General features: G+C 40.8%; 2 protein-coding genes and 1 long non-coding RNA gene across 4 annotated transcripts in view; 1 reads left to right on the top strand and 2 right to left on the bottom strand.

Moving 5' to 3' along the window:
- LOC105906395 (ankyrin repeat domain-containing protein SOWAHC) overlaps positions 1–4,532 on the bottom strand; it is a 22,454-nt gene extending 17,922 nt beyond the window's left edge. Inside the window, exons 1-3 of the mRNA XM_042707650.1 lie at positions 4,262–4,532; positions 1,550–1,611; positions 298–576 (exon numbers count right to left, since the gene is read on the bottom strand). Coding sequence (XP_042563584.1) covers positions 298–576; positions 1,550–1,611; positions 4,262–4,385 — 465 coding nt within the window. The 5' untranslated portion in view covers positions 4,386–4,532. The remainder of the gene's footprint in view (positions 1–297; positions 577–1,549; positions 1,612–4,261) is intronic.
- Positions 4,533–13,507: 8,975 nt separating this feature from the next.
- LOC116220212 lies at positions 13,508–15,460 on the top strand. The gene is made up of 4 exons (XR_004163492.2): positions 13,508–13,765; positions 14,222–14,261; positions 14,668–14,772; positions 14,870–15,460. It is a non-coding gene; the product is annotated as an uncharacterized LOC116220212 (long non-coding RNA).
- A 2,516-nt stretch (positions 15,461–17,976) lies between these two features.
- Positions 17,977–52,137, bottom strand: plekhg5b (pleckstrin homology domain containing, family G (with RhoGef domain) member 5b). Of its 2 annotated transcripts, XM_031566406.2 has the most exons (20): positions 51,757–52,137; positions 43,082–43,223; positions 42,319–42,412; positions 41,948–42,008; positions 41,541–41,632; positions 41,155–41,291; positions 40,066–40,244; positions 26,651–26,839; positions 25,987–26,154; positions 25,758–25,853; positions 25,309–25,509; positions 24,931–25,041; positions 23,238–23,387; positions 22,841–22,978; positions 22,465–22,584; positions 21,793–21,925; positions 21,574–21,689; positions 21,329–21,483; positions 19,791–20,774; positions 17,977–19,358 (listed from the first exon to the last, which is right to left on the bottom strand). In XM_031566406.2, exons 2-20 carry the CDS (start codon positions 43,122–43,124, stop codon positions 19,349–19,351), a joined length of 3,177 nt encoding a protein of 1,058 aa, XP_031422266.1. In that variant the 5' UTR covers positions 43,125–43,223; positions 51,757–52,137; the 3' UTR covers positions 17,977–19,348. The 2 variants fall into 2 exon arrangements, with proteins under 2 accessions (XP_031422266.1, XP_031422268.1); XM_031566408.2 differs by lacking the exons at positions 40,066–40,244; positions 41,155–41,291; positions 41,541–41,632; ... (2 more) ...; positions 43,082–43,223; positions 51,757–52,137 and adding an exon at positions 29,033–30,039.
- Between the last annotated feature and the right edge of the window lie 19,952 nt (positions 52,138–72,089).

Raw genomic sequence — 72,089 nt, 5'->3', positions numbered from 1 at the left:
TGCTGAGCTGGTATAATAGTGTAATTAAACAGGTTACTAGGGTGTTAGCCATGACATAAATACAACACAGCCACAATATTGGTCATCTTGGTGAAATCCATGTATAGTTCTATATAGATCCTGAGGAATTTCATCAGATGCTATTCCATGAAGCATTTTGAGACAGACAGCCTGAGCATTTCTGTGAGTGAAAGCTCTTTGAGTTAAAATGGGCCATATTTCAGTGTTCTGGCCAGCAATTCTTAGAATTCTTCCACAATTCCTCCAGTAAAAGGCAGGCAGATGAGCTCTCCTCACCTGATCATCATGCTGACTCAGAGACTCTGTGATGGTGATAGATGGTCCTTCCCAGACTATTGGTGTAGATCCCCCTCTCTCCCTCTGCCCCTTCAGTTCGGAGTAGCTGCCTTCCACATCTGTGCCCAGGAAATGCTGGCCCTCCTGAGAGTGAAGCATAGCTGAGGTCCTGGCTCCTTCTGACAGAAGGGTAGTGCAAGCAAGCGACATCTGACCACTTCTCTCTCTGTCCTGCAGCTGCTGTCGGTAGCGCTTCTTCAGAACCAGGTATTTCTCCCCCTATGACAAACAACAGGTTGTGAGAGTTAGGCAGTGCACATTCAAACAGGGGTTGAATGGGATTCAAAATATTAGCATTTTGAGCCTGAACAAAATGTCAATAGTTTTGTCAGTACTGTGACAGCCATTAGATATTGCCAGAAATAAAAGCACCGGCACCGAAGCACCAAATGAATGTGGAAAGCAGCCCAAATCTCTCCTGTAATCACTGACGGTGGGCGGGGGTGTTATGGACATTCGCTAACAATTAACAAACTTACTTCAAACATGCTCAAAAGAAACCCTAGCGAACCCATACCAAAACTTGTCAAAGTCCAAAGTTAATCTAATGTAGGTTTAATACATGAGAAATACCGAGATCGAGCCTTCTTGACAACAAATCATTCCTGGTTAGTATCCAACATCCACAGACGTTGATCACTGCTTCTAACCTAAATATAACTAAGTCGATCACTGCTTCTAACCTAAGTATAACTAAGTATAAATCAACTAGCTATGAAAACTGAAATAATTTAGCATGCTCTACACTGCACTCTCTAATTTGCCAATACCACACAAACACTAGGGAGATCAAGAACAAAAATATGAAGGACCTACAATGTAACTTCTGGGAATAAGGGAAACATTCTCTGGCCTATTAGCAAACCCAACCATTTCATCATCAAACTGGGACATCACTATAGCATTTGCCTCTTGTGCCTAATAGTCCACCTCTGTATGCAACATATACATACACACACAAATACTAACAGGGATGTGAGAAACGGACCAGAGAATATTTGGATAGATTATAAATAGACTTAGTCAGCTACTGATATCTACCTAAAGTATTGATATGTCCACATGCTACTGATATCTACCTAAAGTATTGATATGTCCTCATGCTACTAATATCTACCTAATGTATTGATATGTCCTTATGCTTGCACAGAATTTCACACAGATTTCATTCCATGGTGCTTGCTGTACTTACATTCTCTGACTTCACCACTGCGATTCGGTCAATGATGGCTTTGAAGTCCTCCCTGTATTTGGCTAGAGAGAGAATACTTTTGGCATCAACATATTTTTCTTTCGAAAACTATTCTTATTTTTCCACACAAGAATATATATACACAATAAATATGAAGCTGTAGAAAACATGAATTGTTAAACCATGTTGACATGATACCTCCAAAAAAACCATATCCGGAATAAACACCTTTCGTCCATCTTTAACATCAAACCAATATGTAGGTATGCATTTTTTCATGTCACTCCTTGCCTCTCAGATGTTTGTGAGGTGGTGTGGGGTCGTGGGTAAGAAAACTTCTACCTCCATCTAAAAGTCCCCACCCCACCCCCCAGTATGTGTGTGTGTATGTGAGAGAGAGAGAGAAAGAGAGAAAGAGAGAGAGAGAGAGAGAGAGAGAGAGAGAGAGAGAGAGAGAGAGAGAGAGGTGTGGGGGTGTCTGGACTCATAGCAGGCCTTAAAAAGTAACTTGAAGTACCAAAAAAATGAGAATAGGGGTGTGGCTCATTCCTCAGAGACCACAAGGGAATGTGACTGAGCAAACCCATGTGTCCTGCTAGAGGCCGACCCCCCACAGAGCCCAAACACACACATATACATCTCCAATTAGACTCCACAGAGGCTCCATACAGAGAGGAATCAACTGTGCAGGAATGGTTCAGCTTCAACCAGGTTTCTCTAAGAATCGTAAGAAGTAAGAAGTAGAGTATTTTCTCTCAAGTACTGAGACTGACCACATTCCAAAAAGAGTAAACACCACTCTAATCCACGGTTCAAAAGCACAACTATGTCTCTACAGGCATACATGAGGGCCATTCATATCCATAGCCAGTTTTTGGTAAAAAAGCTATTTTAACTGACATTTTGAGTTAGTGATGAGGATATGTTAGTATTTTTACAACCACTGGCAATTTAGACCTTTCCTGTTTCCTGTCATGCTTACAAACTGACACACTCATACACCACTAACAACAGGAAGCCTGAGGGGAAGCAGACACTTGCATGCACGGTCACAGGAATTTGTATAGTTGTCTAATAGTTACTAGACTAGACCTCAGGAAGAGCTTCTTCCCTAAGGCTGTGACCCTGCTAGATTCCACACCACCACTCTACTAGCATAATCAAACTCATTACTACACTGTTTACAGTACTTTAATGCACATATTACTTCACTGTTTACAGTACTTTAATGAACATATTACTTCACTGTTTACAGTACTTTAATGAACATATTACTACACTGTTTACAGTACTTTAATGAACATATTACTTGCACTATTCATATTGCACATACAACCCTACATTTGCACTCTCTATTCTCTTACTCTGTCCACTTATCTGTCCACTATATGCATTTAAAATATTGACATATATAACATTTGTATATTGTAACTCTCCACTGTCCATCATGGTACATATTGTAAGATATAGCATCACTTATGCTGTAGTACTTACTTTTTCCTGCACTTATCTGTAAATAATAATATGTTTTTGCACTTCTGGTTAAATGCTAACTGCATTTCATTGGCTTTGTACCCGTACTCTGCACAATGACAATTAAATTGAATATAATCCAATCTAATATGTAACTAATTTCAGTGGCTACAGACAGTGCTGCTCCAATATGAGCAGCATACACCATTTGAATACCATCCCTCTGTACATCCCACAAACACAAGCATACTCTGAAAATGACAAAGGCGTAATGACAAGAATGTGATTAAATGTCCGAGACACATGCTTTTGTACAGCGTTTTAAGTACATGCGGATGATTATGATTTGAAAGCCGTGTCAGATGGTGTTTATGGAGAGGAGCTTTTCAAACCTCTGTGCACCACTGCCTAGAGCATCTGGCCAGAGCACTGACCTTTTACTTCAAGGTCAGGCTGGATTATCACTTAAGGTACTTTGTTTAAACATGTCCGGATTTCTCTTATAATCAGTATAATTATCTCTTAATTTGGAGCATACAAATTCGTCAGGCAAATCTTACTCTCTCTCTATCTCTGTGTGTGTGTGTGAGAGAGAGTGAGTGAGTGTGTGTGTGTGTGTGTGTGTGTGTGTGTGTGTGTGTGTGTGTGTGTGTGTGTGTGTGTGTGTGTTTATTCTACAGCAATACACGTGAAGACTTATCTGATTACTGAATCGTTCATAAAATTAAAACATGTGAGTGGAACACATGAAGGGACTAGAGAGAGGAAATTAAAAAAAAATCTAAGTCTATCAGTTGGGCTCTCACCAAATGATCCGGTGATCAAGGCCGTGTTATTACATCTGGCATCTAGATAGTCAAACCAAGCCTGGGTATCATATGAAGAGACTACCGAGGCACTCCCAACAAGCACACAAGCAGCAAGGAGAGGACATAACAGAATTCCAAACGTGAATGTTCAGAGTCTATCTAATGTAAACCAGATGTTAATCAGATTTGAAAACTTTTGGGCGCACATCTTTCAATTCATGGCGTTAGAAACATAAAAACTATGATGAAAATATAACCTCGAAAACATATTTGACAGGTATAATTAGAGACTAAAACATATAGGCACTTAGATCGACGAATGCTATGACAGTAGAGAGTTGCACCAAACACAGTGGCGGGCAGAACATGAAGCATTTTCCTCTGTAATGTTTAACAGAAACACTAGAAATACGTGGTTTTGGCTACTCACCGCGCAGTTGCAAGTCGTTATGGCTTATGAAGGGTTTGTATTCTTTTAATATATCTGCATTTTTTACTTTACCACCTAAAGAATAAATGTAGTTCAATAGCCTCTCCTCACTGACGTCTCCCATTTTATCAGAGAAACGTTGGTCTCTTACAGAGAGTAAGACGAGAATTCCTTAACACACCAAGATCTTGTAGCCTAAGATTTGACGTACATAGCGCTTTCCAGTTAATTAATATAGCCTATTCAGCTTCTAACTTCCTCCACCCAAATCCGGCGAGTGCGCCTCCTACATTTTAACCCTTTATAGGCAATTTTAGAAGAGAAACCTCAAGGAACAGCACTTTGTCCTTCTTAACCCAAATTATGTACACAGTGTAGATACATAGAACACGCTGTTTTTAAAAACACTGAACAAAATAATTGCATGACCCTCAGACCTCAAATATACAAAAACTAATCTTATGTTATGCAACCTCAAACATGTGATAAAGAAACTCGATATTCGATAGGGAACAGAAATCGATGTACGTGTGGATTTAATGGTAATTAAGGTGTTAGCTCCCACATACCAACAGTTAATGGTCCCTTAGGAATTGCTGGACGATTTCAGGGGACATTAAATTGAACCAAAATTCACTTCGAATAATCCAAAGGATTTGTGGTAAAATTAGGTACTTTGTTCATGGATTCAGGATTTCCATTAGACAAATCTGGTGGAACTCTCCCTGTCAAGTATCCCTTGAAGATGAATCTTTTGTGGTATCACCTTTTGATTTAATATTATTCCCTGTAGAATAATTATTATTGTTATTTATTATTATTGTATTGTCTCTACGTATCTACAATGCTGTAAATGTAATTTGTTCCATGTCCTGTCCTCCAGATTTCAGTCTGTTTAGAGTTGCAGTAAAACTTATCAGAGGAATCTGAAAGGGATAGTGAGTGGTTGGTGCACTCAGACTACTGTGTGCCTTAACCCAGCATGGGTTTGGAGGGGAGTGACAGTCTGGGCTGTCAAGGACCACCACAGATGCTAGGATAGTGCTCTCATAGTATTGCTTTCTCTGTTTTTTATGTATTCTTGGTGACATTGTTTTGAGTAGTATTTTACAACCATCTGCACTAACAGAGCATCGATTGGGCTGTTCCCTTTGGGTGTCTAAAGGGTTTGTTCCCCAGCCTATTCCCTTAATTCTAATCTTATTTCTTATTCCTCTGCGGTTTTCCCACCTCCAACCCCTTTCCCTTACGCATTAGGTCTGTATTCAATGTCAACCCTCAGGCACAAATAGGCTGTCTGGTTTATATATAAGTCATTATATATTTTAGTTTTTACACTATTTTTAATTTGGCTCATGATAGCGATTGTGACTATGCTGGACAACTGCATTTGAGGTGTTATTCTGCGACACCAACCCCTACTCATCCTCCTTCGCTGGGCAGCAACCATAGTTAGCGCATATTAAACGCCCTGGAGAGCAACATTCACGTCTCCCTGACTTGCCGTCATTGGTGACAGACAGGTAACGACACTGTGCCCTAGGCCTAGGCATTGTTTGTCACTGAAGTGAAACGACTATTAGAACATCTCGATGCAGGCTGCAATGAGCCAAGTAGCCAAACAACAAACAAGCCTAGACTAGTTAGAACTACTCAGATTTCTCACACAAACCCCAGACCCTTGTAGCCTGTGGATAAAAAGTGATCTGTGGTTAGATCGGAGGGCATAACATTCTTTAGGTATAAGCAAGCAATCAAAAGCAAGCAGATACTGTACATCCATAAATGCATCAGGATAAAACATTTTAGCTTACATGCGGCATATACTGTATACACTGAGGGATATGTACAAGATTGGTAGTGGATAAAAATCATTCAAAAAGTATTGGTTGAAGAACAGCTTAGTGGGTATACAGTATGCTCAAAAGGTTACTATTATAAGGACAAGCAGAGCTATGAAGTTGAATACTACATCAATTCTAGCATTTGTCTATATTATGGGTACATAGGCAGGCAGACAATGTGTATATAAGATGTACCTTAAAGCAGCAATAAGGAGTTCTGTTCCAAAACTTGCACGCTAAATACCTTAAAGGCATGCAAAAACCTGGCAAACACCACCAACAGCACGGTGACACTGATAGAAGCTTGCCAACACACTAACCGATGTATTTTGGCAGTATAGCTGGCAATGTCATGCTGTGATAGCTTTTCTTCCATTTTTGCAAGGTGTTCCAGCCAGGAAACACAGACCTACATAGTGCATATCCTGGATGGCTAGTGGGAAAGACACAGGTGTTTATCTGTGCTTCACATGACCATATGCTATAAAAAAATATTTTAGGATGGTACCAAAACCAGTTGCCTATAAAACCATACCTCAAAAAGTGTCAAATTGTTGCAAGGTGTTACTTTAAGCAGAGTAGAAATTGTGCATAACAGTTTTGTAGGTATGGGCAGCTGTAAGCAGAGGGTTTCTGCAGGTAAATCAGGTGGAAAAACTGCAGCAGCATCCCACAGTGGAGATAGTCTAGAGTAGGAGGGGAAGATATGAGACAAAGTGAGACGACATGGCAAGGATAACCTTATTTGCGTATATGTAGTTATAGGTTATGGTGATGAGGAACAATGTTACCACAGCCATCAGCATGTGAAGGCAAAGGTCCTATAAGAGAGAGAACAGAGGCAGGTTAGTAAACAGAATATCAGTCCTACACAAGAAAAGCATAAGCTTATGCACATGCATATTTTAGTGTCTAAATAATGCAATGCCTAATTATCTAAACACAAATCTCATTTTACTATGGAATGCCACAGGCTATTCAGGTTAAGGGGTGGGGTGGGAGGGTTAGGGTAAGGGTAGGAACCCAGGGATTATGAGCCCAGATTAGAACAAGGAAAGAAACTGGGATATTGAATCCTGGTCATTTTAGGCACCCAAAAAGAGCAAGTAATGTGGCCACTGCATCAGTATCAACAACAACAAAGCACAATATGATATATATAGAGAAGAAGAGGAGTAGGAGGTATAAACATATATAGACACCACTATGTACTTATGTTTTTTAGCAATGCAACTTTAGGTAGCTTAGCTTGATCTTCTATTGGTGTTTGTTTAATGATTCACTTTTAGTTTTTGGAAAGTAAGTGACCCCCAGTTACACATACATTGATTGTGATCTTAAGTACACACACACACACACACACACACACACACACACACACACACACAAAGGGGGGGGGGGGGGGGGTGGCAGCACTTGGTCATACAGTGTGGGCAATACTCTGGTAAATATTACATGAGTTAGCTCTCAGAATTAACATCTGAGCCTGAAACTTGCCATATGTATTTTAGGATATTATTGTTGTAGTCAGTGAATTTAGTTCATTTTAAAATATTACTGTTGAGGAATAAACCCCACCACAGTCCAGAAAATCCTCTAATGAATCCTCATTTAATTCTGAAATGTGCATGTAATTGTCTTTTTCATATGCTCTGGCTACAATAAAAAGGCAATATTAAAAGGTCAGTAAGCTTCTTATAGACTGATACAATTTCAGTAATCTCAGAGGCTTTTTTTAAACGATACGTTATGGTCACTTTCATTTTCCAAAGCACCTCAGCTAAAACCAGCTGAACATATGCTAGTTCTTAGGGAAAACATCTATTCAAGGTATGGAGCATCTGCCATCAGTCATTTCATGGTAATGAAAATTAGTTTGAACATACAGGCAATGTTGTTTTCTTTGTATGATGCTACAGGGTTAATGGCATCTACGTGCTCATCCCATTTCACATGTCACTGGTTCACTCAAGGTTTTATGCTCAAATTCAGGTCATTTGGCACCAGCTGCAAGTTTAGTTATCTATTCAGTTGTCATTCAGTAGAGGCAAAGCGTAATGTTAGTTTCGTATCTACATATAAGCATACAACTTTTGACATCTAGAACAGGACAGAACAATACACCACCATAATAATACGTTTAAATATAGCCGCACGCAGCGATCATCTGGGTCTAATTTTGTTGAACAGGCCATGTCGGACAAGCAATATGTTTCGCTAAAGGGTTTTCAAGCTATTGTCCAAAAAGTGACCCTCCCCCACTTCGGGGGGCACTAGCACCAAATGAAACGCATACCTAGGGACAAAAATGTTGTATTCAGATTTAGCCATGTGGGGCTACAACCATACCACGTTTCATGTGGATTGGTGAAGTCCAAGCATGTGATATCGCCGACCAGAACAACTTTGACACACACTTATGACTGCCTGCATGCACACAGCAGTGGTCATAGTAATAAGGGAAGGATATATAAGAGAATTTACCTGAAATATGGAGTTGCTAAACTTATTTTTCTTCCAGACCTGCTGTAATGTTAATTCAGTCAGAATAGAGAAAAGATGTTTTCATCTTCTTTCTGTGTATCTTGATTCTGGGTTGCAGCTGTTTCGGAACAGAAACTTATGAGCATGGTCAATGGAAAGCCTGAAACAATCAGGATGCCAAAAATGTACATTAAAATGGAAAACAGATTTTTGAATTGCTCTAAAAAAACAATACAAACTTTTAATATAATATGTACAATATAAACACAAACAGTGTGCTTTAATACCTCACACTATTTGTGCTAGCTACCTTTTATGGCCATTTCCTTTTCTGATGACCCCTTTCATGTTAATGCATCTTGATGTAATGGAAAACCATTAGGTTAGGTGGTCATACTTGTTTGAAAGTGGAATGGTAAGAAACCATATTGAGCTTCCCTATGAGACAGGGGTCTATGATCTAGTGGGCATATAGTTATTAGGTATAGGTGTTTTTTTAGGATTCAATTCCAGTCTGGGTGGTGTATCTGTGTGGTAGTGGGTGGTGTAACCCGTTTGGTGAGCCTGGATGGAGCAGCGGTGTGGTAGTGCTGTGAGGCAGCGGTTGGCTGGGCAATAACTCCATGTGGGCTGTGTTTCTCAGTGCTGCTCCTGTAAGCAGCCCATCACATGGCAGTCCCATTTATTTCCCTTACACTCAAATCCTGCATATGTAGTCACCTTGTTGCTCAGAGCGAATGCTTATGTTGATTACTAACACAGACACACCAGTGTTCACACAGTCACTCACACCCATGCATATAGCAACAGCAGTGAGTCTGCAAGCCTCAGAATCAGTGAGGGGGTCAGAGAGGCTTAGAGCTGTGGATTGTTTGGACAGACAATGGTGTCTACCTGCCTGTAATCCCTCAGCGACCCAGGGCTTGGAGGGATTGGAGGACTTTAATAAACCTAAGTGCTTCTGTAATCATGGATTAATCAAAGTGCCCTTTTGTGATAATCTGACAGTTTTTACAGGATGCTATTTGACATCTGTCACAGGAAAAGCATGTTAAAATGCAGACAGACATATACATCACTGATATGCATATAAGCCTACATATTATCTGTGAGGTACAAAATAGTACAATGCATGATGCAAGATACCATCTTTCCAGTTGCAGACATAGTACAGAGGGGTGGCTGTTTATGATAAATAATGTGAATATTTGCATAAAATCTATATAAAATATACAATGAATGATTATGATGCCAATTAGAAATAACAATGAAATAATCACTTGATAGAGAGCATCAGCAATTACACCATGGTGATAGAAAATACTAGGTGCTGATTAGCTGGCAGGTGTCTGATTAATGTAAAGATGGACACAGAACAAATATTTTCAGTTAAAATTTCAGTTGCCATTCTTTATTAATGCGTTGAACATCGATAACAATGACATCAGCTAATAAATGTAATATTTGAGTGATGTTATGTCAAAGAGGCATTAAGATTACTTAGCCATCAAGCCAACATACTTGCCTTGCTAACCAACAATAGCACTCTTGGCATCTTCAGGGTATTATGAGGAGTTTGTCATGATTGTTGCAGCCCAAAAGGGACTGAATTTGTTGCAGGAACTCTCAACATTTGTGGCTACTATTGTGGTGTTTTTGAGGGGTTTTTTCCTTTGGAAATTCCTAAATATTGTAGTCCCACTAGGATCTTGCGAGGGTTTGTTGTTTGTTGTCTGCGGGAGTTCTCAAAAATTGCAGTGAAATTCCATGACTTGAATTCTTGAATTTGCCTGAATTCGCAAAATTGCAAGATCACAAAATCCTGGAGAGACTGAATCTTACTTGCTAACTGATGTATTACAGGGATATATTTACCACAGTGCTGTAAAACCTATTCTTGCATTTCTGCTGGGTTTCACAGTTACATCGACAACACATACACACACACACACACACACCAGAGAGAGAGAGAAGCTAATTGAATCAAGTTGTGCAATTACTTTCAGCTCTGAAGCTGAAAGCTGCATTTTTATAATTAAAGTACAGTGTATCGGCGATAAAGCATAATAAAATTGTTCTAAAATGGAGGATTACATCAGTAAGTCCCACAGGGCCAGATGTGAGAGCAGAGCATGGGTGGGGAAGGATTATGGATGGAACCACAGTAGATAGAACAGGCCTGTGCTCAATCAGGCAGATTAAGGGACTTGTGTGGAGGCAACATGCTGTAATCTTGAGATTAACGGATATAATCACCTGTAAATACACCTTGTGCACAGTGCACACTCACTTTGCCAGTTTCTGCCACACAAGGAAGGTACTATTGACTCTAGAAGATGGTCAGTTATTTGAAGACTTATTATGTGTTACATAGAGGTCCCAGGTAGCCTCAGATCAGATGAGATTTTGATAAACATATGTCATACAAAAGATGTGTGTTTATATAAGTGTGTATCTACACTGTTCTATACTCTTTAATAGTACTCCAGTGCTGTATGATATCCAATAACTCACCAAGACAAACTTAAAGACAGCACATTGTACGGAAAGACAGATCATTGGATTTTCAATTTTTCCAAATTGCTAATACACTTTTTACAAAAAAGCATATTTCTCCAGACTGTTGACCAAAATTCAAAAACAGACTCAATTTTTATGCTCTTTTATGCTTCATTTAAATCAAACTTTGCAACTGCAAGAGGCCATTATATACAAAGACACTAACACTCCTAACCAGTCTTTAGACATAATTCAAGTCAATGCAAACTTTCAGTCAGGTCATGTTTATTTGTAGTGCATATTTAAATAATTAAATTGGCTGTACAATAGGCAATAACTTAAAGACACAATAAAAGCTATGCAAGTGTAAGACAATACAAATGAAATCATACAGCAGAGAATGTGAAAGAGGAGAAAGAACATCATAATAAGACAAAACCAAAAGACCAACAAAAAGGTAAAGAATAATTGCAATGATGGTCGATTCAAATTCATTTTTTCCACTGTGAAGGCATACCCACTCAATACATTTGTCAGGCAGCAATCACCACACACTTCACCTTTGTGTAGTGCAAATGTTCAGAGAAGTTGTTGCATGCTATTTTAAGTTATTATTAAATAATCCTGCTTGGTCCAATACCTCACCTGGACTCTAGTTTCTGGAAGGCAGGTGTCTGACTGATGGATATTGAATATAAAACCAAAGCTGGCATTCCTTGCACTTTCCCATGAATAATGTTTTGTGTTGTTGTTGTTGTTGTTGTTTGTTTATTTATGACCTGTAAACACATAGGCACCTTTTGCGATAAACTCAAATGAGTGGTATTTTTTGCTGGCAGGTGACTTTTTTTGTATTATATTTTGTCATCATTTCGTATCACATGTACATTGCCAATTTGATCTTTTTTTTTTTATACATAGTTTGAACAATTTTTTGGTGCCAGTCCACAACAAAATGGATTGCTGCACCAAAATGATGACTTCAGTGCTTGTTTTGTGGAGTTGGAGTATGTTTAGTAATTTCAGTGGTTATACAGTAGTGGTTGTACTTCAAAGTCAAATGAAGTTGCCCTCTTGACAACCCTGTGACCTGGTTTCATGTCCCTGGAAGTACTTTCCCATTCACAACTCATACCCTTGCCCTAAACTGGCTGGGTGTGCAAATATCAACTTTGGTTTGGGTTTACACTAAAGCAGGCTGTCCCACCACCACCCTCAAAACCTTCCTCTGTGTAGCCTGTGGCACTCTGAAGCATGGGATCTGACCTTTGTTGTGTTACCTCTAAACACTTGTACGAGGAACTTAAAATGTCTTCCTGTGTGTTATTGTGTTGCTTCCTGAGGTTCCTGAGCTATGTTGTTGAAAGTAGATGCAACCAGATAACAATTCATCTGAGAGGCAAATAGCTGCCTCCAAATATCCATCTGGTTGTGAAGGCTTAATCCACACATAATTGATTCATTCACATAAACTTCTCTGGTACCCAGCACAAGAAGCACTGGTACCAAAACTACTAAAGCAGCAGCGCCATCTAACGGTACACTTTGCGTTGTTCGATTCCATGGGTTTGAATAATATGGCAATGAAGGCTTAGGTTGAGAAAACATAAGTTACTTGTCAAATTTTCTTTGGTATAAAATAATAAAAGAAACATTTCAATACAGTGGTTATATCTTTTAAAAGGAGGCAAGTTTTACTGACCCGTTTTATACGTCATGAATTAGCTCAAAACTCATTGAGGCGACTATAAATAAATGTACCCTGCAATATCGGTATTGCTAAAATCACGAGTGAATTGTTTTGTCTGATCAGCAGTGCAGCCCTCATATATTTTATACCCAAAAAAGTACAGCTCACGCGGGCAAACTGCACCAGAACCACAGTTATGCAATACTAGACTGCAAATAGGTTACAGTAGCTTTACTGTTCAATCTGTTAAAACAATATGAATGTGTGTTCCCTCGACAAACACACTCATTTTAACTAGCTAAGATTTGGAATGTTCCTATGGGACAACTATGTGTGGACACAAAAACCTACACTGCAAAAACTGCTTTTCTAACCTAGGGTTATTATTCTTATATTAAGATGAAAAAATCTAGTTCGTCTTGTTTTTAGCAAAATTGGACTTACCTAGTGTTGTCTTGATAAGGTTATTTTTACCTATTTCAAGCAAATATTACTTGTGCTGCCTTGATAAGCACATTTGAACTTAATTTGAGTTCTTTAACACTAGATATGAGCACTTTATCTTAAAAGAATCCATTTCAAGTGTGGTAGCCTACTCTTATTTTAAGCAATAGTGTCAAGTTGAAAACGTCTCATTTCAAGCATAAATTCACTTGTTATTTTCTTATTGCATTAAAGGTCATAATTCAAGTTATTTTTAACTAGATATGAGTTTTAACAACCACTTAATTGCATTACGTAGTAAAAGTGACCTAAATCACTTAAAAAACACAGTCAAATATACTTGCGATACTTGTGGATTACCACTGATCACAAGATGCTCAGTCAGAAATGTTGTCATAAACCACAAGTTTTCCTCAAACTCGGTGGCAGGATCGAATTCACTCGAACGCACCCAACACATCTCAAATGTCGCTTGAGCTGCATGCCAGTGATGTGAACTGAAGCAAGTACAAGAGCTGTGCCTTTCGACTTCAAAAGCTAAAGGTAAGTTAACATAATTTAACCTCTGCCTACTTTGGTAATTCGTCAGCAATATTGAAAACAAAAATGTTTGTAAAAGACCAAGACTTCTGGTTGAAGTTATTAACTTGTTAGCAAACAAAGCTAACACACTTGACGTCAGCTAAGACAGCTAACCTAGCACAATAATTCAATTGAAGCCATGTCGACTGAGCTAACGTCTCTCATATGTTTTAAACTAGTGCCAGGTAATACAATGTCAGAAAGTGTCCCTAGTAGTCTTGTCTGTAAAAAGTAAGCAAGTTCAGAGGATTCATTTAGTGTGAATGTTGGTGATATAATAGCTAGTCGCTGCAGTTAGCTCTTAGCTAACTAGCTACTCTATAGGTTAAGGATCCCCCACCCTGAGTGAAGCTTCGACTTGAAGTTGAAGATTTTTTTCTTTCTGAAAGAGTAACAGCCCTTTTCTTTCAATTACAGATGGAGCAATTGGACAAGACAACACAGTCACTTCTGGAAGGTAAGTCTATGATAGTACATATGATAGAAGATGGTTAGATAAAGCCAAAGATTGTGGCTAGACTGGCTATGCATGGTTTCCCTAGAAGTGAATAGTTAGTTAGCTGGCTGGCATGGAGTGGCAGTAAGAAATGTAATAACAAAAATAGTAATAAAAACTTAAAGCTGTGTAAGGGATAATGTACAGTGAGATGGTCATTATCGCAGCATAGCCGATATGCTACTACACTTTTCCTTGAATCTCAGCAAACTGGTGGTTGTCACTGGAGGGTTCTAACACCACTACATTTGTCATTTGTACAAGTGACCCATTACATTGACTTGCAGCTTACTCAGTGCTCTTATGTATCCATAGTTTCAGGGTCATCATAAATATTGCACATTAACTTATACCACTTTGTTTGCAGCTGCACAGGCCATTGCCTTGTTGGATGCGCTCCCAAAAATGTTCCCTTACCCAACCGCCCCTCCAAGAAAAGTTGGCAAGTGAGGCACTGTACCATGTTCTTGAGGTGGGTTTTAGTGTCAGTACATAATGCTTTCATTTGTGAATTTCATGTGTGTGGTTTAACTTCATTCTGCCCCCCTCCCCCAATTTGTTGCTTTCAGCCATCTGAGGACCCCAATGTCTTCTTGCGTAACTGATGACCTTGCCAAGGGACATGCTTCTGGAATCCCTCATGATACTGATGGGATGCTACTATGTGTTCCAGTTAACATATTCCAAGTACTCAAAGATTTTATTCACGAGAGTGACAAGACGACAACATATAAAAAGGTGCTTGCTGACTGTCAAGCATTCATCCAAACCTAGTCTGTCTCTCCCTCTCTCTTTGTCAACCTCCTACTGTATGTCACTCTTCTGTATGTCACTCCCCCCCCCCCCCCCCCCCCCAACTCTTTCTCTATATGTCTGGAGGTCAGGACAGCACACAGTAACACAACGTCCAATGTATTTCCAGCTACATTTGTCAATGATTTGTTGACTGTTTGATGAATTCTGACTGTTTGATGTGTTGCTGAATTGTCATCGTTTATGGAGATGTCAATGTACCCTATGTCTGATAGTTTACTTAAATCATTATGTGTAATATGTAATTAAGTACATTTAAGCATTCTGATGCTTATTATTGTTCACTACTCTCAAATGGCTGTTATTGGTTTTCTTCATTAACAGGCTAATAAAACAGTGATAAATAATGTGTTGTGTCACGTTTCCTGATTTTAAGAGCTTGTGGTCTGATTTTAAGTAACTTCATGCTTAAGAAGTACTCCAGGTTTGGGTGATGACAGACTTCTTTGGAAGTTACTAGATGACTTGAAATCAGTGTTGTCAGTCTAAATTTCACTTTTATTATTGTGGTCCTATGTAAAAGCCTGAATTGTCTCTTATTTCAAGTACTAATGCCTCAGAAGTTCACTAGATTTGAGTGACATCAGGCTTATTTTGAGGTAACTACATGGTTTGAAATGAGTGGAATTAGTCTTATTTCAGGACATTCTGTGCTTGAATTGTCTTATTTCAAGTACTAATGCCTCAGAAGTTCACTAGATTTGAGTGACATCAGGCTTATTTTAAGTAACTACATGGTTTGAAATGAGTTGAATTAGTCTTATTTCAGGACATTCTGTGCTTTTGGAGTAATTGTGAAGGCTGTCTTATTTAAAGAAATCTTAACAAGTCAAATTTGCTTAACGCACTGGCAGCCAAATTAGCTTGTTTTAAGCAAAATTATGCTTAAATATGTAATAATTTGTCTTAAATCTAGAGTGGCAATTTTTGCAGTGTACGATGTAACGTTTGTGCGGTTCAGTGCATAGCCTGTGCATTAAAGCTGCTGGGGGAAAAATGTCATGTTAGACCTGTTGAACTCACCTTGCCTCTGGAAATTGCAAATAAGTTCTTAAAGTTTAGTGAGAAGATTGTTTGAACGACCTGATGAGCCAATAAATCTAATAGGAGATAGGCGCTTGGATGGAGTTGACTATAGAGCCATCCCATAGTTATGCTGCTATAAACTGAAGACCATAATATGTCATTCTGCGCAATTCTTTCTTCTCCTCCATCTTCCCAGTCTCACTTTATAATGAATCATTTAGAATCATAATGATGCAAATTATGATTGGCTTTTTAACTACGTTTATTTTAAACTCTCACCATTCATAATGAGCATCTTGTAGTAACACGTTTTAGACCATACTATTATTTTGACATGTTTTGAACAGTTTTCGGCCGCCATTGCCAAAACCGGATGTCTTATTTAGGCTTGCGTACCGCTGCTGACCATAGACATATACAGCTCCAGAAAAAATTAAGAGCTGTGAGTGAGTTCGTTTTTTCCGGAGCTGTATGTCTATGCTGCCGACTATATGGAATCAGAACTATAGTTAGTGTACTATCGCAACAAAATTAGATTTATATATCAATAGTTTGAATATTATTTTCCAGGAATATGTGGAGTGTATGAGTATGACAAAAGAAGGGTTGCCTACCCCACTGTGGTGAATCTTAGTGCTGCGTCATATGTTTAGTTAGTAACTTTGTGACATCATAAATTGATTCAAGTCACTGACCATAATTCATTAATAATGGGCACGACAGGCCTATAGAAAGGCAACCTGCTTTGGCCAGGAATTGCTAACCACTGCACCATCAATACACATTAAGGGGTGAATATTAATGGACTATAGAATATGGAGTCGACCGGAAGTGTGTAGTTTTTAGTGTTAGTGTTTAGCATTTTAACACTTCCTGGTTCCAAAGAATTTTTTGTTTTTTTAAAAGGTAAAAAATACAATGAAATTGAAATTGAAGAGTGAATAGCATGCACTCACCAAAATCATTCCACAGCCTTCTTTGCTGACGAGTCTCTACATTATCCTTCCTAGATATTAGTCAACAGAATCCAAAACATCTTTATTCATGATATTGTTGTGTTATATGTTGTTGTAATGTTATATGTTGTCCCTCGTCGCACCAACAGGAGAAGCACTCAATGACAATAAAGGCTTTTCTACTCTATTCTATTCTATCTGTCTTCCCTTGCTGTTATACATCATTGAGAACAAGAGGGGTAGTAGAGACTGCAGAAAGAATTTTTCATTCTTCCAAGTTTAAATGTGTATGCAAACAGCCCAACATTGTTCAGTAAGAAAGTCAATTTGCTGGTTGGTGGTAACTTAAGACATGAATAAACTAAATATACAAAAAAAAAACATGCCATTAAACTAAACATTTATTTTTTATATAATATAAACAAATCCTTAATAAATATCACAGAAAAGTAAAGTAAAAAGTATATATATATATATATATATATAAAAGATGGACAATAGAATGGAAATGCGAAGTATGAGAGGGTTGTTTTTCCTAAGTGTGTGGATGCAGGTGGGGCCCATAGTAAAGGTTTTGCTGCATGGTTGGTGTTGGAAGAATCAAACAGGCAGATCATTCGATTTGATCCTGAGGCACCAATAGTATATACTGTAGGTATATCTAAATACAAAATCACAATATGGCCTACAGACCACTCATAGCCCTACTTTGAGAAGCCATGACTTGAGAGTCTGCTTACTCTCTAGTTGGGTTACACTTGAATACTCTTTTGTACATCATCTCTTTTCTTTTTTGGCTTTCCTTGTTCTTTCCTTGTTCTTTCCTTGTTCTTTGTTCCAAATGTGTAGCCTAATCCAAAAATCTTGTGATGTCACTGTTGTACATTGCTTCTTTTTCCTTTTAATAAACATTTGATAACAAAAATGTTTAGAATTTGCCAGTAAAACATGATGCAACTGTTATGTTATGTTTCAGCCTCCCAAATTCTTCACACAATTGAAGGTGCACACGTTTCCCACTCTATCAACTATTCTGCAGTCCTCCTTTCTTAAACTGGCTTTCAACTGCTGGGTTAAACTTTAAAATGCAACAGCTGGTAAATTCATTTTTGGCTCAAGTCAAGAGCAGAGTAATTATTTTGGCTGGAATTAGCCTAAATCCATCCAACTGTTTATTGTGCGCGTCTGCACACACACACACACAGAAAGAGAGAGAGAGAGAGAGAGAAAGAGACAGGGAGAGATAGAGAGATTTTGAGTATTGAGAATGTGCACTGCTTGGATGAATTTCTCCTCAAATCCAGCCCCTTTCACATTTACATCATGGTACATATGAATTTCCCGTTGTGCTCAGTAGTAGTGCTCAGTAGTAGTACAATGAACCCACTGCTCCATGGTCTTGAACTGGTTCATATAAAAACTCACCAGGTTTAAACATTGTATCTAAGACTTAGTTGATGGTGTTTAGTATAAAATGCAGAAGGACCAAAAAACAGGACAGTGTTGTTTAAAATGGAACTATCTACCCCAGTTTGTGCTTTGCAACCATAAAAAGGACAGGTGAGTTAGGTTTAAGTATTTTTTTCAAAAGTCGCATAAATAATATTATCATCTGGTAAATAAATGCAACTATGGGCCTACACTTGCAAGTGATGTATCAGAAATCTCCCATGGCAGTGGCATATTTACAACATGCCACTGGTGAAGCCAGCAACTGCCCACATCGAGAACACTGCAAATTGTTTTCTTTTTTAGAATTTTTAAATCAGGGCACATTCCCAACAATCCAAAGGACTTCTTCAGCCACAGCTCTCTGCAGTTCAACCTCATGCCTTGATCGTTGGATACCACCAGCGTCCCGCAGGGCCATTCTCTCCCTCGTGGCCTTCTCATTCTTTTGTGTACCAACGCCAGGACTCATGTCCTACCAGAAGTCCCTGGTTTAGTTCTTCTTCAAAGGTTCCTCTTTATTGTAATCCTGTGAATTGCTTTACCACATAACTGTTCAACCCCTCTCTTCAATGCTACTCGTGTTACAAAGTGCAAAATATGAGCCATGAGTCTGTGCTACTATGAAATACCGTCAAACGTGCTCAGGAAACAAGGTAGCATTTACAGATAAATGAGGGGTTTACAGCAAGGCAATCCCAGAACTCATTGTTTTAAGTGCATTTGCGTCATGTAAAACAAACTCTGTAAAGTAGTCCACACTCTGATGTGCAAGGAATGGCATCTGGGTGCTTGCCACTGTGGCTACACCTCCCTGGAGAAAAATGGAAAGAGCATAGATGGCAGTCAGAGCAAAGTGGCTGATTTGACCTTATCAAGATGTCATTAGGGGCACAGTACTTGAATATGTAGGCATGGATAAAGTATAACATCTCTTGTAGAAAGGTTATATGATGAATCTGAAAACAGAAGCCATCTGTATTCATTTTCCTTTTTGAAGATTTGAAGATTTGAAAATAACTGATTAGGTTGCTGTGCTCTGATTACACATAATCATTAACATTTTCATTAGCATTTACACTTAATCTCAAAATCACTTCATCTTAATTGCACTGACCATCATCTCTACTACTGGAGTACATACTTTCTCTTGCACTCCCTGAAAAACAAAAACACACACACACACACACACACACACACACACACACACACACACACTCACACACTCACACACACACATACTTACGAGGCAGTGAGTGTGGAGTTGAGCACCAGTGTAGTACGTATGCGGTACAGCTGGGCTACCGTGAGCCTCTTGCGCTGCTGACTGGGGGACTTTTTGTTTGTGGTGTCCTCCACTGAGGCAGTGTCTTTCGCTTGCTCCTCCTGACCCCCAGAGGGCACTCTTGCTTCCGTCTCTGTGCTCGGGCAGTCTTCTTCCTCTTGGCCACTGTGCTGCAAGCCCTTAGTTCTCCTCAATGCACAAGAAAGTTCCCTGGACGGAAGGCTTTGCGTGAGACAGTATTCAAGCATCTCAGGTGGTGTCTGCTCGCCTGTCTGTTTGGAGAGAGTCTCCACATTTAACCCTAGACCCAGCTCTGAAAGGCTTTTACTGTATGTCATTCGGCTTGATGTCAGGGCCTCTCTCCTTTTCCCTGACTCCTGCCACTGATTAGCTGAAACATCGGTGGTGGCACGTGAGACAGCTTTGGCTGGGTGGACAGTGTGGAGACGCTGAAGGAGGTTATCCTCTGAGCGGGACTTGTTAGCAAGTGTCTGTAGTGTCTTTACGCGCATTTGTACCGGCGGTCTCCGCCTGGGCTTCTGTGTTTGAGCCACATGTACGTACAAGTCACATGACTCTCCTTCCCCTCCCTCCTGCTCATCCTCTTTCCTCTTCTCCTTTTGTTCTTCCTCAAGCTCAGCCACCTCACTCTGCATGTGGTCCTCCTCCCTACCTCTGTCCATCACCTCTCCCTCATTCTTACCGGTTGGTCCCTGGAGCTCCATCATTGACTGAGGAGAGAGTGTACCATAGGCACTGTCCATGGATAAGGAGTGCCTTTGAGGGTTGATCTCCACCACACCAGTTTGGCTATCATCTTCCATCACACTGGCTAAAAATCCTTGACCCTGGGGTTGTGTGGCCATGTTGGCTCCAGAAGCCCTTGATCCTGCGCTGTGTTCCAATTCCACTACCGACAGAGTTTCTGTAGAACCATCAGACACACTGAAAGAAAAAAAAGAGTGTGGAATACACAAAGATAGGTATTTTGTTCATGCTCACCACAGCAGTTACAAAACATCAGAAAATGTTGTTTGTGCGTGTGTGTTTAGGTTCGCCGGCAGACATGCATGCATGTATAAAGACATTTAAAATACATTTTATAAATGTAAAATATATATATACAGTCACAATTGGAAATATTCAAACCCCCAAAGATTTCAATGATTTACCATTGAAAGTTTTTTTCAAAGAGCTAGATTTGGCTTTGGGTGACTTTTTATCAGTTGAGTGAAACATGAAATCAACAAAGAAAAAAAGTCATGTCACAATTATTCAACCCATAATTAAGCCTTTGGGAACTAATAATGATCCTTAATTTGCTTCAGCTGGGATGCATGCATAAACCCCACCCATGAAGGTATTTAAGGTGCGTTGCAATCATGAGTAAGACTAAGGAGCTTCCACAAAAGCTGAGAGAGGAGATGATTTCACATCAGTATATATAGTATAGTGTAATGCACATATTCATGGTTACAACCTGGAGTGTATCTATGCACCTGAACTGGTGTGCCTGTCGTTGCTGCAAGGAAGGGGAGCTGGCTGTAGAGTTACTGCTCACATCTTCCTCTGCCTCCTCATCTTCCTCCAGCCTCTGTTGTAGACATGCCTTCCTCCGCCGAGCCTCCTCACTACGTAGCCGCTGCAGCTGGTTCTGAGATACACACACATGTTTTCAGAAATAGAGCTTGAGTTCACTGAGATTTTTAGAGACTTTTAAGAGGCACTACCACACTGCTCCTACCTGTACATTACAGATAGCATCTATCCAGCTTCGGCCCTGTGTGGCACTGTTGGCCTGGAAGGAGTAGGCAGCCACCGCGGTCTTGAAGTCATTGAGGTAAATGAGCACAAATGAGCCTTAAGAAGACAGAAGATTATGAAACATGGGTAAATTACAGGAAGTAAAACTCCTGTTGAGGAATTGTTTTTATTTACTTCTCTGATAAATTATGTATCTTACCAGGATCTTTGAGCTCTCTGCACACAACGTTGTGTATGAGAAGGGGCTGCCTGATAATCTTTACTTTCTCCACACGCTTCACAGGCTTAGTGATCAGCAACAGGTCGGTAAATAGAAAACAGTACACCTCCATCTGGGGGAAGGACAAACACACACACACACACACACACACACACACACACACACACACACACACACACACACACACACACACACACACACACACGCACACACACAAACACACACGCACACACACACAGTTCAGTGCCCCTGAGAATCTGGGAAAATGTCACTTGACAATAGGATCTGATATTTCCTTCTCTATTGTTAGTCAAAAGACAGGACATTAGCAATATGTTCCAGGAAAGCGGATGGAAAGATTTGAATCCTGGTGGCCTTTTCAGCCCTCAGCACTTTTGGTTTCTATCTGTGTAAGAGCTGTGTCATGTTCAATCTGTTATGTGAGGCAGTTCCTGTGATACACCTCTTCCAAACCAGCTCTATAGTGCAGTGTAACTCACAGTTCCAGCTCTATAGTGCAGTATAACTCACAGTTCCAGCTCTATAGTGCAGTATAACTCACAGTTCCAGCTCTGTAGTGCAGTATAACTCAGAATTCAGTCCCCTGTTGTTCATGCTGGAGGACATAAGGTGAGAGGATGCTATGCTCACCTTACTGTCTTTTCCCTCCTTCATGCGCAGAGCCCCCTCCACGTGCAGCTGCCGTGTGTCCTCTGGGGAGGTGTCAATCATTGGGGCCATCAGGTCAAACCGACTGTACTCCCGCAGTATCTGCAGAAAAGCAGACAGAGATCAGTACATTTTTATGTCCATTTTAGAGTTTTTTGAGGTTGTCTGGGCTCATCTGCTATTCCTGTAAACATTTTGGTGGAAAATAACTATGAATGAAGATAGATTTGGCTAATCATTGTTTATACTGTTTTGTGAATGGCTTTTGTGAACAGCTTTAGTGAATGTATATGTGTATAGGCTTTAGTACAGTCTTGTGTGTTTTACAGGCGTGTTTTCATGGTCTGGAGCCCCTCACCCGTTCCACCTCTTCACTGCCGCCCTCTGTGGTTTCACAGGCCTCCAACCGGGCAGAAATTGCTGCCAACTTCTGCTGCTCCTGACGCTGATGCATCTGAGCATCCACACTGTTAATGAAGCCCTCCACACACACCACCTGCGCGCGCACACACACACACACACACACACACACACACACACACACACACACATAGACACATAGATTCACATATCCGCTTGTGCACACATCTACACTAGTCATTTTCTATCCTCTTTCTATCCCCATCTCTTGGATCTCTCTCACAAGGCCAGATCACTATTAGAGTGTATTTGTTTTTATCCTCTTTCTTTCTTTCTTTCTTTCTTTCTTTTATTCTTTATTCCTTGTTTTACTTTCGTTACCCTCCATCTCTCACCATGCTGTTGAGTGTGTCCCGTGCAGCCGGGTCGTCTGTCCTCTTCAGAACACTCTTGAGCAGGAGGGGGTATTTGGTGAGTCTCTGATGGGGCTTCGCCAGCATGTCGACAAGTTTTAAACGGTTGCACTGCTTGTCTGTCTCAGCCCACTGCTCAAGACATCAAAACAAGAGATTGACATCACACCCCCTATGCACACACATATATCTACCATCTGATACAGACCAGACACTCAGGACCTCACAGACAAATGTGTCAAAGAGCTGAGAGCCCTCGCTCCACCAGACCCCAACAAGCCCGTCCCTTTTTCAGTGGAGGAGGTACAGTGCCAGCCAGGCAAGGCCCCGGGGCCTGACAGCATCCCAATCCTACCGGTCTGCCATAATACCCACCCTCTGGAGAACCTCAACAATAATGCCAATGCCCAAAAACCCAGATCCACAGAACATAATCATTACAGTCCCATTGCCCTAAAATATACAGTAGTGAAGAGCTTGGAGAAGCTGTTGCTGCTACAGACCATGCTGCCAATGTACCCACAGGGCCATAAGGGGCACAGAGGATGTTGTGGCCTGCCTGCTGCACCTCCTCCTTCAGCACCAGATAACTTCACCAGGATCCTCTTTGTGGGTTTCAGCTCTGCTTTGAACACCATCCAAAAGCTCTTGATAATCAGGAGGCTTCACTCACTAGCTCAACCCTCCCCCAGCTGATCCATCATCATTTCCTCAGTGACAGATGGAGAGCAGTGTGGGTGGGCACAATAACATCACCTGCACTCAGCACAAACACCGGAGCACCACAGGGCTGTGTGCTGAACCCATTTCTCTACATGCTGTACACCGATGATTGCACCAGCCTGATACACAGACGACACAGCCATCCTTGCTCTCCTCACAGATAATGCTCTGTTCTGGATTATTATAACACTGTTGCACACTTCACCCATTGAGTGTAACTACCTCCATCTCAATGTCTAGAAAACAGTAACAGTAAAGAAAATAGTAAAAGGGTATCTTGTCACTACAGCACCCCATCCTGATCGAAAATGAAACCGTTGAAGTAGTTGACAGCTTCAAATACCTCAGACCTCCACTGGCCAATAAACTCAGATTAGAAGAGCACACAAAGGACATATAAAAAGGTGAAATCAAAGGCTACCAGCCATCCGTAAACTCAAAGTACTATATGTTGCTACTGTTGTGCCAAAGTATTGTCCAACCCATTCTGCTCTACTGTTTCACCTGTTTCTTTCAACATGCTGTCTGTCACAAACCATGCAAAACTAACACACACAACCTACACTGCTGCCAAGACAATAGGTCTCCCCACACCCAACCTCTAAGAGCTCAATTCTAGAGCCATCACACGAATTGCAATCACAATAGCACGGTACATCACACACCCACTCAACTGCCACTACACTGTACTGCCCTCTGGTGGCAGGTCCAGGTCCCTGAGGTGCAGAATGGCTCGCTTTGGCCTGGTACCCAAAGCCAACACGCAACACTAAACAGGATAACTCGCTGAGGGAACTTTAAGTCTGGTTTTTCTTTTGCCTCCTGTTGTTGTGTCGAGTAATAATACCGTCTTTTACTGTTATGTTGTATGTACTACTGTGGAGATATATATATATATATATAAATATAGACACACATACATACATATAGCCAGGCATGCCAGTACACTTACAGTAACAAAAATCCTAAATTGCTCATTGTCTCTGAGCAGGGTGCGTATGTGCTCCATGCAGGCTTCCTCCTCCATACAGTAGCGGATATAAGGCTGGAACCTAGAAGCAAACTACACACAAACACAGTAGTGACTACATATGTACATCAATATGTCATCACATACAGTACAAGGATGTGTTTTTACAGAAGTCTATAAGATGTCACAGCGTAAAAGTTGTATCATAAAATGGCATGGGTCATGACACATGGGTTAATGTATCTATATCCGAATTAATATGTAAAAAATACACATGTGTACAAGTGTGTGTGTGTGTGTGTGTGTGTGTGTGTGCATGCATCATATGTGAATGACTATTTATGCGAATGTGAGTCTCACTGTTTTGAAGCCTGGATGCAGGTCTATGGGGTTGAGCAGTGTTCGGAGACGTCTGGCTTTCTCCAGTGCAGGCTGCATGACCTGAGCCCAGAGCGCTGTGTGCAGCCGTACTAGGTCCTGCACATTACTAAAGAGACATGCTGGCTCTACATCACTCAGTAGCCCGCTGTCCTGCAGGTTCAGAATCCCGCACATAAACAGCTGCACCGGAACATACAAAGAGAAGGTCTCACCATGGAGCTCTGCCAAAGAGCACAGAATGAATAGGCCACAGCATGGTGCTCCACTTCAGACTACTGAGATGGCCTCAGCACAGAGCTCTACCAGAGACCATAATAAACCCCTCTTAGTCATTTACTTGCTCTTAGTATGGAACGCACATTACAAGTCAGAAGTAGTGGCAGCAGAACAGTGTAGGGTGGTATATGGAGAGAGGGAGTTCCACTCACATCTGTGATGACTCTGAGCTTCTTAATATAGGTGACCTCTGTATGCAGCAGCTCCCAGATGGCCTCTTGCTGGTGGACCTGCCGTCTGCTCAGCGCCTGCAAACCAACACAGACCCACTTACATGGTAGAGCAGGAGACTGGCAATCAGTGTAAACAGGTGTTTGAGTTAGTGTGATGATGTCTTGTGAACATGTGATAATGTATGAGAGTGTGTTGTGTGTGTGTTACCTCTGGTTGGTCTAGCAACTCTTTCCAGCTTTCCTCCATGTTAAGGTTGCTGTCCTCCTCCCCCTCCCAGGAGTCTTGGTGGAAGGCAAGCTGAGGGGGTACCTTTGGGAGCCCATAGTGTGAGTACGAGTAGAGCTTATTCTGGAGCTGCTCCACACGGTCCACCTCCTACCAAAATAAACATAATGTATTGTATTGTATGAATGTATTATGGTGGCAGACACACATTTTTTAAGTGTGTGTTTACAGTTGATTTAACCAATTATAACATTCCTAGTGCTGACAGATTTTTGTTGAGATACATGTTTGTATCTCAAAGTGTTATTACTGATAATTACCGATAAGCCAAGTGTTTTCTGATTGGTGAGATAGGTGGCCAGTAAAGATTATGTTATGATATTCCGTCATCTTGTAACAAAGGACTAGAAATTCCAATGAGGCATTTTAGGCAGCTGAGAAAAGTGGTTTCTGTAGGAGAGTGTTACTCCCTCTGGTGTGTACTTTGGGCTTTTGTAACTTTGCAGACTGTTTACATGGACAAAAAGCTATATAACACACTAAAGTAAAGGGAGAAGCCGGAAAAGCAAATCGAACAACAGATTCCTTCTTAGCCAAAAATTTCCAATTTATCTGTCTTATAGCGAGATGGAGGTGAGCGTCCCACCTTGCCAAAGGCAGTATTGCTGGCACCAAAGAAGCCACTGAACCGGCTGGCAGCACGGTTCTTCCAGCTCTCAGGCCCCGGAATGATTGCAGAAGGCAGAGAGCCACCCAGCTGGGCCAATGTGTCTGGGGGTGGGATGGTTGCGTCACCAAGAAACTCTGTCATGTTTTTCCTGCGGCGAGCCTGACCCTGCAAGAGAGAGAGAGAGAGAGAGAGAGAGAGAGAGAGAAAAGAGGGTATTGAATAAAGACAAAGATACAGACAGATGAGATAGAGAGCGAGAGGGAAATAGGTCAACTCTGGGCACATGAGAGGGGCATGTGATACACTGACCAGAAATGAACCCGCCCTCAGCTATAGACACAACAGAGCAGAGCACATACTATACAGAAAGAGAGTGGAGGAAATGACCTCATAAGGATACACTGGGATTTCCTATAGAAGAATGACATCATCCATCCAAGCTTAAAATATGATCATTTCCCTTCCCTCCCTCAGGATAAATACTGCGGAAGACAGTCTGCAGTGCTGCACATCAAATGGACAGATGGAGTATCCTGAAAGGGAACATTCATGACATAACACTAGGGGCGTGGGTAGAGGTGACAGCATGACCTAAAACTATTGCTCTGAAGTCAGCCATTGTTCTCTTATGTAAAGTAGGCATAGCCCCGTCCCTGACCTAAGCCAAACAATCACATGAAACAGAAATGCGGGACTCCAGGCCACACACATATCAGTGCAGCTAGTATCTTCTACAGCAACTTCCATAGAACTTCTACACCACACGGGAGGGTATTTAAATAAATAATGAAATGGTTTCATATTGTGTAGGGTCATATATAGGTAGGTGAAATGATTATGACAGTGAATCAAGAAATTATTTTTAGAATATTTCTATGTGGAAGATAAACAACATCCTACATCAACTCCTACTAATATTATTGTTGTTGTGTTCTGTACAATAAATACATAAATAAGTGTGAAAAGATCTATATGCATCAGCCCATGCTTTTTGTGGGTGTGGGTGTGTAGAAGTGGGAGGAGTTCAGGAGTTCTCTGTGAGATTGCATGGATTTCAGTGTTTCAGTTCAGGAGTTGTCTGTGAGATTGCATGGAATTCAGTGTTTTTTGAGTAGAAATTCTGTCCTACAACAGCTCAAATGCCGTAGTGCTCCACTGTTAATTGCACTAACTGCAGTTCCCTTGCATGATGTAGCCTAAGGGTGTGCACTTCTCCTGATGTTGTTTTCTTTGAGTTGGCTTGATTTCAATAGCTTGCCATCAGAGGGATAACGCACTGCACATGTTACACATTAGGGATACAAACCGTGTTATACTTTAATTACTCATAGTTTTTTCCTGCAAAATGAAAACCACCAATATTAACCCGCGCCACGGCAAGCTCACTATGCACATTCCCGAATATCTTTGTGACCGTCATCACAGGCAGTTTTCCTGTCTGTAAGTCAGTGCTTTACCTACCATGTGACCTAACCTATCCTTACAATATGATTTGTATTACATCCCTCAGGTGGAGAACTGTTTCATTGATACAGAACTACATGAAAGTACATTCCTAAAATTGAACATTCAAAGTCACTACTTTTGAATCTAATACAGTACAAAAGGGACACTTTTACAAACGCATCACACAGAATGTTTCACAAGGCATAGCATCTCATGAACATTAGCTAAGTCACAATGTTATTGTAGCATAACAAGAACTGCCATTGTTTTTAACTCTGTACAGTCAACACAGAGTGCAACTGACCAAACCATAATCTACCTGCAGCTATGTTTAGACATGTCGCCACAGAGTCAACCATTCCCTCTAAGGGGGGGTGGGGGGGTGTTCTACTTGGGAAAGGACACAGGTGCCAGGAACTAAAAGGTCTCCGGAGACAGGAAGTGGACTAGAGCAGCTCTATTCAGTAAAGTATATTGAAGTAATCGTGTCATTAGGATGAGAGAGGATGCAGATTTTGAAAAAAGTGTTCTACATAACTGAACATATATGGCACTATCCAACAGCCTTTACTTTCCAAATGAGGTAAGTCTCTAAGGCTGTAGTTAGTCAATATCACTTCTCCGCTAAACATCAGCCTTTAAAACGTGACAAAGACATACAGCAAATCGGTGATTAACCATCTTCATCAGTTTCCATCCATGGCTTCAGATTTTAGAGGGATGGATTAAAGAGAAGCTGAATGATAAGTAGCCAACACACAATGAAAGCACAGTGTCATATTTTTTAAGGTGCTAAGAAAAAATGCAAGGACTCATGAGCGACCTTTCCTATAATAATTATAAATGAATGTCCTAACAGTTTTGATACAACTATGAAGTAGTAGCATGAGCAGAATGCCATTGCTTACTCACCATAGCCGTGAAAGGCATGTCCAATCCAGGAAAAACCATGGCAATCCTTTAACTTTTCACATAGACCAGTCATTCATGATCCTGTGCTGATATCGTTCTCCCTGGCTAAAACTCCAGATTGGTGGTTGAATCACAATCAAATCAAATGTTGCAGCAGTACAACAGTACAACAGTACAACAGCAGTCTTATTCAGGTTTCCTGCAATAACCTTCTGAGCTCCTTTCTATCTAAGAGACTCCCTCCTGTCCTTTGCTCCCACATTCCTACTCCTGAAGGTGAGACTGGACAGGCTGAACCAACCCTTGTGCATAGCTCCCACTCGCTGTCCCATTGCTATGGCAACAAGCAGGATATCACCCCACTGAGTGAGCTGGAGAGGAGGGTGGGGGACTAGGGATACAAGAGGGACGTAAGCAGACAGCTTGCAGGGGAGACCGCCCTTGCACAGGCACCCATCACTTAACATTCTGCGACTCAAGCTGACTCCCCCTCAACACGTCTTTCTGTCCGCCTATCTGCTGGTCACTCCCCATCCCTCTCCACCTGTGTGCCTCTCTGTCTTTATTACCAATGACTTCTCTCTCTGGTCACCTATATTGTGATGTTTTGTAAGTTTGCCTGTTGGTTCCATTCTTCCCAACAGAGCGATCTCCTTATTTCTGTTTGTCATGCAGAGAATATGCAGTCACTTCACAGACTGACTCCGTAAACTCTTCCTACACAAAGCCGTCTAAATAAAAAACAGTGAATACCCAGTTTCACACAACTTCAGCTATCGTGGCCAGAAAAATTACGTGCAAGGAAGTGTGTCTTCATGAACTCAATGACAAGACTCTCAGAAGTGATATGAAAGAAGTCCTTCAGCAGCCTTAGAACTACAGCCTAAGACCTACAGCCTTAGCTTTTAATAGTTTCCCAAATATAGGTGGAGCATGTACTGCAGCCTTGCCCATGTGACAAGCTTTTTCACAAGCAGCAAACAGAGGCCACAGAGATTTTACCTTTTTGATAAACGTCAGTTGGTAAGGGCTCCACCAAATCTTTTATTACTATTTTACATTTAAATTCACACAAATGTATTCACACAAATGATTGAATAATAGCAACAACAAACTATGGAGCACACCTTTCCTGTGATCACAGCCAACATAAATGAATTGTGACGACCACAAGGAAGTGCCCTTGACTGGGTGTTCTCAGGGAGACGGAAAACCCCTAAAACAGCCCTGGTGTACTAGAAACATTTCCTTACTCCATAGAAACACAAACAGGAGAGATATGAAATATCCAAACCCAATGACATTATATCCAGCTCGGTCTCTCACAAGAATGCAAAGACATATGCATAGAGAGAAATGGATTAACCCATGTTCTACACACCTGATAAGAGAATCCCCTTGATCAGGCTATGATTAATGATGGGAAACAGCAGGGACACACACAGATAAGGGTGGGTGGATTTTTCTTCAACAATAACAAGATCAGAACAGAATATAATTCTGGGAAATTATAAATATAAATTCATTATCAATACAAAAAGATATAAAGGAAACAGAGGATGTTTCCGAAAAATAAAATGCCTTAAGAATAAGAAGAAAGGCAAACATGCTTTACTAACCATGTCTTACAGCATTTGAAAGCAACTCATACTTGTCTCTGCCCTACTGTCCCCACTATGACCACCTCTCTTCCTCTTCAGTCTACAAAGCCCTGGTTTCTATCTAATCTGCCACAGTGTCTTTCTTCTGCCCCACTCTGTTGCTGTCCTGTCTGGGTCAGGGAAGTGGCAGCTCTAACACAAAGGCCCATTGAGGGGTGAGAAAAAGATTAATCAATGATCAAAACCTGCCCACCACTAACTTCCCTCCAGGGTGGGAACTGCTGCTACATGAGGTCTCATCCCATACTATATTTCAGACAAGTGGACCTGCTTCCTAGACACCAGGGGTGGGCAGTCAGACCCCTCAGAAACTTTCCTGACAAATATTAGTGAACTGAAAAAGTGGGGGAAAGCATAAAGTGACAGCTTGTGACGCACTTGTCTGATGTGTAGCACTGAGACTTAAGAGTCATCACCCAAACAACAGCAGGCTGGCAAACACCCGTTTGCCAGAGACAACGGCAGAAATTGTGTGTGTGTGTGTGTGTTTGTGTGTGTGTGTGTGTGTGTGTGTATGAATGATTTGTCACTGCATGAAAGATAAAGTGCAAAGGATCTCCTCGGCCTCACCTGAGGGGCAGGGGTGTCCAGAGCTGGCAGGCTCTCAGGGACAAAGTGCAGCAAATCCCAGCTGCGCCAAGATGACAGCCGGCTGAAGCGCACCATGATCTCAAAGTGGCCGGAAATGTGGCCTGTTCTACCTTTCCAAATATCACTTAACGCGACAATAAAATCCCAAAATCTGATGAATTGCAATCCTACATAAAATGTGTTAAAGGACTCTGAATAAGCAGAGCCCTTTGGCTAAGTAGAACAAAGTGGACTTCATGACCACTCTGCATGCTTAAACCCTGAGCTGATAACAGCACAGACTGTATGACCCACCCACTTCACTGCTTTGAGCTTGCTCAATTTTTCTCTCTTCCTTTCTTTGTCTTTCTCTCTCCCTCTCTCTCTCACACACAACCACACAGACACACACACCATGCTTGGAAGAGGAGAAAAAACCTTAGCAAATCCATGATTTCTTTTTTGTCCAAACTCCACCATCTACAAAGTACAGGCATTAATGATCAGTCAGATAAATCTCTACACAAAGCCTATAAACAATGTCACTTTAGTATGCACTTGGTGGGAAAACCAACAGGGTTAAATCTACAAGTACTGAGAGAAAAACTGACTGCATATGTGCTAAATAGCAGCTCAGTGTGAGCTCCAGACTGAGAGAGAGTTGTAGTATTACTGAAGGGGACATGAGGAGGTTAGTGGAGGTGAGAGCAGGAACATGTGAACTTCCTTGTACTGCTGCTTGGCACTATAGTTATCTGTCAGTCGGGCAGCCCTTTGAAATTCCATCTGACTGTGTATCTGATGGTGCGTGGTAGAGCTAAATGAGCATAGGTGGATGCTTTGGGTGAAATGGGTGAAATGGTTTCATTCAAATGTGCAAAAGCACTGAAGGAACAAAGACAACAATAATTTGAGGTTCCATGCCGAAGATGGGTAACGAGGTTAACAGAGCCACGCAGGTAAACCATGCTGAAGTCAAGATTTCACACAGACATTCACACAAACGCACACAGAGTGAAACCCTCCCGAGGCCAGCCTTATCTATACCTCTGATTTCATTACCTGTGTCTGTCTGAACACACACACACACACACACAGAGCAGGGAATCGATCACCCATAAATGGGAGACTGAACATGTATGAAGGTTCATGTATGAAGGTTCTTATTTTTTGTGTACAGACTTTTTGGTAAGATTTATCCAACACAATGTAATCCTTACAGGAATTATGTTTATATCAGCTTTTTGTTCTCTCCCATTATTACTCCTACATGGTGGCAGTGAAAAGAAAAGGCCACTTTGTGCATGCAGCAGCATTAGCATGTAGCAGCATTAGCAGCTTACCTGATTCAGAGATGGAACATACTCAAGTCTTATTGATGTTCAGTGTTCTGTATTAACGTCCAAATAGCCACTGTCCACAGCTGTTTTGGCACTACTCATTACTATCGTAATATACGTCATTTTGTCAAAATAGATTTTGCCAGTAAGTCTGGCGAGTAGGCTTCTTACAACATTGAGCTTTGCATATGGATCAAAACTCTGTCGATAATGGTGCAACGTAGCCAACTTAAGCAGAATACACCAACTGAACTGAACTAACTGATACTATATAATTTGGCTGTAAATAATCACAACTACACAGATGAGCCAAAACATTATGACCACTCAGTGAGGAGGCGAGAACCAACTGACGCCCTAGCACTACACAACTTGAGTATATGTGAAAGGTTTCTCAAAGGTCACACTCTGTTGTGTGGGCTGCCCCTCATTGAGCCCACCTAATAAAGATTCCAGTGAAAAAGCTGGCAGGCAAAATGCAGATCCCAGAAGCATTTTGAGACCATAGTCCTGGGGTGTCCTGCTCCACAGGGGCTTCTCAGACACATGCACTGTGAACTGTGCATCTCCACCTCTCTACATGATACAGCACTACTCCACTGCCAACACCTTTTATTCATACATGACATCATTTCAGTTGTTCACTCAAGAACTACACATCTGTCCTTTCTTTCTTTCCTTTCCACCAGAACACCTAAGTAGAGCTGTAGAGCCATATCATATTCATAAACTGTGACTGCTCTTTACTACGCATTTGCAGTAGGCCTACTTCCAGCACATTCATTAAAATTTTGTCGATGTATCAGTGATGTGAATCATCCACTGAAGTAATATACCTTCGGTGGATACCTACAGTTAAAGGTACTTTTTAAGAACTCCTTAAGCCACACAAATACATGTACCATAATTATTAATACTGTATTTATATTAATCATTTGGTATCACCAGAGGGAACTTTGAATCTGCATGTGATACAGTATATCATGCTGCACCAGTTCGGATTAAGGCAGTGGCTATTGGATCAGATGTTGGTCATGCATTTCACTGAGTACTTGTGGGGGCAACCTCTGGAATATTCTTGATCAAATCTACCTTACAAGTTCAATTTTTTGCATTGAATACTGCCGATACACTGAAGCAAGCAAGGGAGATATTATTTTACAACTAGAGGAATGCTCATTTGGTAGAGTTGGCTATATGCCATGTGAATGTAGCTAATGTCAGCCAAAAAGTTTCATTGGGTTAGTGGCTACCTGTTATTGTTTCATAGAAAGATGAAACCAGTACCATAGCTTGAGCCTACATATATCCTTACTGTCTGAAATACAAAATGAATCTATGTGATGGACTTTTGAATCTTTAGTGCTAAAATTAACTCTGCTTTTGGAATATCATGATTGGTCTACTCAGCTGGACAAGTTTATCACATAAATTGTATTGTTTTGCCAGCATGTTGTATTGTCAAGTACATATTTAGTTGGTTTGCCACAAAATGAATATATATTGAATTTTGAATTGAACATCTGAAATTTGATAGAATATGATCATGTGAAGGACAGATCATCGTATCTGTCATTCCCACTAGTCATGCAGGCCATGCACTATGTATTTCTGTGGTTTGGATCAGAACACAGCGTAAAAGCCTTCACAGCACACCGCCGCCAACGAGATCCCCAAAAGACTTTTATCAGCGCCAGCTGATGTTTGCAAGGTTTCTGCATGCTTTTTAGGTAGGTAGCTCGCTAGTTTTAGACCAACTACTATGCAAAAGACTCTCAAGACCCTGTAGCACCCCCTAGGAATGTCATTTTTTCAATCTTTGACTACACCTCCTAGTAACACAGCCAGCCCAGGTCTCAAATTCAACAGACAAGTTTATTTTCATCTCCTCTATTACATATACCCCGTACATTCATTTATGTAAAAATAATTGACATGACCCCTACCAAGGCCTATCTACCTCATGCGATTCATGGATACAAAGCTAAGATTAGACTAGGGATTCACATTTCTGTTAAGCATACCTCAAAGGACAATGAAATTTGACAGATAACATCCAACTATGATGCAAAATATGGTTGGGATGAGAAATTACACCTCAAAGTTGACAAACATATTTATTCCCTTCATCACATATTTGTCATGTGTTGATATATGTAGAAATTACTAGAAATGAACCAGTTGTAATGTAGACCTGTCATTGCAGTTGCCCCACGGTCTGATCCACCTTTCTTGCTGCCATTTCCAAAATTCTGTGTTTATTACGGAAATACTTGAATGCATAGGCAACTAATTAGGCTATTTACTCTGAGCAGGCACTTTCTTATCAGCCTAAATCTGAGACTCATTCACCCTGGTCATAAAATAAATGTTTTGGCAGTCAAAAAAGTTGTATGAATTTCTAATAGCTTTTCATACAATATATATGTTTTACCATGATATCACGTTGAGAAGAAACATTTGATATCACATGATATCACATTTGACAGAAACAATAAAGGTGTATTGTCTAGTGGCATCTAGTGGTAAGGTTGCTCAATTGCAACCAATTGAATACCCTTCCCTTTCTAAGCGTGTAGGATATCTCTACGGTGGCCATCAAGTTCCATAAAAACGCGAAAGGTCCTCTCTAGAACCGGTGTTTTGGTTTGTCCCCTCTGGGCTACTATAGAAACATGGCGGCACAACATGGCGGACACTGTGGATAAGGATGTAGATATGAAGGGCTCATTCTAAGCTAACAAAAACGATTTGTAGTTAGTGATTATACTCTAATGAAATAATAATTATGAATACTATATTCCATTTCTGCTAATAGATCCCCCCAAAACACTGTACTTTTAAAGTAGTGTATAATATAATATCGCTTGAGGGCAAAGGCTTGCCGACATTTTGAATTATATAAATGAATGCTTAAATGCTTTAAATACGTACTTGTAAATTATTACAGTTTTTCTCGATTGATTACATTCAAAAACTGGAACTTATGGCACAATGACCACAACCTGTAACTCATGTGCCAACTCCCTAAACCAATTCTGCTAAACTATAAGCACAATTATGTGCTTTAGACACAGATTTCAATTGTTTACCGCACTTTCTTCAACTCACAACACACAATTATCTGCTTTAGACACAAATTTCAATTGTTAACCACACTTTCTTCAAAACACTAAACACCATCCTCTCTACTTTGCACACTTCACCAATGCCAAAACCTCCTTGTGTTCAGACAGAACACACTGCTATTCAATTGGCAAAACTTCCATTTCAAAGGCTGTTGTGCAATTTGAAATCAAAGCTTTAGCAATATGATGGCCACAGGTTAGCTCCTGGTTTGGAGAACAATTGATGGCAACATTGAAGTGAGAGGTGATCAGAAAGGCAGAGGAGTGAGAGTAAGAGGAGGAGGAGGAGGATGAGGAAGATGATGAAGAGAAAGAGTAAGAAGGAGAGCCATTATCTCTGATGAGATTCGGGCCACTGTGGTCAACCATATGGTCAACCATGGTTTGACCATGCAGGAGGCTGGCCAGAGGGTTCAACCAAATATAAGCCGCTTCTCAGTTGCATCCATTCTCTGGACATTCAGAAGAGGGAATAGGTAAGAAACACTACTATGACAGGAAAACACTAGTTTGAATGCCTTATCAGGAGCATAGTATTCTTGTATTTTCCATTGTACTGTATCTGTAAAATTACGCAAACAAATACAAAGTGCAACCATTGATGACCAAGACATATTCCTAAACATCAATACAGTGAGCCTAGCCACAGTGGACTGTGTTCTAAGGCGGAACACCTTGAGAATAAAGCAGGTGTACAGGGTGCCTTTTGTCAGAAACTCCGACAGTCAAACAGTTATGCTATGACTATGTGCAAGTAAGTCATATACATTTTCACAACTGATTGCGTCCTATCAGCACTGACACATTACTGTACTGTATTGCAATCCAATCCAATGTTACAGTTTTTCTCGATTGCTTACACACATGAAGCATGCCTCGTTTTCTCAAAACTCTAAACACAAATCCCTAAACCACTCACACAAAATGCAACAACATTCACAACACTGTGTAGGTCTATTTCTGATAGCACATTGTCAATATTGTCTTGAGCTAGAACAGGATGCAGTAGTTTTTTGTCCTTTTTTATTTTACATTTTTCTTTCTTTTTTTGTTGACTGTACTGGCCTATATCCTATTGTTTGTTCTGTGCAAATCATTTACACATTCATTTGTGTTTGCTGTGATGTATAGGCTACAGCACTTTTGGAAAAAATAAAGAAATATTTTAGTTGTTACTGTATATTTGTGTGTTGTTTTATATTTGCGTAAAAACATTATACAGTTATATTTTACTACAGGAGTAAGCGTATAGTAACATAATGTTCCTGATAAGGCCTTCATACTGGTGTTTTCCCATTTCATAGTAGTGTTTTCCATTGAGCACATCAGTGTTCAATCGATGCTTAGAATGTCTACTCATATAATGGGCTGTGTTTGTCATTAGAAAACAAAGTACCCTTTTGAGGTGACATAACACTGTTTTGAAAGCAAAGTTGCCTTTTGCAGGATGTATAAAGGGTTTTGCATTTTGTGTGAGTGGTTTTGGGATTTGTGTTTAGAGTTTTGAGGAAACGAGGCATGCTTTCAAAAAATGTGTGTTAGCAATTGAGAAAAACTGTAATAGCTTTCCAGCGCAACTTTGAACCAGCAAAAGAAACATAACTAATTGGTTATGTTTGCCCTGTGTGTGATCCACCTGACTTGACAAGACAACAGGGCAGGATCAGGTCCTCCTGGTTATACAAAACTAATTTTGCATGCAATTGAACTAATGACGTGTAAACCACAGACTTTGAAATCTGTTCCAGGAAAATTAGACTAGGCGACTAGTGTGTGTGTGTGTGTGTGTGTGTGTGTGTGTGTGTGTGTGTGTGTGTGTGCTTGCGTGTGTGCCTTGTAATCAGGCATATTTCACTGTAATGCAAATTCAGTCTTGTCTACTGACGTCAGTCACTTTGCACAGACAGGCACACAGACAAACCCTGGCCCACCAGTGCTTTGGGAGAGTCTGTTTAGCTTCATGCATGGAACACCAACCAGTGGATTAGGCAAGAGCTACTTTTACTACTTCATACTGCCCCTGGTGGATAGTCAGGGAAATAGTTCTTGTTACATGTTGGGTTGATCATGCGTTCCCACGATCTCCTTTCACAGCAGACTCCTCAGAATCTATTACTGAGTATCATACATTTTGCCAAAACCTTTTCTACCTGTTCTTTAGTCACAGTATCTGTGTATGTACAAAAATTGGGTTGATCATGCATTCCCACGATCTCCTTTCACAGCAGACTCCCCAGAATCTATTACTGAGTATCATACATTTTGCCAAAAGCTTTTCTACCTGTTGTTTAGCCACAGTATCTGTGTATGTAATGAAAAATGTAAGAGTTGACAACCATAACACTAACATCTTATGAATATTACCAACACAACTGAGCAGCAACTAACCCCAACAGTCAAAACAATAGTAAAAAGAACAACTGTTTTGAAGGACATTTCCAGCAAATAACGGATACAAAAAATCAGATCTAATCAAAATAAGAAATAAGAAATAAACAGTATTGCCACATGACTGGTTGGGAGAGAAGGTTGCACTGAGGCCGGGTCATGTCCAAACACTCCTCTGGGAATTGTGAAATCTAAATTAGGCCAAGAAATCATCGAGGCTCAGCAGTAATGTGTCATGATGACTTAGCACGGCGCCAAGTGAATCACCAGCAGCTGAGTAATCTGAAACCTACAGCTGATCTGGTGATCTACAGTGATCTGATGCTGCTAATCAGGTGGTTTACGGGCATTTGGGCAAGGTTAAATACATTTACAATTGACCAGATCATCTGCCTATGGGTAATCTTCAGTATATGATTTTCGCATTCAATCTGTGCATCAATGTGCTTTTTATCAAAGCTTTCAGTCTGCCTTCTCTCCCCTTTTTCCAGTACCACTATTGGAATTGTATGCGTATACTAGTTCAAACTACCTAGCTGCATATACACATACACATATCAATCAAAGGAATAGACTAATAAGTAACAGCAGGAACTATAGACTCACATAAACTTATCGGGTGCTAAAAAGACACATTGAGTTCTAGAGCACTGCCTGTGCCCCTTTTAAGGGCTGTCTGAACAAGAGACAGATGAAGTCACAATTCCCAGCGCAACTAGGTGAGATTAGGCCCGGACTTGCTTGAAAAGCAAATCAAGCAAGTTTGTGTGCGAATGTATGACTTCAGTCTGACTTGACCCCATGCCTTGAGGACAGGACTAGTCCACACATGCCTCCTGCCTCTTCCACCGTAAAACGGGTACACCAGGGGCGTAGCCAAACATTTTAAATTGGGTGTGCCATTGTGGACACTTGAAAAAATTGTTCAGACTCAGAGAGCTTTCTTTTGTCATATTTACATTTTCAATTAAATAGCTAGGTGGCATGCCATGATCTGTCACTGACCACCCCCGGGAAGTCTGTCTGTCCATTAGTCTATTGTTTTATATTAATTTCAAGAGTGTAAGAAATAATATGAATCCTATTTTTGATGATTATGCTGGGTGCAGGGGCATTTAGGGACTCTGGGGGCCCGGATCAAAAGTCTGGCCTTGGGCCCCTAATCCTACCACCTGACCCCCACCCTCTTCACATCTACAAAGGGTATCTGTTCAAGCAAACCTTTCATTTTTTAAAGGAGGCTTACAGAATAAATATGAATATCATTTTAATTATGTAATAATTTTCAATGTGTGCATGTGGACACCTTATATAGAATAATGTAAGAAGATATTTTGGAAGGCAAGTCACTATCATCTTCATATTGAGATAAACTGATTCTATCTCAGACCTATCTGTCAAGACATGCATTAAAAGAGGCAAATCTTCTTCAGAGAAAAGAACATATTGTATTTGGTCTGCGAGGTTTGAAAGCCATAATTCAAAACACAGCGCCCATTTTGTTTCATTCATTATGTTTCAATCTCATTCTGTTGAAAAGTACAACAAACTTGCTGTACATTACTGTTTATTTAACAACCAACACTGAACATTCACACTATTGAAACCTTACAACCAGGCACAGCTTATAAACCTACTCAATCAATCTGTATTATTTTGTCTTGTTTAAATTCCCCCCTAATTGACTTATTTCTATTATCTCAATGTCCACAAATTCTTCTCTGTGTGTTTAGGGTACTGTAGATCTAACTGAAGAGCTTTACAGAGGGTAGGTTAAATGTTTAAATCGTACTGTAGTCAATTCTGGACATTATGTCATCTTTGTTGAGAAATAGGAAATCACAGGGTCACAAGTTGCTTACCATTCTCAAATTAGACTTGATGAGAGGTGAGTGATGGTGAAATTGACCCATGTACCATAAAGGCAGACGTAATGATCTACTCACCAGCAGGTCCCCGCTGCTCTCTCTGCGTCCCAGAGAGCCCAAAGAGCCGTGCTCTGGGCGATCAGTGGTGGGAGTGAGGATGTAGGCACTCTGGGCCCCACATGGCTTCATGTTGGGAAGGCTTAGTGAGCGGAGGTCCTTAAGGCACTGCTCCACCTTTAGTTCGTCTCCAGGATGTGCTAGCAGACACATATACACACAAACACACACTTAGCTGCTGGGAGATGAACTCATGATACACATAATGGTTTTCACATTTAAAGTCCTATCTAGCTCTACGCTTATAGGTAACTCAACGACCAACATGCAAGCACCACACATACATGATCTGTTGAAGTGTTTGTGTGTGTGTGTGTGTGTGTGTGTGTGTGTGTGTGTGTGTGTGTGTGTGTGTGTGTGTGTGTGTGTGTGTGTGTGTGTGAGAGAGAGAGAGAGAGAGAGAGAGTGTGTGTGTATGTGTGTGTGGTGTTTGTGTGTGTGTGTGTGTGTGTGTGTGTGTATGTGTGTGTGTCTGTGTGTGTGTGTGGAAGGATAGTAGGTAAGTGTGATCGAAAGAGTTTTAGGTGCAGACTGTGGACAACCTATGCTTATCAGAGTCAAATTTGCCATGAGAGTAAAGGAAAGACAGCTAATGCAACGAAAAGACAGAAGGCAAAATCTCTGTAACTTTCTTCTCTTTTCAGAGCAGGCAAACATGTGACAGGCAAATGTAGCTCTCATCTCAGGACCCACCCAAAAGCTCAACAACTTTGCAGTGTGAGCTTATTGCATTAGTCCAGACACTGGCGGGCAGCAGAGAGTGTTTATTACATTAACCAGGACACTAAATGTCACTGCTTTGTCTCAGCACTGTGGCAGGGTGTGGGTCAACTCTGATAACTGTCTGTTGATGAAGAGAAAGTCATGGGTAAAAGTCTGCACTCCCTCTCACTGAAGTCTCTAAAATAACATTATAATGAACAACTATTTCAAACAAACAAAATGAAAACCTCTTAACTAATTAGACCAATAGACTACTTTGAGAGTTGCTATCAGCTAGGGCAGGGGAGCAGGTATGTCTTCATGAGACAGGTTGACAGGGCTTCTCACCTTTAACCTTGAGATAGTGACCCCCAAAGCGGTAGGCCTCGAAATGTAAGGAGAGTGGTGTGTTCGACTGATCCAGGAATAGGTTTACACAAGACAGTTCAATGCCCTTCCTCTCAAACACAGGCCCGAGAACCTCTCTGTACCATGAACAAACACACAGACATAAATACACAGAAAAACACACACACGCACACACACATATACATACACATACACACAGACATACAGTGTTAACGGAGACTCCAACACACAGCCATAGACAGCTATGAAACACACTCAAAGGGAGCAAATGAACAGAGAGAAAGAAATATGAAGAGAACAAACACAAGAGAAACAATTCTCTAACTGAGCTGCCTCCTTCCATCTTTCCTCTTCTACACACTTACCTCAAGGTCTTCTTCTTCACAGCTGGCACAATTTCAGTGTCAATGTCCACACTGAGGTCAAACTTCAGGCTGAAGCATTCTTTGCTAGGGTCCTGAGGGGCCCAAAACACACATAGATTAATGAACCGCTAACCCAGGGAAACATTAGGCAGTCGACCATGCAAAATCATTAGTTGAGTGCCGAGCACTTCAGGTGCGATAGCAGCGCTGAGGATCAATCCCACTAAAACATACTAATACAAAGCCACTGTAGTCATTTCATTTCACCCATCCATCCAAACTGTACAAATTATTTGGAGGGATGGTGGATTTAGTAAAAAAGTAGGTATAAGATAGTATGTGTGTGTGTGTGTCTATGTGGGTTCAGCTGGTTCTCTTAAAATTAGCATATAATATTCCAAACTCACATCTGTGTGTCGTCGCCTTGTTCTCTTCTTCACCACTTTGGCTTCTCCTATTTTATGCTCCCTAAAGTGTGTACAAAAATAGAGACACAGACATAAATACATATTTTATGATGTGAGAAATTGTCAAGTTATGTGTGGGTATTTTTGTATAATTGTCACATAGAATAGAATAGAACATGAAGATGTTTTACTGGATCATATTGGACATTCATGTTTCTAGGAGGAAATCAAATATTGGAAAGAGCCCAGAACAGAAAGCTAGACAAAATGACAAAATACATTGTTAGGTGTTATGTGAATACTGCTGCTGCTGCTGCTGCTGCTGTTGTTGTTGTTGTTGTTGTTGTTGTGTGTGTACTTAGTTTACTCACCCTCGTTCACTGCTTGCCTCTTCTTCTTCTTCCAGGTCATGGCTGGTGGGCGGGGGACAGGAGCGGGTGGACACGTTTCGAGACAGAATAGACCCTGTACACATAACTTCATTCATGAGTGTGTATTTGAGACAGAATATACCCTGTACACATAACTTCATTCATGAGTGTGTATTTGAGACAGAATAGACCCTGTACACATAACTTCATTCATGAGTGTGTATTTGAGACAGAATAGACCCTGTACACATAACTTCATTCATGAGTGTGTATTTGCACACCTGTGCCTACCATCTGAGTAATTTCCCATGTTAATAAAATAATAATTCAAGAACAGTTTTGATTGACCCCTCAAAGGCTGGTGTGAATAAAATAAAATTCTCTGACAAGATACTCCTGACTTTCTTCCAGCTGTATCTCCCCCGGGAATCTGATCAGACACGTCTTTCTAACAAGATTGCATTCCTTGGTTCTGTTGCTAGCTCCCTATCCCCCAACATCTTCGTCTGAGGTGTGGTTATTCACTTCAAATTACTACTTCTTCCCACTAAAGCTTGCAGAACACATATGTGGTCACATAGAATACAACAACATCAAATACCTCTGCAACTATCAGAATAGGCATTTATACATACGCTTCATTATGCTACGGGATTCTGATAGAATTATACGTAAATACAGTATCAGTATTCTTAACTGTGCACCGTTACATGCCTGTATGATTATATTTTAGTTTGTCTTAAAGAGACTGCTCCTGCCTTACCTTGTGTCTGCAGGTCAAAACGTGGGTGCCTGTCAAAGGTCATGCTGTCTACTGGGCTGGGATGGCAATGGACATCACATGAGGGAGAGAGCAGTAGTGGGGTCTTACTAGTGAGTCCCTGGCAGTGCGGATGGTTGCACACCTAGAACAGAGAACAGGAAGAAGGCAAGGGAAGGGAAAGAAAGGTGTAAATGGACTTCGATGATTAGGCTTCCTTAATAGAATAGATTAATAGTCCTGATACCCGGCATTGTGTTATTGCATATGTCTTTCCCTCGGTTTCACACAGACAAACAAATACAAATACAAATCAGTAGTGAAACTCTCCAGTGTAGCTTTTGACCCATCAACGATATAGTATAGATAGCATACAAGGTTGTCTTAACCACATTAAGATTTTCATCTCATAAAATCAGAGGAGATTTTGGGGATGAAAGGGAGAAACAGCACTGCAAGGCTGCCACACCTCTCCTCATCCTGGGATCAGCCTCCACCAGACTGCTCAGCCTGCACATTCCAGTGGGAAGCATGTGGGGGCTTTTCAGATTGTCCCACCCACACACATGCAGGAACAGAGACAATAAGCATCCTGCTAATGTACTTCCTGTCATGTGCATGTGTCTTTGTGTGTGTTTAACCAGTGACTGAGGCTTCTAAATATCAACAAACATCCAACACAATGAAGTTATGCAGATACCCATCAGCCCACTATACTGTTCTGTCTTAAACACTCGGCACTGTGTATGGTTTATCAAAATAAGGATGGAAACTATTGTTCAGAAGCAATATTCACATGACTTAGAAGAGTACTCGGGTCAAACCATTCAACTGAATAAGTACTGTCTCCAACGACACTATAGACATCAAACACAGCCCCCGCTCTAATCGCTGTCAACTCCCCATCCTTCCCCTTCCCCATTCATGTTACTTTACCTTCCATAGCGCAGGATGTGAGCACTGCTGTTTGTCTGCCTCCAAGGGCCCTGAAGGCTCCATCCCTGTTCAGTTTCTGAGCACTCAACACATACACACAGAGAGCAACACTGCTCCAGATCTCCAGTGTTCCTCCCAGCCTCCTCTCTGTCGGTTTGCCCCCTCCCCCAGAACAGAACTGCAGCTGATCTGCCTAATTAACCCCCCCGGCCTTCATGTCTAGCCAGGTTAAGTCCTGAAGGGTGAGTGTGAGGGAGGGGTCCTTCCCAGTCAACCCACTGAAAAAGAGAGACAGCTCTCCAAGGCCAAAAGCCCTCTAATCTGCCATGCTAATCGTTGACTGTGCTTCTTGCAACTCCATCTGACAGAGTGAGAGAAGGGAGGGGGGATTAGAGAGGCTTTTCTACTCTCTTCTTCTCTATAGCAGACAACCACGGCTCTTCAGGAAAAACACATTTAAATAGATCAGCGCCCTTTTGGCGCACACAAGTGTGACCTGCACCCACTCCAGCCAGCGGAATTGAGTTAAGTGTGCTTTCATATCTTCAGACAGAGTGGTTGTGTATGTGTGGATATAACCACTGTATATGAGGCTGTGTTGGGATGGCTCTAATTTACAAGCATGCTAACAGCCTGTATTTAGGAGCTAAGAATGTCTAGAAAGTTCCTCTTTCTTCATTCTCCAAAATTGTGTGCTGCATACATGACCTGGACTAAAGATGCCAATGTTTGAATGATTCCACCGTCTTACCAGGTGAACAAGGACAACTGGAATTTTGGAAATGTCTAGTCTAGGAAGAGTCCATGACTCTAATCTAATACATTGATTCGTCAAAATCAGCTAGTTGTTCTTCACAGTCCTCTAACTGTCTGTTTTGTGTGTGTGCTCAAAAACACATCTGGTGTTTGTACATAGTCCTGGCTCTGTAAATGGGAAACAAACAAAGTGGTTCAGACCAAGCCATAGACAATTCCAGCCAATTAACACATTGCCTGAGGAGCACAGAGGGGAGGGGTGTAATGTCATTGGCTGTCGAGCTCAAATATCAAGGCCGCGGCCCATGCTTCTACGCTAAACCGACCAGCAGGCTTCCTGGAGGGAAAGCCAATCCTACTCTCCCTGATGGCGCCCAGCTGCAGTGCTTTACTGACAACAGCCCTGGGACGGCACAGGAACAATACGAGGAGATTTGCTCTAAGCTTCGACAGAAGGTGATCGACTCGTTACTCACATACCCAGCAATTTTGAGAGTGAATCGCAAGGGCATGATAATGTTGTTTAACTCGACACAGGAGGTGAAGCCTTGAAATCATCTGTGAAATCAGCTTTTTGCTGTACAAAACTTGCATTCATTACCCTATATGCCCTAACTATATTCAAATTCGTCCCCTCAATTTCCTCATAATTATTGAAGTCAAACATCTACCAACTATATGTTGGTTCAGACAGGAATGCTTTGGTAAACAATTTCCTTTCCTATCCTGTCAATTACTAACAACCCAACATTTGGAATGTCCAGCAACAAAGTGCTGGTGTTTGATCAGGCAGTTTGACAGACAATGAAACTACTGAAAGTACAGTAAAGAATCTCAACTCTTCCACATGCTGCTTAGATACTTCACCAACCAATATTTTCAAATCTGTTTTCAACCTCCTGGCAGCAAAATTGTAAATGTATCATTGCTGTCTGGCACATTTTCTAATTCCCTGAAAAGAGTTGTTATAAAGCCCCTACTCAAAAAGAATAATCAAGATGCTTTGGTAATTACTGGCCCATATCCAATCTACAATTTGTTGGCGAATTCAGTGAGCAAATTGTTTTAAATCAACTAACCGTCAAACGGCTATTCTGACAACTTTCAGTCAGGTTTCTGTGCTAATCACATCACTGAAACAGCTCTCATTAAGGTTTTAAAAAGCATACGCCTCAATACAGATACAGACAAAATATCAGTCCTGCTGTTATTAGACCTGCGTGCAACCTTTGACACTGTTGATCTTATACTATATGATCATAATATAGTGCTACAGACTGAAACACTGAGTTGGGTTTTCCGGTACAGTTATCAAGTGGCTCAGATAATCAGAAGACAGGAGCTTCTTTGTTGCAATTGGAAACTATACCTCAACACCCCTTGACCTGTGATGTCCCTCAGAAGTCAATCTCGGGGCCTTTTTTAATCAACGTTCCGCTAGGACAGATCATTAAGAGCAATAATATTTCTTGTCATAGCTATGCTGATGACACCCAAATTTACTTACAGTATACCTCTCAACAGATGACTATAGTCCCCTTGAATCCCAAATCAATAGCTGGATGACTCGAAATGTCCTCCAGCTGAATAAGGACAAAACTGAAATAATCTTATTTGGGAAAAATGAAGAAAGACTTAGGACACATAAAGACTAAAAGTGAAAGACATTGTGAAAAACCTTGGTGCCTTAACTGACCACTATCTCATATGTGAAAGCAATAACTAAATCAGCTTTTTGCCATCTTAAAAACATAGCCAGAATTAGAGGCCTTATGTCAAAACATGAATTAGAAAAACTCATTCATGCCTTCATTTTCAGCAGGGTTGACTACTGCAATAGCCATTTTACAGGTTGTACAAAAGTCAGAAGCTAAAGTTCTTACGAAGTCGAAAAGAAATCACCAAATTACCCCCATACTGAAGTTCTAACACTGGCTTCCAGTAAGTCACGGAATTGACTTTAAAGCACTGCTGCTTGTTTATGAGTCACTATGATATGTTTCAGCAGTACACACCTGCTAGACCTCTCAGATCACAGGAGAAAAATCTATTGGTAATACCTACTGTCAGACCTAAACATGGTAAAGCAGCTTCATTGCTGCTCAGCTCTGGAACCAACTTCCAGATGACATAAAAGGTGCTCCAACTGTAGCCAGTCTAGACTTGCCAAAGACCCGCCTGTTCTCAGATGTATTCTGTTAACTGATCAAATGCACGCTACTTTTTATTCATTTACTTTTTCAGTTATTTACTAATGCTCTTTAATGCACTTTATGCACTGTTTATTTAAAGTACTTTGTATCAAATTCATTCTACCTTTTATTTATTTACTTTTTTAATTTGTTATGCACTTTGTATGTCCTTATCTTTCACTTTGTCTTTCTTTCCTTTGGATATTCCTTTTGCTTGTATTTATGTAAAGCATGTAGTATTACTGTGTATGAAATGTGATATAAAAATGAACATGCTTTACCTTGCCCTATTTAAAATTGTCCTTTCCATAGTAACACAGCCCTGATAACAATTATACCTAAGCCCGATACCTAAGGACCGTCCACCGTCGGTTTTATTTTCCAAAATATTAGGCAGTAATATATTAAGAAAATATTAAGCAGTAGACCTGAGACAGTAATTGGGAAAATAATTAGCACAGATCAAACAGCTTTGTCAGGGGACATCTCATCTAATATTAGCAGGATCTTACATATAGTAAGTGCAACACATGAAATCACACCAGCCTTTGGCCTGCTATTTCTAGATGCTGAAAAGGTGTTCATTGAATTGCGTTCTTCGAATGGCCATATCTTTAGATGATTGTAAAATAATTTAAGTTTGATCATCAATTTGTCAATATGATTCAAACACTGTATGCTAATGCTTTAGCCCGGGTATTTGTGGGAGGAAGCTTCTCAGTTGTTTGACATGGAACGGAGCACACGGCAAGGGAACCCTCTGTCTTCATTAATCTTTACTATATCTATCAAACACGCAGGGTGTTGGGCTCGGATGAGGTTAGCTGGGTTAAAGCAGCAATAAGGAGTTCTGTTCCAAATCTAGCAAGCTCACTACCTAAAAGACATGCAAAATCCTTGAAAACACCACCAACAGCCCAGTTGACACTGATATAAGCTTGCCACCACACTAACTGGTGTATTTTGGCAGTATAGCTGGCAATGTCATTCTGTGAAAGCTTTTCTTCCATTTTTGCAGGGTATTCCAGCCCGTTATACAGAACTACATAGGGCATATCCTGGATGGCTAGTGGGAAAGACAGGTGTTAATCTGTCCTTCACATGACCATATGCTATCAAAATGAATTTGAGGATGTCAAAAAGTGTCAAATTGTTGCATAGTGTTACTTTAAACATTCAAAATGTAATCAATAACCTGTTGTATTGTATGTGATTTCTTGGTGTTGCAATAAATACAAATAAAAAGAACATTTCAACAGGGACACCTCAACCTCAAGAAACTGGTACACCTCAAATAATATCTACAGATGACAAGGGCAGATGACAGAGTGGTATAACTCAAATAATATCTACAGATGACAAGAGCAGATGACAGAGTGGCTAGGACCATTATTGCTAGCCTTACTACTGAGCCTTACTACTAGTGGCAGGATACAATGGAAGAGGTGGAATTGGAATACAATGGAGCCCTACTGTGTACATCTTTACCTCCCTAAAGAAATATAACCTTAGACGTAGACACACACACACATACACACACACACACACACACACACACACACACACACACACACACACACACACACTCACACACACACACACACACACACACACACACACAGAGAGAGAGGCCCACAGGCTGGTAGGCACACACACTATATACACAACAAAACAAAACAATGTATTACTGCATTATTATTGTAAAAAAACTCCCAAATCAGATTTTGCTGTCAGCAGCTAAACTGAGACTACAATGAATGCCTGGTTATCAGGATGTTGCAGTCATTTTAGATGACAATTACTTTAGATACTAAATACTCCAGTTCTAACACATTCCTCAGTGTAGGCTGATGTTCAACCATCCTAAAAAAAACTGTTCTGTTGTAATTTAATTCTGCCTGAGAGCTGGCTTTGTGTGTGTATGCGTGTGTCTTTCTTTATAGCTGTGTCTGATTACGTGAGTGTCTGTGTGCCACATCCACAAGTTCAAAATGTTCTGGAGTTCTCATTTACTAAATGTTCTGTTGTCTGTTGTGCATGGTATATCATCATACACCTATGCAAAATCCTTTATACACACACACACAGTGCACACTGTGCTTTCATGACCAAAACAGACACAAATACAGACCAAATATTTTTTCCAGTGTGTTAAAGTCTTAGAATGGTGTTTCTTAAAGGCTCTGGGATAATTAAGCATCCCCTCCTTCCCGTTATCCTCCATTTCACTAGTAGCTCTAAGCTCATTTTAGCCCCTATCCTCTGCCATAGGCATCCCAGGACCAGCTACTTATGCTTGCCTACAGAGTGCTTGATGGTTCTGCTCCCACATACCTAAATACTCTTGTAAGGGCAAATGTTACACCCAGGATGCTGCGCTCTTCTAGTGAGCGTCGTTTGGCACTGCCGTCTGTGCAAGTACGGCAGTCCAGACTATTCTCATTTGTAGTTCCACGTTGGTGGAATGAACTACCCAGCACTACCAGAGCAGGAGCGTCCCTCTCTACCTTTAAGAAGCTTTTGAAGACCTAACTCTTCAGAGAGCACTTCCCGTCCTAACTGGCACTTCGACTAGTGCGTAACTTGCAATTACAGCAGTAACATTTCTGCACTTCTTTTTTCTTTTTATTTCATTTTGTTATATTTCTTATGTAAAGTAGTATTTATTTATTGTTACACCAGGTTCTATTGCTCGTAGCTTGACTATTCTCTCCCTTGTATGTCGCTTTGGACAAAAGCGTCTGCTAAATGACTAAATGTAAATGTAAATGTACCAAGACTAACATGCTTATTATTAGGATTGTAAATCAAGCTAAATGAGTTTGGACAGAGTGAATGTCAACACACTGGCCTTGTAGATCAGATGATTTTTACAACCATCAGATCATATATCATCAATCCTATTGAATGTGCGTGTTTGACTGTGAGGCATCTATCACAGGAAATGGGCCTAAGTGTATTACACAATATACAGTCACAGTGAACTCACCCTGGTGTCATATGTTACAGAAAGAAATTCAACAAAACAGCAGTTTTGCTAGCTTCTAGTTCCACTAGTCATGATCACTACACAGTGTTGTTGCAGCCAGGTGGGCCTCAGGTTGAGTTTCAGGAAAGGAGGAGAGACAGGGCAAATACTGAGGTTAACCAACAAGAGTGGAAACTGTTCCTTTTTCGCTAGAAACATTCCTTACAGTGTGTGTTAGGACATGCTGCTCAGGTATTTTACCTCCACACACACACACAGACACCTGGTAATAAGAGACCATACTGATTTGATTTACTAAGAAGTGTCCTTCTACCATGAACAACCATGAACAACCCTTGATTAGCGCAATACTGTTGATCAACTTTCATAGCAACCAATGAAATCCACATTTAAAATCTAAATGAAAGACATCTGAACTACAAAGCCCCTAAGAGTTCAAGTGTGAGTATGTCTAACCTCAAATGAACCTATAACTAACAGTGATACCACATTATCTGAGAGCACACATCACAATCCATGTTCAACCCTACGATATATATCAGACACAAAAATAGCAAACCACAGAATATAACTAGTTAAGTACCAAATGCTACAGTACGCTATGTTGTCAGTTATACATATTTAAACACAGCTTTCAAAATCTTTAGCGTGAAAAAATACCATTTCCATTGACAGTTTAAGACCTAATGAGCATGGCCTTATTAGAGAGAATCCAACTGGCATCCAATAAAGGTGGTCAAATCTACTTACAGCAATGCTGTGACCAATAAAACTGCACCGGATAACTTCAGCTCTCATCCACAGCTGCTCTCACTAACCGATTGTATCCCTTGTTTCAATCTTGGAGTCTCTGTCTGTCGACCTCTCTCCTTTAGTCAAGTGGACTGCTTCTCAGAGCGGTCTGACACAAGCTTCAACCATGACGCAACTCTGCTATGCTATCCATAGCTTCAGGGAAGGAAAAGAGGAGAGAGCAAGAAAGAGAACTGAGGAGGAAGTGAAAAAAAGGAAGATTGAAGGAGACAAAAATAGGGGGGGGAGGACCTTAGAATTCAAAAACAAAAGTTAAATGGTAGCAGCATGGGCTCTAAAATAATGATTTGGGCAAAGCATACTCATGTTTGGTGATGGTAACACACTAATCATCACAGTCAAAGGTCAGTTTTCTGTTTGCCATTAGAAGAGGGTGAGCTGGTATTAGGGTGTAGAAATGTATTCATATAAAAAACAGATGTTACGTATGCAGACAGAGAATGGGAAAAGGAAATCTCCAAAAGTGAAAATCCAGCAGGAATATTAAAACAATACACCACAACACACCCACACACACACTGAAATGTACACTCGTACAGTCACTCAAAAAAGAAACACACAGTCATACATCAAAATATCTCTGAACAGGTGATCTATCAAGTGATTATAAACCCACACACTCACATACACTGATAGAAACAAAACCAAAGTATCTGACAGTTGTGCATAGTACCTTAGTATCTAACCTCAGTACCTAATAACTAAAAAGAGAAATGTTCACCCCTCTCAAAATGACTCCTCTGAGAGAGAAAGAAAGAAAGAGAGAGAGGGAGAATAAACTCACAAGTTGTTGTGTAACTCACCTGCTGCTGGCAGGCACACACACACACACACACATACAAACACTGGCATGGAGAGACTCTTGAGAGACAAACATAATCCTTCCTCTTCTGGTCTTAGCCACAGCTACAGCCACTACAACACCTGCTACAATGACTTTACTCCATAAGTCCTAACATATTGCCCTTCTGTCCGAGAATGTGTACACATACCAGTATGCCTGATTCCTTCGTCTATGTCGTGTTCTCCGATGAGCAGTGATTACGGTTTGTTTGTTCAGGTTACAAAGATTGCAGACAGATAACACTGACACAAACACGAGGCGATGTTTACCACTCCTCCCCCAACACACACACACACAGTCACTCCACCCTCTCTTCCTCACCACTCCCTCTTCCCGCTCTCTCACACACTCATTTTCGGTCTTACTCACCCCACCCCCTTACTCATCAAGTTTCACACTAATTTTTTTCCGCCTTTTGACACTCCTTTTTTTGCCTTATTTTCCTTGTTTACAAAATGCAACATTTATGTTAATCCAATTGTAAATGGTGACAAGGTGTTTGCTAATGTAAATTCTCTTCTCTTTGTTGCCACACAATAATCTCTGTTTTGTCCATCTTTAATTTTTGGCTCATCCAATTATTGATTTGCTCTAAACATTGACACAGTGAGTCCATTGGTCTATAATCATCTGGTGAGAGAAATATATCTGTCATCTGCATAACTATGGTAATCAATTTAGTTAGTCTGTAGAATTTGGCAACACAGAAATTGAACAGAGGATATCTGAGATTTGATCCCTGGGGGACTCCATGTCATAGCCATAGTAAGGACTGCCCCAGAAAGTCCTACCCAACTTTCCAACCTGTCGAGCAGTATTATATGATCTAGTGTCAAATGCCGCACTGAGATCTAGTGAAACCAGAACTGATATTTTACCTGAATCAGTATTCAGCTGTATATCATTTAACATTTATTAATTATACAGCTCCTCGGAATGTTCCAAAAAGTTCCGTTGAGTTGAATGGTCCACCCAAACGTTTGGAGGTCTGATATTTCTTTATATTGACCGTTGCGAAAAATGAATGACCGCTGCCACTGGTAACAGGTTTTGTGCTTCCAATTCACATATTTCATATCATTCTGCAAGTAGTCTGGTCATTTAACGTAAAGTTTTATTTGCATGAACTATTTCTTTTTAGCGGAAATCACGAAGCGGCAAGCAAATTATTAAACAGAGGTATTTAGGAGGAATGTCTTCTATCGTTTTGGCAAGTAACAGTATAATAAGCGGGATAATGTATAGTCCATAGATTCACTATACATTATCCCTTACATCATTTAACATTTTTATAAGAGCCAGGTTTCCAATCATCACCAATGACCAACACATTTGTGTCATTTCACATGTCATAAGCACCATCTCCTCAAGAAAGCAAAACATTGATCGCTATTTTGGAACATTAAGCCACGTTAAGCTTTATAATGGCCATCAATGGAGAGGAAAACATTTATTGTAAGTCCATACTCATACTCATAGGATTTTGGTTTTGATTTTTTGACAGGTGCAAGTGTTTATGACAAGACATATGAGAGACATTTGGTGACCATTGATTGCTGTTTTGGCCACATTAAGCCATGTTAAGCCTTTTCACGTTCAGCATTTCAGAATGTCCCACTAGGGAACGGACTCCAAGCAGAATCTAGAAAGTATAAGAACAACTACGTGTCCATTATGTCCACAGCTGTCCATGTAAACATCTGCAACAGAGTATAACTAAAGACTTATACTGCCTGAGCTCAACTTAAGCTTTCCAGATTAAGGCAGATCCCACCGTTCCCCTTTATTGCTCAAGAACTGGGGGAAAAGCTTTGGTATTTGTATGTATGTGTGTGTATATATGACTGTGTTTTCCACAGTCACTAAGCCCCTTTGTGAGGCCATATTTAAAGGGTTCAACAGCATGGCAATACCTCAGAGAAGCACTCATGCATTGACCAGGCTCATTGCTTGAGTACTAATCTTAACTACGCATTGGGCTAGCAAGCCAACCTAAACCTCTACACATGCAGGTTACCAAATTTTCTTTTTAGGCCCAGTCATCCCCCCAATTTTTCTTTTTTAATTATCACATTGTATACTTCTGCTTTCCCTGCCAACTAAAAGGAACCCTGTAATGACAAAACAACAATAAAAGGCCTGTCCTGTACAGCACAAATCCATTGATCACAGCATTTTACCAGCCAGAACCCCTTTATGCCCACTTTGCACACCTTGAAGGACATCTTTCACAACTTAACCAACAAGACCATGTACGTCAGCATCATAAAGTCAGAGCACACTTTACACACAGACTAACACAGTTACACTAATAGTTATTTCAGGTGTTTGGTAATCTGCATTTCCATGCTTCTCTATAGCCCTATATAAGGTTGGAGTAATTCTCATGATTTTTTTATTATTATTGTAGATATTCCCAGGCTTTGGACTGATGACCACTATTCATACTTCTTGCAACTGAATACTTTCCAAATGAAGCATGCTGCTAAAATCCCAGCCAGACTATAAACTACAAAAGGAGACTGTTATGGTTGAAAACACATTAAATGAGAGGGCCTGCCCAGCTATACAACACACAGAGAGACACTCACACACACTCACTTTCACAGAGAGAGGGCTCCCCTTAGCTAAATGTTTGAGTGGAGGCCTTAATGTAAGCAGAGAGCTCCACGCTCTGACACTCTGCCTTCTCAGGAGTCATCACACACAGTGGGGAGTGCCTTATTAGGACATCAGCACTGAAACTCCACTCAAAATGGCAACCGGTATAAAAGCCAGAAGGAGCATGAAGCTCACGGGTCTTCCTGGACAGCAGCAGCACTCCAACCTCTTGGAGCTGTAAGGGGATGTACCGTGAGCTGATAAACCTCACAATTTCAGAGTAGCAACCAAAGGACGATTTATCAGAGTCAGTTTCTTTGAACCATTTTCAAACGGAAGAGCCTGTGAGCACATTTTCCATGATGAGTAAACAATTCTGGGCGATGGATAAAATAATCAAAAACATCAAAAGTTCATTTTGGTTGTTTTTCTGGGAAAGGGCTAGTGAAAGACAGTCTTCTTGATACAATGTCATTAGCCACATAACACACTTGAAACAGGGCATGTCCATCAACATGCAAATCGCAGGGTTCATACTAATTTTAAGAAGCCTTGGAAAATGCAATGTCAAATTAAAATGAGTCTTTATCACCCTTTTCATAATAGTAGTTACAGGAATAAGCACTGCAGATGATCTGGAACGTCGTAGTATGTTTGATCTTCAAGTAACCAAAGAGGGTACATGTGTCTCCACTGTTCATTACCCTCCACTAGATCTACCCAAAAGCTGTTATGCATGCCAAGGTGAACCAGATATTTTTCATCTCTAAAAGAGTGCACATAATTATCACTATAATATTATATCATGGAGCTATCTCAACAGAGACACCAGTTATCTGAGACCACCAATGGCATACTAAGTAAGGCTATATTCAACTCCTTTAAGATACTATTAAAACTAATCAACTACTTTTAACTATTTACAATTACTAACATAGCATTATTCGTTAAGTCATTCAAAAGGTTTAGTGTGCTACAAGCCATATATGTGTTTCTGTCACACACACATACACAAGCTAAGCGATTTCACAAGGTAGGCCTACAGATTCTTATGGTTAAAATCTTTTTTCCTTTATAGCCAACCCAGGTATTTGAATGTACGAACATTATTGTTTTTGTGCTAAATATAAGTGCATTAAATAAATACATTGTTGTTTAGTGAATTAGGATAAAGTATATTACCCCCAATCTACACAGAAGTGTTTTATTAGTGCATTAAATAATAGTGTGCTTTTACAAGTTCAACTTTAGTGGATTTTCATGTACTGTTATCAGGTTCAATTTCAGTTGATTTCCAAAAATTACATTTCTACCTCAATAGTACTTAGTAGTAGTACTTCTGTTCCCTTACAAGTACACTAATAAGCACTAATACTTAAATTGATATTTAGTATATTCAGATTAAGTATACTCCCCAGAAATATACAGAAGTGTTTTATTAGTTACTTAATTGTGTGCTCTGAATGCTTAGTATTGTATTTTTTAGTAGCACTAGCTAAATTAAAGCCCCATTATGGGAAAATTGGTATGTTTTACTACTAAGCTCCCCTTAAAGTGTAGCTCACTTTTACACCGCTTTCGAAAATGGACAGATGGACAGAAAGAAGCCCAGGAACTTTTAGCTCTCGCCACGAGTAAAAGCTGATCCGAGACTGACTCTTTTTTGGTCTCTTGCTAGGTTACTTTCTCTTTTTCTCTTACTATCCTTCCTCAGTTTCTTCATCGCCTCTGCCATGATTTCCATACAGAGAATACTGCGCTAGCTTCCGTGTTACTGCCCTCTTTAACCTCCGGGTGGTGTAGTTTTTTTCTTTAGTTTGTGCCTCCGCTTTTGCCTTTCCTGTTTCATTAATAGGTTTCAGGTGCGACCTATATTCGGGGTGGAGCCGTTCCGGTTAAATACTGTGCTCTGTCGTGGATAATGGCGCTTTATCCTGCCATCACGAGTAGCCTCACATCCCTTTTCAGAAGTCCTTTGTTGCATTTGTTTGTAATAGATAACCCCCTAGACACGAGCCCCTTTGACTCCTGGTCATTTGAGGTTGCAGTCAACAAGGCTGGCCGTAACAATGGGTGTAGTTGTTGCGTGAGGTGGTGCCATAAGATGAAGAAGTTGAGATATAAGGGTACACTCAAACACAACCTCAAGAGATCAACCCTGATACCTGGGAAAGCACTGCCCAAGTCTGTGCGACGTGGCGTAACATATGCAGCCAGGCTGTTCAGGTCTTCGAGGAGAGACACGGGACATTCTCTGTGTACCACCAAAATTATTTTGAAGATGTCATTTTAATGTAGAATTGTTATCATAATCTTACTTTAAGTATACTTCAGTGTACTTTTTTTTGTACCTGGGAACCCAAGAGAAATAAAAAAGGCACACCATATGGTCTACCCACTTCTTTCATCTGGCTCTTTTTTTACATTACACAGGCACACTTGTACTTATAGGCCATTGAGAGTCATTAGAGGAACATTATTGTTGCCCTTCTCCATTTCATCAGTGGCCTCTGGCCTCTCAGTCTTGTTTTTATAGTGTGAAGTCTCTGTGTAATATGAACATTAAGTAGCTGATAGGTTGTGAGAAAATCTGAGAGGCTACAGCACAGCTTTAACGTAAGTGCTACTTCCTATGTTCACTATGAAACTTTCCTGTGTGCTGCTACCTAGTGCTTCCAGCACATTAACTGTGCATTACTGCGGCGAGTTTCAGGGGTTGAGTGGAATTGAGTGGGGAGAGGTAAACAAGAAAAAGCAGAAACACAAAAACCTAAACAAGGCAGCTTATCATGAAGCAGCACTCGCAAAGAAGCTGAATTCACCACATTCATAGGCACATATGTACACGTGCAGACACACACACACACACACACACACACACACACACACACTCACAGAGTAGGCCTACATCTGATGAATGCTCAGGGAAGTGGAGAGCAGCCACTGAGATCAGAGGCAAGCCACAGCTGGCTGGAAAAGGGAAGTCCCTCCTCTGAATGAGGTTGCATCACTGCACACTAATCCAAACATCAGCAACTCTAGACACATTACTCACCATAGTACGCACACTACACAGCCTTCCCTCAGCATGAGCCAGAGCTAGAAAAAAAAAACTACTGCGAAAACATGGAAGGGAGAAAGAGAGAACGAGGAATAAAAAAAAAGAGAGAAACACAAACAGCATGAACCAGACTTCAGAAAGAAACATGAGAGGTGTTCTACCATATGACCCTTTCTCTCTTTCTTCCTAAACAGCTATTTGTATTGGGTGTGGTGCGTTGCCATGACACCCCACACCTTCAGGGCCCTGTCTGATCTTGTCATGAATGAAGCAAGGAGGAAAGGGACAGAGAGTGGGCTGAGCGAGCTCAGGCTGGTCTCAATCACTCACACCCAAACATGTACACACATACACAACACATACCGTGCCGTTTACTCAATTTCATAGCAACAATGCAGAATTTAAGTGTAAAGGTGAGCCTAGGAGATTTATTATGTGTATATAATTATTTAGGCCTATGAAATGAGTTTCTTTTGTCCTCGAGCTGAAAACTCTGAACATTTCTGCAGATGACAGGACTGAGATTCGTATTAGAAGTCTGAGGTATACAGGGAGAAAAAGAAAGGTAAGCACAGAGTCCACTGCGATGCTCCTGTGCTACTAAACACATACTTAGACACGCACCCCATCAGCCGCACAAACTCCATCAGGTAGTCAATAATCCAGGAGGTTGTAGAGGCATCTACATGCATTTTTTTCTCATGCAGTAGTATAGGCTGGTTCGTTTTGGCACTGGAGAAAGAACATGATCCCCACAGTGTTGCCTGCTTTGTCCAGGTCAGAGTAAGCTTGCTAAAGCATGTAGATGATGGCGTCTTCAACATCAACCTCAGGCCGGTAGGCAAACTGCAGTGGGTCCAGAGAGGTGCTCACCCAAGGTCTGAGAGGGGCCAAGATCAGTCTCTTCAGGATTTTCATGATGTGTGATATTAGGGGAACCGGTCTATAGTCGTTGAGTGCAAATGGAGAAGACTTCTTAGGTACTGGAACAAGGCAGGATGTCTTACACAGCACTGGCACCGTCTCCTGGCTCAGGCTAAGATTCAGTGCTGTAGAATCACACAGATGGCCCACGCAGGCCTTCAGGAAACTGAGGCTGATACCATCTGGACCTTGATGATAATTTTGTAATACCAAAAGATTTGTTGGAGACTCAGTCTGAGATATGATCAATCAAGAATTCAGGTTTAATCTGGCGGTGATGTACATCAAGGGAGAGAGACAGAGACAGATGTTTCATTTAAAAGCTTCACCTAAATCTCTTCTAATCAGCCATACATTTTAGCCTAAATCCAAATAAGAGCAAGTTACAAATGAATATAAGATGCATTGGATTGGATTGGATTATTAACTCTTAACCTTAAATTCAGATTTTTCAACCTGCAGGACTGTTTTGGAACAGTCTCTTCAGCTGCCTCTTCACCTGACTGCGGCAAAACAGACAGGTGGGCAGGGGAGGCTCAGTATTTCTTGGCATGGGGGGGGATTGCAACCTGCATAATTTTAATTAAATCTTACAACGGGAATTTTTATAATTCTTGTTTTTGTTTTGTGAAAAATCCCACTTTTATTACACCAGTAGACCACCATTAAACTTGTACTCTCGCGCACCCCCTAGAGGCAGCATTACATGATACATTAGATCACTGGAGGAGACTCTCCAGAGGAGGATGTGGACAGTCCAGATGAGGCGGATGTCGAGGCTTTTGAAAAGGTAAGTAAATATTTAGCGAGTTCACACCTGTAGTGTGTGGACAATGGTCAAAGGTCAGTTGTGCACAAAATTGCTTTGTTACATGACCAGGTGCATGCCAACCTGGAGAGGGCCCAGCAGCGACAGAAGGATGCCTACAGGAAGAGGATAAAGGAGGAGACAAAGAGGTATCATATTACGGCTGATTCACACTATATGCGTTGGAATGCGTTGATCAACAGATGAGGGAGGAGGAGTCTGGCGCATGGGGTTGTGTTGATAACAGAGACGTTATAGTGAGATTGACAGGTCAACAAACCAATCACGCCGCTAGCAAGCTGGTTACCTTGTGAGTAGTAGCATGTTAACATTAGATTAGTGGCTCAGACACCTCGCAAATCCTATCAGACGTATTTTTCAGTTACAATGACGGGGTTTTTACATTGTACAGTGTCTATTTCTCGGTAACTTTAAAAAAAAAGTCAAACAAACAACTTTTAGGTACAAATACGACCATCTACGGAGTTTGGTCCAGCATCTTTTTTTTTTGGAGCTTCGCGCTCTTCAGACGTGAGCACAAACGCGATCTGATTGGCTAGTGCCTGTGCTGTCAGTTATGCATGAAAGGTAATTTGATTGCCTGACGCATGCGTTGCCTCTTGAAAAGTTGAAAAATTTCAACTCTTGGCGCAAGCAGCGCATGCAGCGTATGCAACGCAACGCAACGCAACGGAGCCACAATTCGGTTCGGCAGCGGATGACGTCACCCCATTCAAAGTGAATGGGAACCCGTCAACCTTGACGGATCAACGCATTCCAATTCCAAATTGTTTTATTATGAGTGTGTATGTGGCGAATAAAACACTTTGACTTTTGACGTTGCCTATTTGACTTGAAGCAAAGAGAAAAGCAGGGTGTATTGTTTCAAATGCAAAGTCCATTTTTTATTCATTAACAATTTCAAAGAGGCATGGTATCAATGGCCCTCATTCTCGAACATTTTCTGAAGTTTCTTCTGAAATGTTTCTTACGGGCTTCGGAAAAACAACGTAAGCAAAAGACATCCGCCAAATTCATGCACGCTTGAAAATGTGGTCCTACGCAGCAGAAGTTTTCTGGGCTGTGCTCCCCCGGAAGAGTTTTCTTAAATTGAAAGCGCGTTCTCGTGCTCCTGAATTTGCATACATACATGCCCTGCCAGCTCCTTATAAGGGCACGCAACCGTAGTGACGTGTGCAGTCGGAATCGACCGAATCTACACGAAAGCAACTCGTAAACGAGTCATGTCAAAGCGGAAAGCATCACCGTCGAGTAAACGCAGATCTAACTTCAACTATATATGTCTATGACTTGAACGGTGCAGAGATGGACTGTTGCAGGATGTAGATGTGTCCATTCTATTCCACTATAGCTATATCAACGTGATTGAGTTTAGTGCTTATTTATTTATTCACTTACATTTGCAGTGTTCGTGTACATTACATTTAGTCATTTAGCAGACACTTTTGTCCACCAACGTGGAGCTACTTGAAAATTCTGGATTGCCGTACTTGCACAGACGGCAGTGCCAAACGACGCTCACTAGACGAGCGCAGCATTCCGGTGTAGTCCTTTTATTTATTTTATGACATCACGGTGCCTCGTAGAATCATGACTATAGGCCTACATGTGAAACGTAATTGTTAATGATACTTTAATCCGAGGATCTGTAGAGTTGATGTGAACGCAATCACCAACGATTTCTCACAAATTAATTAACACGGAGAGTTTTCTTAAATGCGATTCCTCAAAAAACCACAAGATGGCCCGCGGGGCCATCTTGTGGTTTTTTAAGGAATCGCATTTGAGAAAACTCTGGCCGAGTTACGACTGCTATTTCGAGTTCGGAAAGTCTTCTGAAGTTCAGAGCAAATCCCAGATGAGAAAACTTTCATGAATGCCAAATGTTGTCCTAAATCCAATTCCTCTTAAATTCTTCTTAACTGCGTTCGAGAATGAGGCCCAATGGCGTTCTCTACATTAGGGGCACATTGGGTCTCTGCCCCACCAGGGATGGGGCACTTATGAAATGTGCCCTGCGAAATCTGCCCAGTATTGGGTGCTCCCGCCACAGCGCCATGGACGAATTAGTGGCCAAAAGAAATGTTGCCCGCTCTGGCTAGGTTATAAGGATGAAAACGAGACAAGGGACCCCCTACCCTTGTCACTTTTCTTAATATCTCTCGAGATAGGAAGGTCGCGACGGCTGATTTTAACACTTCAAACACTAAGGCCTGTTTTTGACTCGGTTACGTAATCTGCCATGCCTGATATTTTTGTATATTTCACCTAACTAAAAACCATGAGGCACAGATGCACAGATCTTGGTGTTAGCACGAGGCCAACAAAATTGCTTGTGAACATGCCTGACGTTCTTTACAGGAGCGTAAATACTTCACGGGAGCCTAATATTAAATTCTGCGCAGACAACAAACTCCAAACACAGACGTAACTCTGAGCATGATATGTTTTTTTTTACTGTAGAATAGTCTTAGCGACCTGAAGTAATTTATATGATTGAAAATCGCCTTGCAGAGTTGACGGTATTAGCCTAGAAGAAGAACTGAACTGTCCTGAGAACTGAACTGTCCGTCCCTGACCAAGACGGATCACTTGACCCCCGGGTGCCTAAAGGCTGCCTACTGTTCCTGGGGGTCCTGGAGGAAGGACAGTCCAGGATGGGATAAATGCAGAGATTAAAGTCACTGCGACATCAGGCCTGCATGTGCGTGTCCTGTGTCGCCACTATATATGCACGTGTGTGTTGCTGTGTGTCGTTTGTGCGAATTAAAAACTGACTGAAGTCAGCCTTGTTTGTTTGTCTGTTGTTGTTTGTCTAAACTCAGAACTCTGAGCATAATGACATAAGTTTTACTCCCTATAAGTTCAATTCAATTCAATTCAATTGTATTTATATAGCGCCATAACAATACAATTGTCTCTAGGCGCTTTACAGAGCCCAGAGCCTGAAACCCCCTTAGTGCAAGCACAATGGCAACACGGGCAAGAAAAAACTCCCTGTTAGTCAGGAAGGAACCTTAAGCAGAACCACGGCACATAAGGGGGAACCCATCTGCTTGAGGTCGGCCGGGTGGAGATAGGAAGGGGGGATGGGGGGAAGGTTGTGTGGCAGAAGGGGAAGGGAAACAACAGGTGTTGTACATAGTCTGTGTGGGATATTTTAATATGATTCAGAAGGAAGGTCAGATAATTCATTTAATTAGTTTGATGATCAGATACACTCTAAAACACGATGTTAGAAAAGGGGTTTGGCCCACCGGGTAGAGGATGGGTCATGATACACATTTTAAGCTTTCTGATTGGATGGAGTCAGTTTAGAGGTTAATGATGTGATTGGATACAGGGTCAGCCAGTCAAGGTTGAAGTGGGAGTGTCAGAAGAGGTTTAAAAAGCAGCGCGCGACTTTAGGCAGACAGAAACATTCTAGAACTTTCTCTTATTGTGGTTTAAGATCTGCAATAAATCTTTACTGAAGAATTCACCATCTGCTGTTCGACTCCTGCTTAAATGGGACCGCGTGTGTGTATATTTTAGACACGACATATTTGGTGACCTCGACGTGATCTTGAAAAGACAGAGAACCCTACACATTCCACTCCTGAATTCGCCCGTATATGCAGAAGGCCTCTGTTTTAAATTCAAGGTAAGCATACTTTGCTGAGTATTGAATGCTTGGTGATTTAGAGTGGGGTGTTGGTGTTCTCAGTCTTCATTAAAACGAACCGCACGGAGTTGGAGGGTAGATGGGAATTCTTTAAGTACGGATTAGTCTTTTTTTTTTTTTGGTTCGCTAGCATAATAGGTAAAGACGGATAAAACGGAAATAGTGCACGGCTCAAGGTGAGCTTGATATATCTCTGGGTAGAGATTGTTGTATCGGTATACAACTCAAAACACGCGTTTTGGTTTTAAGCGTGACAATCGGGTGATTGTAAAGGGATTCTGGAATAGACAAAGTGTGTGATACTTGTGTGAATGATTGCATAAAGCCACTGTAGACATTACATTAAAGTTCTCATTAATATCAGTGGTTAATAAGGAGCATATAGGATAATGCTCCAGTCGTGTGAAAGTGGATGAATGGAGTCTTGAAGTTTTGAATTGCAGTTAAGTTGAGCGAACGAAACGATATTATACGTGACGCCGTTAAACTTTTCTGGTCATTATAGTAATATCACAGCGCTATATGTTGCAGTTAACTGAATAAGCTTACTGTGATTGAAACAGGAGTCAAGTTAAGTTAACTTGTTATTAGATTATTTTTTGTCCACTTTGGCTGGAATGTTTGTTTGAATCTACCAGGTAGAGGGATTTTGAATCGCGTTGTAATCATTATTGAAATCATAGAATACAACCCAGACTAATTCGTTTTATTGTAATAGAGGAAGTGTTGACTCCACTGTTCTTTTAACGAAGGCGACTGGAAATTGTGGTATAAGTGCAAGGAACATTGTTTTGTTGTTTGTGCTGTAATTCATAATACAGAGATACTGGTTTTGGTGACACGCATTGAAATAGGCGTTGAGCTAAAACCTATGAATCTGTTTAGCTAAGTTGGCTATAATTGTGCTGGGCGGATTGGTTCTATTGTTTAACACGTGGTTTAATTAAAACTTTAAAGATTAGGTTTGTAGTGGTGGCTGAAGGTTGGAATTAAGTTGTAATACGGTGGATAATGTGGTTGGATTAAGAAACGTGGTAACTATATATACTTTAAAAAGCGAAAGTTCATAGTTATAAACTATATAAACGTTTGCAGTTGGAGAATATTATGGTGGGTTGAATCTGCATTGCTGTGTTGTCCACGTGTCTGTGTTGTTCTAGGAAACCACGTGGGAAATATTTCTGTGTGGGCCTGTGCTTTTGTAAGGGGGTAGGGTGTTTCCCTCAAATTTCATGTACACTTGTTAAGAGACAGCAGGAGTTACATATTTTAACAATATATATGAATTTAGCAAAAGAAAATCATATGGAGCATAGGCAAGTGTTAACACAATCTACAGATGAGTTTGAAAGAGGCAGAGGGAAAATGGAGGCCGGAGATGAGCAGATGGCCCGGAGACTGATTGATAGTGGCGGAAGGTGTATTGAATGCGTTGTTGGAAGAGACAGTGCAATGGAGGCAAAGCACCTTTTGCCTGGCCAGGTGTTTCAAAGTCTTAAGAATGTTAATTCAGCAGTGGGGGAAGTTCCTTTTTTGTCAGGGATGGTAGAGGAAGCTGTGAATTATGACCAATTGACTGCAGGATATCGAGAGGTGTTTGAACTGGGATTTCGAATGGGTTACGAGACACAAAAGAAAGAGATATTGATGATTGAGAGTAAGTTTATGAAGTTAAAACATTCTTTGATGCAAAAGGAGATGGGAGAGCAGAGAGATAGTAGTCCACAGATGGGTAACCCCAGTGGCTTCGTTTCCCTGCATGAAGGGCCGTTGTCAGGTTTAACTCAGTCTGATGGGAGAGAGGCACCACACCAGGGTATGGCTTTGCAAGGACCCATTGCATATCAAATTAAACAGATATATTTGATAGGTTTATTTGGATTGGAATGGGAGGATAGGATCTGGAGTGAGTGGGGTCCTCTGATAAACAATTGGCATGCAGGGCTCAGAAAGCCTAGGTATCCAACTCATTGCACTATAATGGTGGAAGATGTCACGGGAGCAGAAGGAAATGGAGTGAGTGATAAGATGTGGAGAGAGGCATTACATGGAAGGACGCAGGTCTGGTTAAAGGTCAAGTGTGTAATTGTGGGACCTGAAGGCGTGGCAGTTCAGGTTAGGCTGGACACACCATTGTATACTATGGCACGTGATGTGGGAGGCATTATACCACACATTACACTCAAGGTGGGGTTAGGTTTCAGAACAAGAGATGTGGGCAGAATGATGGAAAGAGCCAGTGTCAGCAAGTGGCTGCCTGCGAAAGAATTAGGGAAAGGTGACGTGGAGGTGTCACAGGATAACACCTTGATGCGAATCAGACACTCATCTCGCTTAACGGGGGAGCCTCAAGTAGTTGAGGTGATTGAGTGAGAGAGGATAGAGGAGGAATATACAGTGGGTGACTTTATGGGAATCCATACTGTATATATGATGGGTATGAAGGAATAGGTATAGTTATTGAAATGTTGAATACATGGGTGTTGCTTGAGGATTGTAGCTTGGTGGAAGTGAGTGGAATTGGATTGTGTATAGAATGGGAATTAGTGGGAATTAATAAATAACGTAATTGACAGATTGAATAAAGCACAGTTATATATTGCATAGCATATAATACATTTTGACAATTGCTCCTGGCTGTTGGTAATCTGTGAGTTTCACACATGGGATTATTTACGGTTTATGAATATGAAATTGGGTTTGCTGGTAAAAAATACAGGTGTGATGCATATTGGGTTGAAAGGTTGATTAAGTAGTGGATGAATGCTGAGAGTTGGATAGTCGCAGCTGGAGTGTAAACATTTTATTCTAACAAGGATATAGAATAGGTACTTGGTTGATAACTTTGATAACAATCTGCATTGAAAGTTTTTTGTTTGCAGGCCAGCAGCAGGAGAGATAGTGGAGAAGATAGCACAGAGGGTTAAGGAATGTAGTGGTTGGTACAGCTGTTGTTGAAGAAAGGACCCCTGCGTCCCCCTCTGGTTCATACACAAAAGGCCCTCGGGTTAGAAGTGATAAGACTGTTTGCCCAGGTGTGGCACTGGGGTCATGGGGAGCCAGGCAGGGGTAGGTAAGAAGTATGGTTATTTAGCAACAGGACGTCAGGAAAGGGTTAAGAGAAAGTTTATTGGAGAGAGTGAGAAAACAAGAGATTGATAGAGCCTAGCGGGGGTTTAGAAGAGAGTTTTGGAAGTAATTAATATGACTAAGGGGTTAACTGATAAGAAAGAGCAGGAGGCAAAAGGGGTATATGGAGGTATGTTTTGTAGTAAGAAAAGTTAAAGTTAGAATGGGCTATAGATAAGGACTTTTAAATGAATAAATGAGGGTTTAAAACATTAGATAATTTCTTGAAATAAAATTAAAAATAGGGTAATTACATATGCATTTATAGATCGAGGGAATAGGAAAATGGATAGACAGAAGCAAAGTGGTTTGAAGGAGGTACATGGAAAGTAAGAATGAGGAGGTAAATGGGAAGTTAAAGAGATTGAGAAAGAGTGGTAGGATATGTAATGTTTCACTTATTAGTTTTCACATACAGATGAGAGGAGTGACAGAGAGAAGGGGAGCCGTGTGCAAGTGTCAGTGGAACCTGAAAGCAAGCCAGGTTGAGGATGGAACTAGATGGCTGATCTAAGGTTGATGTGAGGAATCGTGTGGGGTTTTGGTTTTAACTCCTTGAAAGTATATGTGAAAATAACATGGTTTTTAAGTGTCTCTTACAGGTTTGGAAACATTAAAAGTGATTCGGGCTGAGGAGCAGCAGGAACAAGATAGTTTATTTGTGTATTTGGAAGGAATGGTATGACTTGAGGTATATACTAGTGATGTAAGTGGGGTGATTTAGGATTTGAGCCTACCATATGACTAAGGGGGTTGAGTTTGTATGCTTTGATAAGCCACGTGGGCAGGGTTTCCTGCAAGATAGTGTTTAAGCAATTAATTTATAGCCAAACTTAGTGATGAAGATATTATGTACATAAGTGATGTTATTAGTTCATGGGATAAGACCAAATTGATTTAAAAATGGGGTAAACTGCAGGCTTGGTAAACTATTGAGCTGTTATTGTGGCCACATGACAACTCTATACATGTTATCTGCCTTGTAAATTTGCACGCACTTTTTAGTTTTCAGTGCGTAAGGGGAGAGGTATTAGAATTAAATTAGGAAAATTAAATTTATGGGGTTTTGGTCACCCTATTTATGGGAGGTTTTGGGATGAAATTTTGCATAATGCTATGTGTGTAGCATCTATAATAAGGAATAAAGGAGTGGAGATCAAATCTCGGGGAATGTTATGGGGTGTGGGTACAGGTTATACCCACTGATATGTTTCTTTAATCTTTTTTATGGCTCAGGAATGAAGGATAACTTGGTACCTGAGCTCAGCGGGAAATATGTAAGTGAATGCCAGGGATTTGGCCGCTGAATCTTTTTGTTTTATTTGGAATGTGTTATACTGAAAGGTATAAGTGTATAGATATGACAAGGGAAATATAGATATAATATTAATGGATGGGTTTTATATGATGGGTTAAGGTATGTCTGAGGACAGGACTGAAGCCGAGGGATGGTAAGTGTCATGAGCTGTGGGAGAGATAATGTAGCTGAATGGATGGTAGTTTATTTAAGGAGCTAAAGTTAGGGGAAATAGAGAATCTTAATGGGGAAAATGAAAATGGTCTATAATTATATGTAAAGTAACTATGTAAACTACTGAATTTTTACTGTAAACTACTGAAAATACTGTGAATTTTTTACTGTAAACTACTGAAGTCTACATGAGGCAGGAGCGCTGCACGGAGCAGTCATGCGCTGGGACACAGGAGTGAACTGGAGGAGTGTGAGAGAATGGATGAACTGAAGGTGGGTCAGCTGCATACAATCATGGGTGTGATTGGAGACGAAATGCAGCTGGAAGTGTGAATGTCATGGAAGGAAAAGGTGTGTGAGTGTGCTGAAGGAGAGTGTTCTGAAACCTTCAGCAAAACTTAAAGGTAAGTATATGTTATATGTGGGAATCTTTGTTTTAATCAAGCATTTGGGGAATTATTTTAGTATAACATTAAGACATATGTGGGAAATTATGGAATGCAATCTCTGGATATCGTACTACACACTTTGGAAGTATGCCTAGGAAATATGTGAAAATTATGTTTGTTTTTTAATCTTTGGAATTATATATACACAGGTGGAAGCTTATGGACTGGTCCAGTCGGGAGACTGGTGATGGGTTAAGGTTCTTAAAACAAGAGTCTCCAGCCAATAGGGCTGAGAGGTGAAGGGGTTAAGTGTGTTGTATCGTATTAACTGTTTTGCAGGACCACTAGGCGGTGGGACTACCACAATTTGAGGGAGCTGAGTTGGAGTGGGGACCATTCAGATGTAGCAGCTGGACCTGGGTGAAGGGCTGCCAAGGTCATGGACATGCTGCGGTGGATGGATGTGTCTACCCTTGGGGGAAGGAAACTGATGGAACATGGTCAGAGGAGGCTTTCCGGCAGACTCAGATGGAGGACCTCATCAGTGGAACTTATAAGAAGATGTTTGTTGTGGGACATCCATAACAATTCTACAACAGCACGCATAACATTCATACATATTAGGACTGTACCACTTGCATAACTTTGCATGTGTATTGTTTATATTTATATTGCTTGTTTTGTTTGTTTTAATGTTTGGTTTTCTGTATGTTTGTTTGTATTGTATTTTTGTATGTTTCTTTATATGTTACACAACACTGCATTCAGAAACTGATGGAAAAGAGGATGTGCATGGTTGCCTTTCGCAGCCTGCGGAATGCAGGTGTCGCTGTACAGGACAGGGCAGTGGGTCCAGTTTTTACCTTAAAATAAGAAGGTTTTTGTTCTCATCTGTGGGGATAGGGGCATGACATCTCGGGAGTAAAGGAACACCAGAATGTGGATACTGATATTGTTACACCTAAGTTTATCCATGTGAATGGAGACTGAACGAAACGCACGACACTGCATACACGATAAGATGGTTGTATTACATTTTGTATGTTCTGTAAACATTACTGTATGCTCATCTAGGACTACCCTAGTGAGACTGTTGTATTGTATGGGGTTATTAATATTGAGTTAGATGAAGTGAATAGACTGTTTAAAATAATGCTAAAACTGGGTTCTGATGTATAGGAGTTCAAATGTACTTGTTTCATCATATGATAGATTGATAGTGTGTATTTGATAGAGTTATGAAAATATGGTTTAGTGTGTCCATATGGACACAAAGGGGGGAATATGTGGGATATTTTAATATGATTCAGAAGGAAGGTCAGATAATTCATTTAATTAGTTTGATGATCAGATACACTCTAAAACACGATGTTAGAAAAGGGGTTTGGCCCACCGGGTAGAGGATGGGTCATGATACACATTTTAAGCTTTCTGATTGGATGGAGTCAGGTTAGGGGTTAATGATGTGATTGGATACAGGGTCAGCCAGTCAAAGCTGAAGTGGGAGTGTCAGAAGAGGTTTAAATGGTAGGGCGCGACGCTAGAGAGACAGAAAATATTCCTAGGACTTTCTCTTATTGTAGTTTAAGATCTTCAATAAACCCTGCTTAAGGAATTCACCATCTGCTGTTCGACTCCTGCTTAAATGGGACCGCGGGTGTGTATTTTAGACACGACATATTTGGTGACCTCGACGTGATCTTGAAAAGACAGAGAACCATACACATTCCACTCCTGAATTCGCCCGTATATGCAGAAGGCTTCTGTTTTAAATTCAAGGTAAGCATACTTTGCTGAGTAGTGAATGCGTGGTGATTTAGAGTGGGGTGTTGGTGTTCTCAGTCTTCATTAAAACGAACCGCACGGAGTTGGAGGGTAGATGGGAATTCTTTAAGTACGGTATAGTCGCTATTTTTGGTTCGCAACCAATGTTTTTAGCAGTTCACACAACGGGAAGTGAATTAACCGTTGTCGCATGTTCTGGCTTTTATGGGAGATTTAGCAGTTCAAATAGAACTAAGCAGTACGGTGCTGTTTTATCGCATGTTCTGGCTTATATGGGAAATTGTGTATCATAAGGCAGTTCAAATAGGGGACTATTGAAATATCCACTATCGCATGTTCTGGCCTTTATGGGATTTAGGTTGTATTAAAAGCAGTTCAAATAAGCCTTAATAACCTACTGAGTTATTGGTTTATCGCATGTGCTGGCTTTATTGGGAATACATAAATTGAGTATTGGGTATTGAGTGAGCTGTTTCATGTGTGAGTGAGTGAATGCAAGGGTCTGAAAAACGGAAGAAATGGTGTGTACGGGATTTGTGTGATTTGGAGTTTGCATCACTGTTATGAGATAATTAAAGATCTCTTTAAAAAATCAGTGATTAATGAGGAGCATAATAGGATAAATGCTCCAGTCGTGTGAAAGTGGATGAATGAATTGAATTTAAGTTGCAGTTAAATTTGAACGACGACCGGTTGAATTACAAGTCGTGAGGAAAGTTTATCTGGTGATTGTATAAATATCACAGCGCTATATGTTGCAGTTAACTTAATAAGCTTACTGTGGTTGAAAACAGGAGTCAAGTTTAGTTAACTTGCTATTAGATTATTTGGCCATATATGAACACTGCGTGGTTTTTGTCCACTTTGGCTGGAATGTTTTGTTGGATCTACCAGACAAAGGGATTTTAAAAATCGCGTTGTAATCAGTATTGAAAACATATAATACAACCCGGACTAGTTTGTTTTATTGTAATAGAGGAATTGTTGGCTCCGCTGTTCTTAAAACGAACGAAACTGGAAATTGTAGTATTAGCGCAAGATACATTCTGTTGTTGATTGTGCTGTAATTAATAAATACAGGAATACTGGTTTCGGGTATACGCATTGAAATAGGCGTTGATCTAAAAACTATAAACTGTTTAGTTGAGTTGGCTGTAGCTGTGCTGGGTGAAGTGGTTTCATTGTTTAACACGTGGGTTAATTAAAACTTTAAAGATTAGGTTTGTAGTGGTGGCTGAAGGTTGGAATTAAGTTGTAATACGGTGGATAATGTGGTTGGATTAAGAAACGTGGTAACTATATATACTTTAAAAAACGAAAGTTCATAGTTATAAAGTTGGAGAATATTATGGTGGGTTGAATCTGCATTGCTGTGTTGTCCACGTGTCTGTGTTGTTCTAGGAAACCACGTGGGAAGTATTTCTGTGTGGGCCTGTATTTTTGTAAGGGGGTTGGGGGTTTCCCTCAAATTTCATGTACACTTGTTAAGAGACAGCAGGAGTTACATATTTTCACAATATATATGAATTTAGCAAAAGAAAATCATATGGAGCAGAGGCAAGTGTTAGCACAATCTGCAGATGAGTTTGAAAGAGGCAGAGGGAAAATGGAGGCCGGAGATGAGCAGATGGCCCGGAGACTGATTGATAGTGGGGGAAGGTGTATTGAATGCATTGTTGGAAGAGACAGTGCAATGGAGGCAAAGCACCTTTTGCCTGGCCAGGTGTTTCAAAGTCTTAAGAATGTTAATTCAGCAGTGGGGGAAGTTCCTTTTTTGTCAGGGATGGTAGAGGAAGCTGTGAGTTATGACCAATTGACTGCAGGATATCGAGAGGTGTTTAAACTGGGATTTCGAATGGGTTACGAGACACAAAAGAAAGAGAGAATGATGATTGAGAGTAAGTTTATGAAGTTAAAACATTCTTTGATGCAAAAGGAGATGGGAGAGCAGAGAGATAGTAGTCCACAGCTGGGTAACCCCAGTGGCTTTGTTTCCCTGCATGAAGGGCCATGGTTAAATTCAGGTTTAATTCAGTCTAATGGGAGAAAGATACCACACCAGGTTATGGCTTTGCAAGGACCCATTGCATATCAAATTAAACAGATTTATTGGATAGGTTTATTTGGATTGGAATGGGAGGATAGGATCTGGAGTGAGTGGGGACCTTTTATTCATGAGTGGCATGGTAGTCTCAGAAAGCCTAGGTATCCAACTCATTGTACTATCATGGTGGGAGAAGCTCCATGTGATGCGCGAAAGGTGGAGAGAGATGAAAGATGGAGAGTAGCATTGAATGGAAGGAAACAGATCAAAGTTAGGGCTGTGGGTATAATTGTAGGACTAGAAGGAGTAGGAGTGGAGGCTAAGTTGGATCCTCAATTGTACACTAAAGCATATGATATGCCGAATGCCACACCGCACATTACACTTAAAGTGGGCATAGGATTTAGGGACAGAGACGTTGGTCATATGATGGTGAGAGCCAAAGCTAGTGTATGGGTGTCAGCAGAAGGGTTAGTGAAAGAGGGGGTTAGGATGTCAAAAGATAACACCTTAATGCAAATCAGGCATTCAGTTAAGTTGGAAGGGGAGCCATGGGAAGTAGAGGTGATTGAGTGAGAGAGGAT

This window comes from Clupea harengus, chromosome 4, assembly GCF_900700415.2.
Source record: "Clupea harengus chromosome 4, Ch_v2.0.2, whole genome shotgun sequence".
Taxonomy (NCBI): Eukaryota; Metazoa; Chordata; class Actinopteri; order Clupeiformes; family Clupeidae; genus Clupea; species Clupea harengus.
This window is presented reverse-complemented; position numbering and strand designations above follow the sequence as displayed.

Coding starts and splice junctions, on each gene's coding strand:
- plekhg5b (XM_031566406.2), bottom strand. CDS start 43,124: ATGACCTTTGACAGGCACCCACGTTTTGACCTGCAGACACAAG. Junction 42,009..42,318: donor GAGGCAAGCAGTGAACGAGG/GTGAGTAAACTA, acceptor TACACACTTTAG/GGAGCATAAAATAGGAGAAG. Junction 40,245..41,154: donor TCACTATCTCAAGGTTAAAG/GTGAGAAGCCCT, acceptor TGTGTCTGCTAG/CACATCCTGGAGACGAACTA.